Below are 72,089 nucleotides of genomic sequence, written 5' to 3'. Positions count from 1 at the left end.
CAATAACAAAGGAGCTTTTTCAGAATACCATTGTGACGTTCTTATTTCTACATATGTTTTGATATATATATTATTCAAAACCGAGTTACCACAAAGCACAAGAAATAAATATCGATTTCATATAAAAATAAACAGTATAACATTATAATTTTATTAGTTTTGACCACTTTAACATTTAAAAAAAAAAATATAATTATATATTTTATTAGCTTCATTAGTTTAGTTCGTGACATCATAATCATTTTGAAAAGGAAGTAAACTTATGAAACTTTAACGATACAAATAATAATAAAAGAAAATGACAAAATGATAAATGATACTAATTGATAAGAGACATAAACTTATTTTTATCCAAAAGATTCACATATTAAGTGCATCTATAAAAAAGAAAAAGAAAGTCGCTCACGTGAATGTTAATTTAATGTTTCGTTTGTCTAAAAATAATTGGAAGATATAATTTATATGTCAAAAAGTCGGTGGTGAAACGATAAAGAAAAGAGTTTCTTTACCATATAACCTAGGCTCAATTCATATTGCCATTATTTAGTTTTGGCCACACTAAATAATGCTGAAAGACTAGACGGGTATGTGATGTTTACTATTTGAATTGAAAGACGAGCGTTCCCAAACAATAGCCTTAGGTGAGGGTTTTATTCAAGTTAGAATTCGAGTGCATCTCGAGAAAAATATTATTACGTCAGATTTTCAAATAAACTGTTTAGATATTATAATTTTCTTTGCGTGCATCCATTTACATGCGGCTGCTAAGCTGTCGTAACTTCCCATGTTTCGTGGATACTATATAGCCACGTGTCCTAATCCCATTAAAGAGTACCATGTGTGTCTCCTAATCAACGATCATCCACCACAAGACTACAAAAGCCGTCAGATCCAGACGATCCAACGACTGTACAAACTTTGGACTTTGCCACGTGGTCCCAGCCCTATAAACTCGTGGTAGGGCAGACTCACACGTTGCAAGTAGTGGGCCCCACTGAGAACATTTAAAAATTTAAATATGGGAAAAAAAATAATGCTGGTCAAACATCCCCTCATGGTTTATAGTAGATACAAAATACTCCCCTCATCTTTTTATCGTTTTGCATTTAAAGTTTTAAAGTGACTGGTGATATAAGATGTATTTATGCTAACATAAATGATAAAACCTCAATCAAAGATATATTTATGGTTTTAGAGAAAATAAAATATGGTTTATGCTAAACACAATAGTGTTTCTTTAAAGTCTTTTAATATGTATATGAACGGAAAAATAATATAGGATAATATGAACATGACATGTTTAACCTGAATTTTTTTTATAATTTTTTTTTATTGTCTTTTTGAATATTACTACTCTTAATTGTAAATTTACATTCATAAACATATAACACATTTGCTTTTAAACAATAATCCAACGCTCATTTTTTTTTTAATTTTTAAGCTTTGGCATTAAACAATCAACTAATTCAAATTATGCTTTTAACAAACTATAAAGTTAAACAAATCAACTATGGAACCCATACTTAAATCTGGCAAATTTTGCTAAACCGAAAAATGACCTAAGTTCATTTCTGTTGAACCCAAAGCCACATATGAAAAATTCACATCCTAATTAGATTAAGGAAAGCTTAATTATACAAAACTAAAACCTACTTTTTGAAAGATAAAAAAGAAGCAGCTAATAGGTTAACATTTTACACTTGATAAAAACTAGTGAATCATAAAATGAAGTGTTAGTCATGGTGGTTTGAGGTGCTAGACCGGTGTAGTATGTATGCTCTTTCAATTATTTATAGTAAAGATTTTAAAAAACAATAAATATCAAATAACTTAATGTGTTAATAACTTATTAATATTGATGACTCGCCAACTTTACATACCAATTTTTAATACCTATTTTGTTGAAAAATTACAAATAAAGGAGGGAACAAACACGAGCCGTCTCCACTTATGATTGAATTTTGTCAGCTAATTAAACGTATAATCTGTTGTGACAATTAGAAAATAAAGAAAAAAACATGAAATATCGGGGTTTATGGGGTGCATGACATGCTTTTTATCTGACTATAATATAATAAAACACGATTCATTAGCCAAAGTAAATACACAACTGTTTCGACATGAATTTTATAACGATATACATAACTATCCTTTCAAATGTAAAAGAGGTGTGTGTTCTAAGTTTTGTCAGTCATATGAAAGTATAAGGCCCTGAAAACAAAAACTGAAACATGTTTTTCAACTGTTCAACAAGTGGGGATTAGTTGAAGGTCAGCCACACAACACACAGACCAACGAAACTCATAAACTCCACACACCCACCACTATTTTTCTCTCTGTATGCATTCACAATGAACAGTAGCAACAAAAACTCTACGCATTCATCATCAATGGCGGATAGCTCTGGGAAGAAGGTACGGAAGCCTTACACTATTACAAAGTCCAGAGAAAGCTGGACTGAAGAAGAACACGACAAGTTCCTTGAAGCACTTCAATTGTTAGTAATTTATTATTTGCTTTTATACATACTTATATATGTCAGTCAACACTTAGCTAATAACTTAATATTAATATTAAATCGTGCCTCTTTATTTCTTGCAGGTTTGATCGTGACTGGAAGAAAATCGAAGACTTTGTTGGTTCAAAGACAGTAATTCAGGTACACATATATATATTTCTTGTACTTCAACATATTCTTGTACTTCAGGTACATCAAACTGCCGAATCAGCATGCCACATCAGATTTTAAACTAACCTACAAAAAACCTTTAATTCTGCTCCAGTGGTTATTACCTAGTTTGTATTTCAAACTTTCAACTCATCACCTACTTTTCCCTTTATTTAATCTAAATCAATTTATATCTTTTATAATTAATAATTTTATATTTCATATATACTAAATCACTAAATAAAAAAACAATTACTAGAAAAAACAACACTTTAAAATTAAACTTAAAACATTGTATGGCGCATTGCATGAACATATTATCATTTGTATAAGGAGTCAAAATAGGAATTATGGGTGGAGGTGGAGAAGGTGATTGGGTTTTTTCTTCGTTACTCGAGTCGTATGTGTCTAAAAGACCACGCATAGGAGAAGAATGCATTGTTTCTTCGTCGCTTGAGCTCTTTGTTTGTATAAAGGAATGTTAAATTGGTAAAGAGAAAATGAAGCTAGATGTTGGTCCCAAAACGACCACTCGAACGTTTTTTATCTTGACACGTTTTTCGAGACGGGTGCGGTAAATCAAACTACCGAACATAAATATATAAAGATAATAATTATAACGGGTTTCATCATTTGATATCGCAAGTCACTAAGATTGGCCTTAAACTAGAGATTATTTGTTTCTGTGATATATGTGTATGAAGGTATGTATAGATATACATATGAAAAAAAGGGTTTTATTTATATGGTTTTATCCATTACTAATTTATAAGCTTTAAGTTAAAAAAAAACTAAAAAAGGTTCCATTAATTACTGCATTGAATTATTGCATGCATATAAACATGCATGATTGTTGTAGTGGTTGGGCCCATATTCAAATAGATGAATCAGTTTGTGAATTCAATACGCATACATTCTGACACACTCATACAATGATTTGTCTCACAAGTTTGTAATTCAAAACTACTCCATGTGGCATTCCAATACACCCATTGGAGATGCCCTTAGATAGGATCTGCTGTCCCATATTAATAACTCACTATAAGGTTTTTACTTTTTGGTTATGTTAGAGAATAAATTTCGTTATAGAATAAAACTAGTCTAGATAAATGTACAAAATATAATCAATGGTTCCCTTAAAATAGATTTCGCGGTTGGAAAATATTTTGTGCCGACATTCGTGTCTGCAGGTTGTAAGGTAGCGGTTCGAATTGACTAAGTCATTCACCCCCAATTTTGCACCCTTGCGCGTCGATCGGTGTTGGAGTAAAATACAAGCATTTGGCTATTAGTTATAAACTCAATCAAGGTTTGTTTATCCACCTATGCGTGACACGTTAATATCTTATTCACCTTAGCTCCGTTTTGGATACTTCAATGTATTGCTTTCTACGCGCCATAGAATCACGTATTATTTTATTGAACTTAAAGTTTTTTGGTTGGAATGCTGCTTGTTGTATATAGTTTGGTCTATGCTGGGTTCACCGTTTTAATTTTGTTTATTAGTAATAATTCAATAAAGGGCGTCGATTGACTTTAACTACTGACCTCTTCAACTACATTTGAGATTAACAAACTAACGAAATATTTTTTTTTAATTTTCTATTGAAGGGGGTAATTCTATTTGCAGATACGAAGTCACGCACAGAAATACTTTCTGAAGGTACAAAAAAATGGATCAATCGCACACGTTCCGCCACCTCGTCCTAAAAGCAAGGCTACACATCCAACCCACAAAAAGCACCCAAAAATGGTTGTATATAAAAATATACCCCAAAGTAGCTAAATTGTTATTTTGTGTTTATAATTTTTATAAAACATTTATTTTTTGCAGCTGTATTGCCACTTCAAACATCCATGTGTTACCCTTCTTCAGTGAGTGTACTCGCACCCGGATATTCTCCATGGGATGACACTTCCCAGCTTATAAGTCCGTCTGGTGGCGTTATGACATCACAAGATGAACATGATCTACATGGTATTGAAGGCATGTTTGTAATCAATCGTTTCTCGGATATATATTGTTGTGCGTATGATATAAGTTTTTTAGATATTTGATATTAAATCAAATTCCATTTCTCAGCCGATGCTGGATCAGGAGGCGTGGTAAAGATTAATAATGATGTCAGTGGCAGTGGCATAGGGAGCTCGAGTAGAGAAATCCCGAGTTCTGAACTGTCAAAACAAGTTGAACAAGGTTCTGTCCTTCATGGTAGTCTTGTAATTATTATATACATGTACACATTACTTGATTGTGTAAATTATCGTTCTTAATAATATCGTTTTTCAGGCATACCTGATTTCTCGGAAGTTTATAGCTTCATTGGAAGTGTTTTTGATCCAGAAAGTAAAGGGCATGTGCAGAAGTTACCGGAGATGGATCCTATAAACTTTGAAACAGTGAGTCAGTTCGGATTTATTAATGTCGATTTGTTTATGTTAATAAAATCCTATATTTATTTTATTTAACCGTTGCAGGTGTTGTTACTAATGAGAAATCTTACAGTCAACTTGTCCAGTCCCGACTTTGAGCCAATGGTAACATATTCGTGTTTGATAATATTTTTATATGTAGTGGAGTGAGGCGTCTCAACAAATTTTTCATCACAAGTCATAACAGCCATAAATCTGTAAATATTAGTGATTTTGTTAGCGTTGACTTCTAGATGATGTTGATGGGTGCAGAAAAAGATCTTGTCATCGTATGATACCGGTTCCAAAACTTTAGGAGTATCTGCAGGGAGTGTTTGCGAACGATCAGAGTAATGAGTATTGTGTTCAACTATAGGGGCGCCCTCGTAACTATTATGTAATATATCTTTTCCTTTGATATGATTACAGTTTATTGTTGTTCTTTATATGTTCAATCATTATATCCTGAACCATTTCCTCATGTGACACACGTTTTGTTTTATCAGAACTATAAATGAGAAGCGTGTGAACTTCTCGTGAGCTCTATACATGGTGGCAATCTTACAAAGGGAGTTTGGAACATGCGCGAGTGAAGATCAAATATCCAAAAAAAAGGTCCCGTTGGGTGTTGAAACCGAATACCAAATGTGACGATGGTCATACAGTTTGGGTTGTATATTGTAGCCGGATACCGGGTGAATTTCTTGAAGAAGATCTTGTGATTTTTCTTTGTTTTCTTTTTATTTTAATTTCGCTAGTATATTGTAACGAGAGTGGTGTCACTAAAAGTAAAATAGGGAAAGTAATAATGCCTAACAAAGTGTTGCAGAACAAATTTTGGTATATGCATCATTGCTTGGAAGTTGGAACTATAATAGTAATGTGTTTGGGCATTTGTTATTTTGCTTTTGTTCAATACTTGCTGGTTAGGATCTTCAAATGATATATAAAAGAAGAGTGCACACAAAAGTGTCTTTTTACTTTTAGAGAAAATATATGATATTATTCATATATATGATAATGCATTCATATTTTTTAATTATATGTTTAGCATAACAGAGTTGATCCATCATTCCATCAACTGGTTGAAGCCTTTGATTTCAAACAAAAGGGATCAAGTTCAGATCTTATAGAAAAGAAAAATATGTAAACTCATAGTCCGACATTGGCTCCGATGCTCTCTGAACTTGATGGGTCAAAGTCGGGTTAAGGATAAGGAGCCGAGTTCGCATAACTTGTTTTTAAGGGGTCAATTTAGTTTGTGTGTAACAAGTTAAAGATTAGTTGCAGTTTTCAGTTTAAAGTTCTTTCATTTCATCTTCTTTAAGCTGATACAGATTACAAAATAAGCCCTTTTATATTAAGTTTTTTAAATGCGTTTTTAAGCTATAAATAAATAAAAGTCAAAAGAAGAGCCCTGATATAGTTTTATCACAGATTCTTGTGGTGTTCAATTTTTATTCTTGATTAGGCTTGCAAATTTACACACATAAGATTCTTTTTTTATTAACATTTAACACAAACCAAGCTACATTGAACTAAACGCTTGACGAACTGTTCTTAAACTATTAGACGGGAAGTTCGTTTAATAAATGAAAGAACATGAACAAAGAATTTCATTTGATTAACTAAACAAACAAGAACGAATGCCATGTTTTTCAACTGCATTCGTGAACATTTGATAATGGGTTCGTTTAATGTTTGTTTGTTCGTTAAAGGTTTTAATACTTTTTAATGACTAGTCTAATCTTATCATATAAATTTTAGCAAACTTATTAACTATAAAACATATGACAGATTGAAGGAAGACTGTGATATTTGTGATCTCCAGTTCGATCCTGAGGGTGTCCGAGTTTTATCACCAATGCCCAATGGGCCTTTGGACAGGTGGGTTTTCTAGAAGCTGGAGATCACTTGGCGGCGCTTAAGGGCTAGCTGGCGGTGGCCTTTGGTCATCGGCTCACCTCATACGGAGTACCTAGGTAATTCTCTGTTTGTTGGTCGTTCAAAAAGTAAATAAAATAAAACAAAAATATATGTGAGTATTATATCATAATTGATATGTAAAATTAACATATGAATGTTAAAAAAAACACAAAATTTGTATCCCGGACAAAATCGTTGACACTGACCATTCTTAGTGAACCAAATCAAACAAAACACTGTTCATTCATTTATTATATAACCAATGAACGATGAATTTAGTTGTTCGTGAATCATTTGCTAGCTGATAAAAGCTCAACGAACAAATTAACATGAACAATGCCTTATCCAGTCTGGTTCAGTTCCTATACGACCCTATTCTTGATTACCAAGTGTTTACCAAACATGTCCGGTTATAAAACAATGGACAATGACCATCAACACAAATTAACTTGTGTGAAAAGTGCCGACACCACACATGCACTAAACAATCTTATGAAGTTATGAATGTGCCACTTCATAACATGTACTTTTATTTTTTGGCGTTAGAACATCAAACTCTTTGGGTGTCATCGGTTAGTGGTGTAGGTTTGGTAGGCTTGCCCCATACACCAGGTCAGGTTAGTATCAAATGCTTCGTAAGGGTTATAATATGTTTAATGTATTAAGCCTTGATGTGGTACCTCTCATTATGGTCGATGCTTCCAGTCGTCTACTATTTGTTACACGTAGTGATTTATATACTGTCTTTGTTTTTCATATAGAATTTTATTTTTTTTAATTAAAAGAATAATGTGTAACTGTTTGTTAAGAAAATAAAAAAGCAATTTAGTAAGAAAGTAAGACAAATAATAAATAGAACAAAATTTTAGGTAGTTTAATTATTTCATGACCGAAATATAAAGTATGTGCAACGTGTTATATTTTAAATAGTATAAGCATTCATCCAAAAAAATAATTCTATAAACAAGCCACGTGTAGATACTTGTATTATTGTCAATTTATCATCTCTCAAAATATCATATTCAAAAGTTAAATGATGCATTTTTGTAGTATACTGCGGACCCGTATGCTTTTGATAGTAAAAAAGTGTTTGGTAGTTCAAACTTATTATCTTGTTTTTAGTAGAAGTTGTCGTTTAAAGGCCCACTGCAAAAAAGTCTAGTTAGAATCGGATTTATTAGGCTATGTGGTATGGATGCCATTATGCCAATAAAAATATTGACATGGCAAGTGGTGCCGCCGGTGAACTCCACCTCCCTGAATTCGGCACCTTTGGCGGTGGAGTTTTGGATGCTAAATTGCCGATTAAATTGCCGACCAAAGTCACCAAATATGTGGAGATAGTATTTATTTAATCATCACAACCATATTGACTTATTCCAAGAAGAAGAATAAAAGGCTTTTTATTCATAATCGTTTGACAATGGTTGTGTTTTATTTTGTTTTTTCTTTTCATTTTTTTAAATAAGATATATTAAAAAAAGTTATCAAACCATATAAATAAACCCCTTCCTTCTACCTTATTTCATATCAAAAACTTACATTGACGTCACTGACGAAAAGCGTAAACATGCATTGGACGCGTTGCAAGCTCAAATCGCCAACAAATATGTTTAGTTGTGTTTTGTTTTCCTTATTGTACATTTTGAATTAAGTAATTTCTATTTCTTGTTATTTTTCTTAATGAATGTAACTTTATTTTATTTAAGTTTTAATTTTTGTTATATTAAATTAATTTTAGTTATATATTAAGTTATTGTAATATACATATTATTATTTTATTTGAAAAATGAGGGAAGTGGTAAATTGGTGACCATTTCCATAGTATTGTGAAAGAAAGTGGAGTGAAGTGTGGTATGATATGGTGCTGACATGGCACTATAAAGTGGAAAGCAAAATGGCGTCAACATCTAAGACCATGTGTAGTCATAAAGCTCCACTACCAGGGGTTACGCGCCACGTGGCGTCCAGTCAGAGTTATGGTTTTGTACAAAAGCAGGTTGTAGTCATAACTCTCCACTACCAGGAGTTATGCGCCACGTGGCGCCCAGTCATTATTAATTTTATTTGTTTTTTTAAATACTAAATCATTTAAATAAATTAACATAAAATTAAAAATTACATTAAACTTCCAAATAAAAAATACATTAAACTAAATTAAAAAAAATACATCAAATTAAAATAAAAAAACATAAATAATACTAATAAAACTAAAACTCATTTATATTTTTCTAAAATTTTCGCTCGTCGATTGGCTTTTAGAGATTGGACTATCGGGTCGTCTTCGGATAGCTCGTTTGATAAAATCTCGATGTCTTTGTCAATCTCATTCCTTCGAAGTAGGTCGACGGCGTCCAAATTTACTTGAAGTCGTTGGGTTCCAAGTTGGTGTAAATCTTGGAGTCGAGAGTTCATTAATTGGAATTGGCTTTCCAATTCGGGATTCGAACCCGTTGCCGACGACGAACCGGCCCCTTTCCCTTTTCCTTTGCCTTTGGTTCTTCTACCCCCGGCCGAGGCATGTCGGTACTATTCACGGGGTCATTATCGCTTAAGTTGAAGTTTCGGGCGTCGGAACGGGGCGTGTCTGGATCAACCGAATATGATGTTTTAGACTTTCTTTTACGCGGACCACCTTCGGCTTCGGATTCGGCTTCGGCATCCAACACCATGCCCCATTTTGGGTGATGCCTCAATAGGTCTTTCCAAATGCCAAAGTAGTTGAAGGTCCCGCCGACCTTATGTTGAAACTCAACCAACGCGTTATCCATGACTTCCGCGTCCGAGACACCGCTACTCCTAGTTCGATTCATCCGAGAGAAAACCGTATGGAAAGCCATGCATTTGGTGTTTATGTCGCCCCATTTCGACAGTAACGAATCTTTTTCTCGACGCGAGTCCCCGCCAAGGTTGTGGAACCTCTCTATAATTTTGTGCCAAAATACCCCCGTTTTTTGATAGTTCGCTAAAAAAATAAAAACATTACAAGTTTAATGTTTGTTATAAGAAATTTTAAAAAATATATATGCATTTTAAAAACCTACCGCATTTGGCACCAAGCACGAGCACATAGTACGCACTCGTCGATACTCCACGCTATCACCGTCTTTTTAACCCGAGGTTCACCGGCGGGCTTCTTTGCGTGTTTTTTCGAACATCCGTGTTGGCTCGAACCGCCCTCGGGTTGTGTCTCCGGCACGAACTCGACCTCGGGTTGGGTCTCCGGGGCGGGTTGGGAACCCGAACCCGCAAAAATGTTTGTCATTGGGTTTTGGAAACCGGGCACCGCATTTGGCATAGAGCTTTGTAGAAGTGCAATGTACGCGGCCATTTGCGGGTCATACATTTGCGGGACGGGTACGGTTGGCGTCGGGGCGGTAGATTGGTTCGATTGTGGATTTTGGTTGCCTTGACGGGCATATTGGCCAAAACCGAGAATATTTTGGTTGTTGTTTGGAAACATTTTGGTATAAATATTTGTGTAAAAGATATAAATTGGTATAGAAGTAGAAGGAGTATGTTAAAAAAAATGAGTTTGGTTTGTTTGTATAGTATAAATATAATTATATATATATATATATATATATATATATATATATATATATTTTAAATCTCAACGGCTCCAACGGCTAGTTTTTTTGATTTCTGTGCCACCATGCGCGTTTTGTATACAACGCACAAAAAAAAATTATCATAACGCAGGGGGGCGGTGTACCCCCCGCGTTTTCACCCAAAATGCTAGCCACAACGCTAGCAGTACGCATGGTCTAATAGTCTTATTAAGAGCTATGGCCTCTCTCATGTATTCACTTCCCATTTAATATTATTGGTTGAGCTAAAACTCATTAGCATTTAACTCTTTAAATATATTGAACTTGCAATTACGGATTAGTTAGAACCATTTTCCCTAAAAAAGCACATGGAGATCACATATGTAAACCAGTTTAGTTTGAGTGTAGGGGTACTTGCTTATTTTTATCAAGGGCATATATAGCATAGCTTGAGGGGTATCATGCATTACCCCTAAACTTTTCTTTTAGATCCATCAAAATTTGATATCATATCTAAAAGTACTTTATAGAATTTGTGATAACTAAGTAATCAGTTTCATAAACGTGGATATAATAGTATTTTATCGTGGTTTGATAGGTTTTTATTTTTTTTTTATTAATTCAAAGATTGAGTAATGTAATATCGTTTTCATTCATTTTGCATTTATAGCAATGCCAACTCAGATAACGATTGGTAAAGTTTTGTTTTCAATTCAGAACATGTTTCTTTTTTATCTATACTTCTGATTAATGTAGATAATGTAATCATTTAACCAATGCGAGTTTGGTAGATGTTTTTGACCGAAAATAGAAGGACGATAAAGGTGTTTAGGAATTATATGTCAATTATAGTTTTCCACTACCGGATTAGTTGTGTTTCCAACATCAATATAATGTTAACTATAATAATACTTCAACTCCATTTTAATCAAAGAAACCTTTTACAAACCTAAGATTCGTTAATAATATAGTTTTTATCTTTAAGGACATCATTGCAAACTGTTTTTATTTTAATTGATAAAAAGAATCACACGTAAGTTGTTATTAAATTAGATGCATTTTTAATACTCAGCCATGTATACGACTATAATTTGATTTGAACTTTGATGTTTGTCTCGATTCCTTTCACAGTTTAAGTACACGTGAATACGCGTCTTAACTTCATTGGTTATTTCTAAACCTACTACGATCAATAAAATGCCATACATTGCGGACAATGTATCCACCATCCACCATCTCTGTTCTCTTTGTCTGTGAATTCCTTTTATTGGTTTTCTTTTAAGTGTTTAATCTTTTAGACGTTTGTGATGTTGTGAACGTAATCCATATGATATAAATATTTGAGTATTTGTGCTTATCATTCACATCATATTTTTATATGTCCATTGTATAAAACACGTCTTTTACAACACACAATTCTTTATTCTAACAATATTTGTTTTTCTATGACAAACTCCCATGTTCTTAACATACTCCTAAATTACAAAACTTTGTTTACTATAGAAGAACTTAAACCCTCATCGCCTTATCTAAAAGTATGTGTAGTGAGTCGACAAGGTTGGTGTTTTTGGCGAAGTTGGGCCACAACCCCCCCCCCTCTCCAGCCGCCCCTGACGATAGAGGAGGAAAGGGGGGGGGGGGTCTATGTCGCATGTTGGATTGTTGGATGATGGAAAAGATGATGAAAAATAATTAAAATAAAAAGGGGGGCTACATAGGGCGAAAACACCATTACATCCATAAAATGCAAATCGTTACTCTGTTAACATGGTGTCACGTGTCGAAAATCACCCATATTTTATGGTCCTCCAGTAAACATAGCCTAATAGGTACTACAACCACTTTGATATCAATACTCATTTTGTTTATATGAACTAGAAAGTTATTCCCAAACTTGATTTCAATTTTTAAAATTAACCGTGGTATCCTTCTTTTTACTATTAAGTCCACGGAGGTATTCATTATTCGGCTTTACATTAACAAAATATAAACCGAGTGTCAAGTTATTCTACAAAAGGTAATAAAAATGAGAAGTGTGAGAAGCTATAAATAATTGATATGTGTCAAGTGAGGACCAAAAGAAAAAAGGGTATATAGGTAATTGTACACATTTTCTCTCTCCACATGCAAGACACATGTTAATAATCATATCATTTTAGAACGTTTATAACCTTTTGGTATGATATTTAAAAAAAATAAATTTATCATAATAACAAGCGTTCTTTTATCTTTAATATGAGTATGATTTTTGTTATATAAAATTTAAAACAAAAATCACGTCATTGTGTCTTTTCGCACACAATTGTGTCTTTTTTCATCATTGTGTCTTTTCGCTTATCATTGTGTCTTTTTTAGTCATTGTGTCTTTTCGCACACCATTGTGTCTTTTCGCTTATCATTGTGTCTTTTTTCGTTATTGTGTCTTTTTGCACACCATTGTGTCTTTTCGCTTATCATTGTGTATTTTTTCGTCATTGTGTCTTTCAACTGATCATTATGTTTTTTTAAATACTATTAACACCGTTGTATAATAATAATATGTAAAAATAATGATAAAATAACAACAAATTATCTAATACATAAAACTAGGGGTGTCAATCGTGTTGGGTTATCGAGTTAATAGGTTCCGGGTTGGCGTGTTGAGATTCTTCAACCCTAACCCAACCCATATATTTATTCGTGTCGTGTCGTTTTGACCCATTTAAATTCGTGTCGTGTTCGGGTTGTGTTTCGGGTCAACCCGTTTACGTTCATTTACGAATATGATTAATATCTAGTGGCTTATTAATAACATATACAATCAATTACTTTTATTCATATAAAACATTTTAATAACTTTGTGATAGATCTAATTATTTTTGTGTATTTATCTCTCATTTTCATTTAACAAACTTAGGTTCATATATTTTGCTTAACATAAGAATAAACTAATGGAAATAATAATAGAATAGACGGTTATGACTAATAGAATAGTAATACTGGAAAGTGAAGAGTGGATAAAAATATTTAATAAGTAATTAGTTTAATTTTTATAAGTTAATAATGTATGAAAAATTATGCATCATATTATTTAACCTTAAAATTTAACACTTCTTCTCTAATATCTATTAATTTTTATAAAAGTTTTAAACGGGTAAACAGGTCAACCCACTTTTTGACGGGTCGGGTTCGGGTTGACCCATATTTTTTAGGGGTCGGGTTGACCTATTTAAGAAAACGGGTCGTGTCAGCCGACCCAAAACCTATATTTTTTCGTGTCGGGTTTCGGGTCGTGTCAGGAATTGACAGCCCTACATAAAATACAATGATTAATACATGTTACACAATAACTTGAAACGTAAAACACAATGGTGAATATATATAACACAATGACCTAAAACTGAAGACACAATGGTGAATACGAATAACACAATGACCTAAAACGTAAGACACAGTGGTGAATATATATAACACAATGACTTGAAACGTAAAACACAATAGAAACAACATATTACACAATGACTTGAACGTAATATACAATGAACGCAATACTATTTTTCTCAAATTAAATGAATTTGTCATATGCCAATCCGAATAAAAGACAATGAACGTATTACATAATGACTAAAAGTTAATGACGAACAAAACGACACAATAACGTAATCTTTGTTTTAATTTTTGTCTTTAATATGAGTACCAATTGAAAAATATAATAATCAAAATCTATAATACAATTCATATGAAAACTCAACTAAAAGACACAATAAATAAAAAAAAACACAATTTAAAAAACCCATTAATTTTTTTTATTTTTATATAACAATATGATACTCATATTAAAGATAAAAAAACGCTTATTATTATGGTGAATTTTTTAAAAAAATAATATCGTATGAAAAAATTATGGACATTTTAAAATGATGGGGGAATTGACACGTGTCATGCATGTGGAGAGAGAAAGTCAACCAAGGTGGGTTATTACATTCATGCAATTTCTATTAACTTTTATTTATTAAATTAATCTCAATCATTCAACTCTAAAATCAATAGACTGGATTTCTTCTCATTATTTTTATTTTTATTGTCTTTTATATTTTAATTTTGCCCTATAAACCAAACCAAGCCGAGCCCGAGAGCCTGTAGATATTTGTTTTGTTATTTAAACATTTTTTACTAATTATTATTCAACAAAAAAAACTATCGATATTTTATTATTATATTGCCCTGTAGAAGTAGAACACACTGCCCACCGTTAATAACGTCCCATCTTCTTCTCACACTAACCACAACTAGTCTTCATGAGTCTATTTCTCTTCTGTTGCTGTTTCTGTTTCTATTTCTATTTCTATTTCACTTCTCACCACACACTCTCTCTCTCTACAAATAATACTTTCTCTCTCTAATAAAAATGGAATCTCACAACCGCCGGCCTTGATTCCGTCACCAACAACCTCCATCCTTCATAATATTCTCTCTTATTCCGTTTTATTCAACTACACGTAATCATCGAGTCGTATTTTAATACTTATTATTGTTATCCGACTTGTTCATATTTTGATGCTTATCGTATGAATTGAAGCTTAATTTTGAAAACCGAAAGTGATGCTGGACCTTAATCTGAGTATTGATCACTGCGATTTAACGTCGAAACATACCGACGATAATATCACTAACAGCAAGCAGTTTTTAGAGCACTCCGGCGGCACGTCAACTTCCTCCGTCGTCAATGTTGAGGTGTCGAGTACCACCGGCGATGAGGAGCAGTCGTACACGTGTCCGGATTTCCTTTACACCTTCGATATATTGAAACCGAGTAATCGAGTAGATAGATGATAATGATCAGGAATTTAGGTCACACGATGTGGTAACGAAGCAGCTGTTTCCGGATATTGATCGAACCGGCGGTTTGAGCCGGTTCGATGCTGGTGCCGGAAGTACTATTAACGAAAGAGAGTTTGTAATAAGGCAACAACAGCAGAGTATACAGAAGGTGAGGAAGAGTAGGAGAGGACCTCGGCCGCAGAGGTCGCAGTATCGCGGTGTTACGTTTTACCGGAGAACCGGAAGATGGGAGTCGCACATATGGTACGCTAAAATCCTGTTTTAATATTGATTTGTATTATAGAATTTGTTGAGAAATCGGTTTGTTGCTTGTTTATTGTTAAAGTATAACCATAGGAGTGTTTGAACGGTCATTTGGATCAATGACGGCCCATTGTGGGACCTAGTTGTCGTAATTACAAAATTAGGGGTTTTTTGAGTTAGTTTTTCTTTTTATTTGCAATAAAGTAACTATAACAATAATAATCAATAATACAATCGAGGTTTAGACTTGAAATCTGATTGTCCTTTAGATCATGCAAACAAGTGTTCTTGTTTTGAATTTATGTTTCGAATTAACTTACTGACAAGCATATATTTGTGCAGGGATTGTGGGAAACAAGTTTATTTAGGTACACCGAATTGCATTGGATTCTTCTATAGGTTTTGTTAAATCAACTTGAATCTGATTCTATTCATTAGCTAGTAGCTGACATGTTTGTTCTTGTTTGGTTATTTGTGAGTGATTTTGTAGGTGGATTTGACACTGCACATGCTGCTGCAAGGTATAATTTAATCTTTTTTGTTTTGTTTTGTTTTTCCTGTTTGGCCTTACATGTTATGAATTTGATGTTATTATTATAGGTCGTACGATCGTGCTGCAATTAAGTTTCGAGGGCTCGATGCGGATATTAATTTCAGCATAAGTGATTACCAGGAAGATATCAAACAGGTTTGGCTAAAGTTATACTGGCATATGTTTTAAATTATTAAGAATTTAATGAGTTGCACATGCCAATTAACTATTTGATCCAATTATCATAACCCATACATAACTTGTGTAGATAAAGAACTTGACAAAGGAAGAATTTGTTCATATTCTTCGGCGTCAGAGCACTGGATTCTCTAGAGGAAGCTCAAAATACAGAGGCGTTACCCTGCATAAATGCGGTCGATGGGAGGCTCGTATGGGCCAATTTCTTGGGAAAAAGTGAGAATTTAAGAAATAATTCTAAAGTTTATAGAATATGAAGGAATTGTTATTAAATTGGTGATGGTTTGTTGTAATTGTGTTGCTATAGGTACATTTACCTTGGATTGTTTGACACCGAAATAGAAGCTGCAAGGTTAGCACACTAGTTTTTAATCTTTTTAACAAACTTTATCTGATCCATTTTACACTAACATGCCATTTTATTTAATTAATTAGGGCTTATGACAAGGCTGCTATAAAATGCAATGGAAGAGAAGCAGTCACCAACTTTGAACTCAGCTCATACGAGGGGCAATTAGGTCCCGAGACTGAAAATGGAGGTACTTACTAACTTTTATTTGGTTGCAGTCATTGTATTTAATGTTTATCTAGTATTAGTCCTGATTATTATCTTTAATTACAGCCTTCAACCAATCCCTAGATTTATATCTTGGTATCGGCATTAAGGCAAATGACACGTTAGGGAGCCTGCACCAAATCAATAAAAACCAGAGCAGTTTTTTCCCTGTCTACCAGGTATCTAAAATGTTTATTCTAATGTTGCATCAAGTATTAACTCAAAATCATATGTGAATTAAGTAGAAATTGATTTCATGTTGTCATGAATAGGGAACAGCATTGGAGACGAGTATGGGACCCGTATCGAATTGGGCATGGCCGGTTGAAGGTCAACATGCACATGCACATCCTCTTTTCTCTGCTGCTGCAGCATCATCAGGATTCGGTAATTCAACGAACACTGCTTCATCATCACCATCCATACCTCAGTACTACTTTATGAGCTGAAGGCACAAGCAGAAGGTCAATGGTTCATTTGTTAGTCATTAGATTGACATATTCTTGTATACGAATCTATTGATCGTTTTATAATCTCGTTAGACTGTACCAGTGAAAACCTTTATAATTTTTGCACTTAGATAATAGAAGCATACGTGGTAGTAACATCTACTTGTAGACTTGTAGCGAATCAAATATTCAGTGAACCGTTCATGAAACATGCAACAGGAAGTTCGTTTATATTCATCTATTTAATAAATGATCGAACATGAACAATTTTTTTTTGTGAACTTTCGTTTATGTCCGTAAGTTTGTGTTTAAGTTCGTTTGTATACATTAGTTAATATGTATTTAAATGTTTTGGGTGCATTACAATTTAGTCTAGTTTAGTAACTTTTTAAGCCCTAACACATTATTGTTCACATTTACTTTTAATATCGTTCATATATGTTTGTTCGTTTAGTTTCGTGAACTGCTCATTTAAGTGATTTATACCGTAAACAAATGAGTATAAACGCGTTTATTTTCTTAACAAACAAACAAACATGAACCTCAATCGTTTAATTGTTCGTATTTGATTTAAACTTTAATGAACATAAACATGCTCCATCCGTGTTCATATTCATGTTCGTATACTATCCTATCTGCTTGAATTGTTTGTTTGCTTAGACCGGTCGCTATGAGGCGCCTTTGAGGGTGCTTTTTGGGCGACGTGGGCGCCGAACACCGCGTTGGGGCGTGGACGAACCAAGGGCGACAAAGGCGAGTTCGTTCCAACAGCCGGCGTGGTTGAAGCCCCCCTCTCACACACATACATACATATATATAGGGGATGATTCAAGAGAGAAATGATATTATTGCAAGAAATGCAAAAAATGAATATGGACCACTAGTTTTGTTTTAAGTTTTAAATGCTTAAAGCTAAATAAAGAAAGTATTAATCATTCTCTTTGTTCAATTAATATAACTAATAAACCATAATACTTATCTACTTAATTAATATAACTAATTAAATTATTATAATTGGAAAATATTAAGAAATCATTTATTTTTATAACTTATTTTTTGTGTCTTAAATTTTTATCCTACACAAGTATAATTTATTCATACATTAAAGTTTCTTTCTATCCAAAACTAATTTCTTTCAACTCAATATGTTAATATCCATCAAAACATACTTACATTATAATGAATAATACCAAAAAACTATTTTGCATGTGCTTGCATTAAAAATCAACAAAAAATATACAACCTACACAAAAACGTATAATCTACACTTGTTCTAAGAATAAGACAACATATAACCTACACACGAAAGACATATAACCTACACACAAAATTTATCATCAATGGAATACACACACACACACAAAAACATATAACCTACACACGAAAATTTTATCTTACACAAATACACTTTATTCATACATTAATTTCTTTTTATTCAAAACCAATTTATTCAAACTCAACATATCAAATACCCATTAACACGTAGTTACATTGTGATGAATAATATAAAAAACTATATTACACATGTTTGCATTAAGTGTCAATAAAAAATATACAACCTACACAAAAACATATAACTTACACGTGTTCTAAGAATAAAAAAATATATAACCTACATACGAAAAACATATAACCTACCATGTGTAGGATATGTGTATCTTTATGTAGTTTATATAATTGTTGATGTCGAATTACATATGTAAGTTGTATGCTTTTTGTATGTTGTACGTTTTTATCGCTCAAAACAAGTGTAGGTTATATAACTTTGTGTAGGTTGTATATTTATTGTTTACATTTAATTGACATATTTGTATGATATTTTTTTATTATTATTTATGACAATAATTTTTATAGGCATACCAATTGACAAAAAATATATATTATATTTTGATATTTAGTGTTAAAAAACATGCTAATATATTGAGTGGAAATTATTTTATTAATATAAAGAGTAGTATTATATGAATAAATTGTATTTATGTTGAATAAAATGAAGAATGTGTAAATAAAAAATAAAACTAAAGTAGTGTTTTTATATTTTTAATTATTATAGCTTAACCACTTGGGCTAGCTCAAGTGGCCAGCCAAATAATGGGTAAGAGTTTGATGCCGGTTGGTCTCTCAAGTTCGAATCTTGATGGCGACACGAGTTTTCTATGAGTGTCCCTTCTCAGAGAACTTGCTCTTGTGGGCGGACAACTCCTGTCAAGTGGCAGGGGGCTCAAAATTTTCTCGTGGAACGCCTAGCCAAAATCGGATGCCAGGTGTGGGCCCGGTTAAGAAAACATAGTCTTGGCCCGAGTGGGGCGGTTGGGACTCTCTCCGAGAGCTGTGGCTGATTATTCAACCACTATGAAAGTCAACGTTCAAAAAAAAAAAGAAAAAAAAATTATTATAGCTAAATTAGTTAGATATATTAATTAGAGAGATTTATTATGGTTATATTAGTTGTATTAATTGGAGAGAGAGAGTGCATTTATTGTTGCATTTACATCTTTTTTATTTATTTTTAAATATTTAAAACCTAAAATAAAACTAGTGGTTCATATTCATTTATCTCATTTCTTGCAATAATTTGATTTTTTTCTTGAACTTAAACACACACACATATATATATAGATAACTTTGGGGCATTAAACATAACAGGACACTATTGGTTGGGGCTCAATGCTACCGTGACGCTGACGTGTCACGGTGGTGGGCTTGGTCTTAGTGTATATCATCAACTATGAATTAGGCACATAGTCCTGAAGAGGTAGGTCCCAGCAGAGCCCAGTTGGACCCGCAAGACTCACCTTAAACAGGGACGTCTGCGCAGAAACCAACTGGATCCGCAGGACCAACCATGCTCAGAGACGTGACGTCCTTACGCGCAGTACGCAAGCTGTTCCCGCAGGAAATGCCTCCCAATGGTGAAGGACTCTGCCTGTTCCCGCAGCTCCGGATACAAGCCATCAGGGAAGGCCACCCGCGCAGCAAGGCTACACGCACAAGGCACTTAGCTCTCAATCACTCAGTGTCACCTGAAGGAATGAGCGAAGCCGGGAACAATCCCGCACAAGGGCGGGAGGGGGAATACTCCCGCCCAAATAAGCCAGTCCGTATGATACGGGAAGATCTTCTGTACTGTACCTGACGAGGTATGGGAAAAAGATCTGACTAAAGATACGACAGCTTATGGACAACAGTATGGCGAGCAGCATGCTCCTACACTGTATGTCACTATTAGCCGCTGCCTACTCACCAACTCTTGTCATACCACGTGCGTAGCCGGCAGTTGGTGGAAAAGGAATAGTATACAGCAGGTCTGGTCGCTATCAGCCGCTACCTACCCACCAACTACCAGCAGGGCACGTGCGTAGGCTACTGTTGGTGGAACAGGAACACTGTTGCAGCCGGCCATACCTCCTTGGAAACCTACCTTTGGCTATAAATACCACAAATGGTATGACCATCTCATCTTATCATATCTTATCACATTATCATCATATTATACCTGATATCTGCTCTAGCAATCTCTTAATATACTTTTATATTTAAAGAGAACCCCCCCTTTTATATACTTTTATATACTTTTATAGTCTGATTCTCACGCCGGAGGGTGGTCACAAGGAGGAACCCCCCCTTCTCAGTGACGAGCTCACGGTGTCTGTTTTGCAGGTTATCAGAAGAACCATCTTCCAAGGGTCTAACCCCTCGTGGGAAACATCTAACCCCCAGGTTACTGGTAATCTGCCCGGGGTCCGGTTAGTGTTTCTTCATTGGCGCCATCCGTGCATAAAGCTAGAACTACATTTTTCTCCAGTTTTTTCAAACTTCTACAAAGATGGTTAGAGAAATTCCGGTAACCACAACCCCAGCTACTGGGGGGAATACCGGTAACACAGTTTTTACAAACACTACCCCAGTTACTCATGCCGGGGCAAGTGAAGTAAATTTTACGAACACTACCCCAGTTACTCAAGCTGGAGCAAGTGCAGTAAATGATCGCCTACTGGGATCCACGGATACCCAGTTTGAGAAACGAAGACTCCCCCGCCAAACTCTCGATGAAGTTAAGGCATGGGCGGAGGCACGACAAAAGGAATTCCAGGCTGAGTTGGACGAACGCTTGCGTTCCGTACAACAGGCCGACGAATTCGAATACTGGGAGGATGACTCGGAGGAATCCGACTCCGACGCGAACCCTAAACATAGGGCAAAAGGGAAGCGTAAGGAAACGGAATCCCAACCGAAAAGGCATTTTGGACAAGCCTTCAAACCAAAAAGCACAGGAGGAAGTCCACGAGACTTCTCCAAAACGTTCAGACCAAACGTTGCAAATGCGGGAACGTCCAAATTTGCAAGGGACATTGCGGAAGCAATCGCCCCAAAGAGTGCCAAACAAATGCCTAACATAGGCACATATGACGGTATATCTGATCCAGACGATCATTTGAACAGGTTCATAGCGGGGGCAACCGTCAGCAATTGGACGGAACCCACGTGGTGTTACATGTTCCAAATGACGCTTGTTGGGGCTGCTAGAGCCTGGTTTGATCGTCTACCGGTCAACCACATCTACGACTGGGCAGACTTCCAGCAGAAGTTTAGCCAACACTTCAGCCAGCAACGGAAGTATACCGAGGAGCAATGGACAATCCTCAAATGCATACGAGAAGAAGATGAATCTCTGCCAAACTTCATCACTCGCTTCAACTCAAAGAAGCTAAGTTTGGGCAATATCAGCGAAGATCTTGTTCGCGCTGCCTTCATCCAGGGCGCGCATGACCCAGAGCTCATCCGCACCCTAACGGGTAAAGATGGCATGCCATCCACATGGGATGCCATCATGACAGCAGCAAAACGCTATGCGGAAACGGAGAAGCAACTCGGTAGAGATCTCCCACAGAGCACAAACCTCTACACCCAGAAGACGAGAGAAGACAACGTCCTCACCGCCCGACTAAATAAAAAGCGGAAGCTAGGCATTTGGCAGTCAAGGGTAAACTTTGACACCTCATCCGGCTTGCAACATCGATTAGGCGGAAGGGATAATGTACAGCCGCACCGGAACTCCAGATGGACGCCACTCACCAAAAGCGTCACTGAGATATTCGCCACTGAAGAGCTCCCGTGGCCAAAGCCTCCAATAATCCGACATCGTCACGATGCTGATCGGAGCAAATACTGTGACTTTCACAAGACAAAAGGCCACAACACTGAAGAATGCATAGACGTAAAAGACATGGTCGAAGCATTTGTCAGAGATGGGACGCTCGCGCACCTCGTGGCGCAATAAAGGCTGAGCAGGCGGGTGCGTGTAGAACCCCAGCTGGGGAAAACACGAATAAAAATTCCAGCTTCAATGTCGAGACTACATGCTGCGTAAAGAACGAGATCCCGAACCAGGTGCGTATCGGATCGATGGCACTCCCATCCCAACAATATGGAAGGGAGCTCATTTACACCTTTGAACGTTCATTTACACCTGCGACTTCCTGGTATCCCTCCCGCTCGTGAAGTCGAGTTCCGTATTGATCTTGTCCCTGGTGCTTCCCCCGTAGCTAAATCTCCTTACCGTCTTGCGCCCGCTGAGATGCAAGAATTGGCAAGCCAACTTCAAGAGTTGACTGCTAAAGGATTCATTCGCCCTAGCTCTTCGCCCTGGGGTGCTCCGGTGTTGTTCGTTAAAAAGAAAGATGGATCGTTTCGCATGTGTATTGATTACCGCGAGTTGAACAAACTCACCATTAAAAACCGGTATCCCTTACCGCGTATTGACGACCTCTTTGATCAACTCCAAGGTGCCTCTTGTTTCTCCAAGATTGATCTCCGCTCTGGCTATCACCAGTTGCGCATCCGCGATGAAGATGTTCCGAAGACTGCTTTTCGAACTCGTTATGGCCATTTTGAATTCTTGGTCGTGTCCTTCGGTTTAACCAACGCACCCGCTGTTTTCATGGATCTAATGAATCGGGTGTGTAGGCCTTTCTTGGATAAATTCGTGATCGTGTTTATCGATGATGTTCTGGTGTATTCTAAGACCAAGGCCGAGCATGAGCAACATCTCCGGTTGGTGTTGCAGAAGCTTCGAACCGAGCAGCTCTATGCTAAGCTTTCCAAGTGTGAATTCTGGTCTGATGAAGTACAGTTTCTTGGCCATGTTGTGAACAAGATGGGTATTCATGTCGACCCATCCAAAATTGAAGCAATCAAGAACTGGATTACGCCATCCTCTCCTTCTGAGATCCGTTCCTTTCTGGGCTTAGCTGGTTATTACCGGCGCTTCATTTCGAACTTCTCGAAGATCGCTTTGCCTTTAACAACTCTAACGCACAAAGGTAAACCATATATTTGGGGCTCGAAGCAAGAAGAAGCCTTTCTATCGCTCAAGCGATTGTTGTGTGAAGCTCCTGTTCTTGCGCTACCTGAGGGTAATGATGATTTTGTCGTGTATTGCGATGCATCCAACCAAGGTCTCGGTTGTGTTCTTATGCAACGAGGCAAGGTTATCGCTTACGCATCAAGGCAACTTAAGCTTCACGAAAAGAATTATACAACTCACGATCTCGAACTTGGTGCAGTTGTTTTTGCCTTGAAGATCTGGAGACACTACCTTTATGGTACTAAGTGCATCCTCTACACTGACCATAAAAGCCTTCAGCATATCTTTGATCAAAAGGAACTCAACATGAGGCAACGCCGATGGAACGAACTCATCAGCGATTACGATTGTGAGATCCGGTATCATCCTGGTAAGGCTAATGTGGTAGCCGATGCGCTCAGCCGAAAACCCTGCCAACTTAACTGTATCTTGCCGCGCACCCAGCTTCACTTCGCGCCGATTCAAAGCAACCTTGAATCGCGTATTCGTGACGCGCAGCGCGCATCCATCAGTAATGGTAACCTTCGCGCCGAGTTAGCGTGTGGCGCGGAAGCGCACTTTGTCCCTAATCTGGGTGGAATTCTCTGCTATCTTAATCGCATCTGGATTCCCTGTGATGAGAATCTTCGCGCTGATATCCTGAGTGAAGCGCACAAATCTCGATATTCCGTTCATCCTGGCGCTGATAAGATGTACAAGGATTTGCGCATTACTTATTGGTGGCCCGGTATGAAAAAGGATATTACTGTGTTCGTAGCTAAATGTCTGACTTGTTCTAAAGTGAAAGCTGAACACCAACGCCCATCTGGTTTGCTCGAACAACCAGAAATTCCTAGTTGGAAATGGGAATGTGTAGCGATGGACTTTATTACCAAGTTACCTTTGACAGCAAGCAAACATGATAGCATTTGGGTAATAGTGGATCGTTTGACTAAGTCTGCTCACTTTCTGCCCATTCGTGAAAACTACCGTGTTGAGCAACTCGCGCAGCTTTATGTCAAGGAAATTGTCTGCCGCCATGGTACTCCTTTGAGCATCATATCCGATCGCGATGGCCGTTTTATATCTCGCTTTTGGAAATCTCTCCAACCTGCGCTAGGAACTCGCTTGGACATGAGTACGGCATATCATCCTCAGACTGACGGTCAGTCTGAGCGAACTATTCAAACTCTTGAGGATATGCTCCGATCTTGTGTTCTTGATTTTGGAGGTAATTGGGATTCGCACCTGCCTTTGATCGAGTTCTCTTATAATAACATCTATCATTCCAGTATCGGTGTGGCCCCATTTGAAGCACTTTACGGTCGTAAGTGCCGCTCCCCGATTTGTTGGAGCGAAGTGGGAGAAGCTCAAATCACAGGACCCGAACTTGTTCAAGAGACAACCGATAAAATCGCCAAGATCCGTGATCATCTGCTGACTGCCAGAAGCCGACAGAAGAGTTACGCAGATCGTAGGCGGAAGCCTCTCGAATTTCAAGTTGGTGATCTTGTTCTCCTCAAAGTGTCGCCCTGGAAGGGTGTTGTCCGCTTTGGGAAGAAAGGTAAGCTTGCTCCTCGATATGTTGGACCATTCAAGATTCTCGTGCGTGTAGGAAAAGTTGCTTACAGACTTGACCTGCAGCCCGCGCTCAGTAATGTGCATCCAACGTTCCATGTATCCAATCTCAAGAAGTGTTTAGCTGACGAGAACCTTCACATTCCACTTGATGAAGTTCAAGTTGATGAATCTATGCATTTCGTTGAGAAGCCTGTTGAGATTATGGATCGCGAGGTTAAGCAAACCAAGCGCAGTCGCATCCCTATCGTGAAAGTTCGCTGGGAGTCCAAGCGCGGAGCCGAGTTTACATGGGAAAGGGAAGATCAAATGAAGATCAAGTACCCGCACCTGTTCTCTGCGCCACCTACTTCGAGATAAATTTCGGGACGAAATTTCTTAAAGTAGGGGAGACTGTAACATCTGCCCCGATCCGACCCGACCCAGGTACCCGTTTCTCTGACCCGATCTCTTTCTTTTATGATTTAATATTTATACTTATATTTTACTTTTAATAATAATATATATTTTCCTTCCCGCCTCTTTCTCTCTCTTTCTTTCCGCCGTCCCGTCCCTCTCCTCTCTTTCCGCCTTCTTTTCCCTCTTGTCGCCGTCCCGCCCTTACGCCTTGTTTCCCTCTTTTTCTTCTAACTCTTTGCTTGTCCTTTGTTCCTTCCCGCCTAAGGTTGTCTGCGCAGCTCCACGACCCAGACCCCTTACAAGGAATCCTGCGTGAAGACCACCTGTTTCAGCGATACGCGAGACGAACTCTTCTCGCAGCGCGCTAAGAATTGTAATTCTTCTCGCAGCGCGCTAAGAACGGTAGTTCTTCCCGCGACGCGCTAAGGATTGTAGTTCTTCTCGCAGCGCGCTAAGAATCGTAGTTCATCCCTCGACGCGCGAAGAATTATAGTTCTTCCCGCGGCGCGCTAGGAATTTTAGTTCCTCCCGCGGCGCGCTAAGAAATGTGATTCTTCCCGCGGCGCGCTTAGAAATGTAGTTCTTCCCGCGACGCGTTAAGGTTGGTTCTGTCTGCCTTCGCGCTCGCGCTCTCTTGACCTTCTGTGTCTGCCTTCGCGCTCGAGCCTTCTCGCGCTAAACCCTTTGAGTTTTCTTCTGTTTAATCTAGCCGTTTGCTTTTGTGTTGTCTTATCTTTTGTGCTGTTGACCTAATCTGCTTTATGTCTGAAAAGTTACTTTCGGCGCAGCATGCGCACCAACCCCATTGGTTGGCAGAAAAAGTGACTGACATTATCTTTTGAGATCTGCTTTTGCCATGCTTGACCAGTACCTTTAACTGACCTGCCCATGCCTTTTTTCTGTTCCCTGTCAGCTTTTTCTCTTTTTCCCTGCTGCCATATCTTTTGATATCTTTTGCTTTTGGAATCTTTTGCTTTTTGAGATCTTTTTCCCCTTTTCTAGGGATTGTGTTCCCTAGGGTTTCTCTATAAATAATAGTATTATTTTTCCTAACACTACACACACAAAACACTTAATCTCTCTTATTCTCTCTTGCTCCTTGCTCTCTCTGCCGCCTCCCTCTCTGCCTCCGTCTTCCTCCCTGTTCTGTCCTGCTCTTCCGGTAATATATATATATTATATATAATAATTTACTTATTAATTATGCTAACTTATAATCAAGACTTAAAACAAATCATTAAAACAATAATCTTATTTATAGGTTAACTTGTGCTTGTTTAAAGTTGGTTCTTGCTTTATCTTACACCGCATCGTTTATCAAGTGAGTAATCTCGTACCTAATCCCTTTTTGCTTTTAATGTTTTGGGATGTTCATGTGTTCATACAAACTTAGAGTCTTAAACTTGTTTATGAGCTTTAGTCGCGCAGTATCCCATGTGTTGAGGACGTTTACTTGGCTGTTTATTTGTATGTGTGTATCATTAACCGCTTTGTTCGGCCTATTCCGCAGTTTTCATGGATCCATTAGATGAACACGGGAGACCTATCGTTTACGGTTTTCTTTGTTTACACTTGCACAGATGTTTTCTCGTTTTTGTGCTCAATTGGGAGCACGGATTGAACTATGAACTATGAGCTATGATCTATTTAGGCTTGATCACAATCTGATTGCACCCTTGTTAAACACCAGACATACACGTGTTGCGCGCAGATTTATTGTTATCTATGTATTGTATTAAACTTGATTTCTCACCAACGCGCAAGTGTTTGACGTTTATTTTAACACATGTTCAGGTTTGCAGTAGCTGTTTTGGAGCTTGTGGACACGTAGGAAGTTTTCTTTATTTTGGACCTAGATTAAAATGTATCAAGACAAGTTTTTGCTGTTCGAATATTATGATTTATAATATATTGATTTATGATGATTTATGTTATCTTATGTTTACCTTGCGCACGCGCGAATGAATGTATTTATTAAATATTGACACCCAATAGTGTCACGAGTAATGAAACAATATGTGGCGCCCCGATGTATAATCCGCCTTTGGTCGGGGTGTTACAGATTGGTATCAGAGCTCGTTGACTTTAGGATAGGTGGTTAGACGTAACGGCCTAGAATACCTAAGAGTCCCTTATCGCGCATGAGAGAAATCTCATGTTTGCGCGCTTATTGTTAATTACTCGTTATGAATATGCTCGCGCTTGCGCAGTATATGATTTTATGATTTATTTCGCGATATTTCGACTTTTGCTGAATTTCGATTTTTATTGATTTTTCTTGCATATTCGTTTGTTGGGATTTGAAAATCCGAAAAGTCATGGTGATGCATGAATAGTTGATTTTCAATTTCCATTTACGATCATGTTCTGATGTTGGAGACTTGAAAAGTCATGGTGATACATGAATTGTCAATCTCCAATACTCATTTTCTTGTATATTTTATATTGAAGATTTAAAAGTCATGGTGATACATGAATCGTCAATCTCCAATACTCGTTTGCTCGTATATTTTAAATTGGGAATTCGGAAAGTCATGGTGATACATGAATTGTCGATTCTTGATTCGAATTTGCTACCTTTATTAAGTCTGCATTTAGGGTCATTTATTTTACTTTAACTTTTGATAGTATCTGACTCCGTGAAACCAAGCTTTTCGAGGTTATACTTTGTGCTAAAACCAAGATATTAACTAAAATTAAAACTTTTATAGAATGCCTCCGCTATCTCGTCGCCATCTCAAGAAGAAAGAAGCCGCGCGCAGACGCTCGCAGCAACGTTCCCAGGAAATGGCCGCCGCAATAGCCCAAGCTTTGAGCCAAAACAATACCAACACCTCCAGTTATAACATTAAGTCCTTTAACGCGGGTACCCCTCCAAAGTTCACAGGTCTTGAAGGAGCCACCGTGATGCTCCAGTGGCTTGAGAAAATAGAAAACACTTTCCTCCACACCCAATGCCCCTCAGACAGACGAACCCTATATGCTTCCAGTGTCCTGGAATCTAGAGCGCTTACATGGTGGAATGGAGTAGCTCATGCGCGTGGCGCAGAAACTGCTTCTAGCATGCTCTGGGAGGAATTCAAGGAAATTCTGACGCGAGAATTCTGCCCTCCCAACGAAGTTAAGCGCCTGGAGGAGGAATTTTGGAATCTTAAGCAATACAGCGGTGAAGCGCGCGAGTACGCGACGCGTTTCCATGAACTAAGCCTGCTTGTCCCTCACCTTGTTACCCCTTCCCGCCGAGCCATAGAGAAATTCCTTGGGGGTCTCCCCATGGAAATTCAAGATTCTGTATGGGCCAGAAACCCAGTAACCCTCTCTGACGCCATCGAGTTGGCCGCTGTGCTCAGCGACAACCATGTCAGAGCAGGAACCCTGTTCCTGCGGGGAACAGAAAAGACCAAACTCACCAAGACTGCCCTTGAACCAACAGAAACCAAACCTGAACCCTCAAACCGTAACAACCTCAAGCGCAGGCGCAAAGCCTATGCGCTTACCAACCCGCCCATTGTCCAGCAACCCATTTATCAACCTCCAGTTTACGCGCCTAACCCACTGTCAACCTACCCAACACCTCCTGTAGTCCACAACTATGCCTTAACCAATCCCGCACTCCCTGCCCCGCCACCTAAGAAACCTTACACAGGAAATCAACCCTTTTGCCCAACCTGTAGACTTCACCACCCAACCCAAACCCCGTGTCGACAATGTAACCGATGTGGCCGCGTTGGTCACTCTGCCGAATACTGTAGAGTCCCTCTCGCCAACCCAATTGCGCCAACACCACCAGTCTACCCGCAGAATCCACAACCAACCTACCAAAACCCACGACCCAGATCGTGCTTTAACTGCGGTGATCCCAGTCATTTCCGGAACGCGTGCCCAAGGCTACAAGTTCAGATTACGCAAGCGAATCCGGTGAACCAGATTTCAAACCAAGTGACGCGTGGACGAGCTTTTAACATAACCGCGCACCAAGCGCAAGCAAATAATGACGTAGTTAATGGTACATTTTTGCTTAACGGATTTTATGCTTCTATACTTTTTGATACTGGCGCCGATCGAAGTTTTATCTCTCGCGCCTTCGAGCAGAAGCTTGCGCGACCGCGCAGCGATTTAAAAGAAGATTTTTCAGTTGAATTGGCTAATGGCGAAACTGTTTTAATTAACTCGGTGATTAAAGATTGCACGCTTAACCTTAACGAAAACGATTTTCTAATCGATCTCATCCCCATGCCTCTTGGAAGTTTTGATGTTATCATTGGTATGGATTGGCTTTCGCATAATCGCGCCGAAGTTATTTGCGCCAAGAAGTTGATTCGCATTCCTCGAGAAAATGGTGATCTTCACATCTACGGCGAAAAACCCTCCAGTGGTCTTAAGCTTATGTCTTGCGCCGAAGCCCAAAGACTCATGCGGAAGAAGCGTATTGCATTTTTAGCCCATGTGGTCAAACCTGCTGAAGAAAAGAAGCTTCGCGATATCCCCGTTGTGCGTGATTTCCCTGAAGTTTTTCCTGATGATCTTCCTGGTATCCCTCCCGCTCGTGAAGTCGAGTTCCGTATTGATCTTGTCCCTGGTGCTTCCCCCGTAGCTAAATCTCCTTACCGTCTTGCGCCCGCTGAGATGCAAGAATTGGCAAGCCAACTTCAAGAGTTGACTGCTAAAGGATTCATTCGCCCTAGCTCTTCGCCCTGGGGTGCTCCGGTGTTGTTCGTTAAAAAGAAAGATGGATCGTTTCGCATGTGTATTGATTACCGCGAGTTGAACAAACTCACCATTAAAAACCGGTATCCCTTACCGCGTATTGACGACCTCTTTGATCAACTCCAAGGTGCCTCTTGTTTCTCCAAGATTGATCTCCGCTCTGGCTATCACCAGTTGCGCATCCGCGATGAAGATGTTCCGAAGACTGCTTTTCGAACTCGTTATGGCCATTTTGAATTCTTGGTCGTGTCCTTCGGTTTAACCAACGCACCCGCTGTTTTCATGGATCTAATGAATCGGGTGTGTAGGCCTTTCTTGGATAAATTCGTGATCGTGTTTATCGATGATGTTCTGGTGTATTCTAAGACCAAGGCCGAGCATGAGCAACATCTCCGGTTGGTGTTGCAGAAGCTTCGAACCGAGCAGCTCTATGCTAAGCTTTCCAAGTGTGAATTCTGGTCTGATGAAGTACAGTTTCTTGGCCATGTTGTGAACAAGATGGGTATTCATGTCGACCCATCCAAAATTGAAGCAATCAAGAACTGGATTACGCCATCCTCTCCTTCTGAGATCCGTTCCTTTCTGGGCTTAGCTGGTTATTACCGGCGCTTCATTTCGAACTTCTCGAAGATCGCTTTGCCTTTAACAACTCTAACGCACAAAGGTAAACCATATATTTGGGGCTCGAAGCAAGAAGAAGCCTTTCTATCGCTCAAGCGATTGTTGTGTGAAGCTCCTGTTCTTGCGCTACCTGAGGGTAATGATGATTTTGTCGTGTATTGCGATGCATCCAACCAAGGTCTCGGTTGTGTTCTTATGCAACGAGGCAAGGTTATCGCTTACGCATCAAGGCAACTTAAGCTTCACGAAAAGAATTATACAACTCACGATCTCGAACTTGGTGCAGTTGTTTTTGCCTTGAAGATCTGGAGACACTACCTTTATGGTACTAAGTGCATCCTCTACACTGACCATAAAAGCCTTCAGCATATCTTTGATCAAAAGGAACTCAACATGAGGCAACGCCGATGGAACGAACTCATCAGCGATTACGATTGTGAGATCCGGTATCATCCTGGTAAGGCTAATGTGGTAGCCGATGCGCTCAGCCGAAAACCCTGCCAACTTAACTGTATCTTGCCGCGCACCCAGCTTCACTTCGCGCCGATTCAAAGCAACCTTGAATCGCGTATTCGTGACGCGCAGCGCGCATCCATCAGTAATGGTAACCTTCGCGCCGAGTTAGCGTGTGGCGCGGAAGCGCACTTTGTCCCTAATCTGGGTGGAATTCTCTGCTATCTTAATCGCATCTGGATTCCCTGTGATGAGAATCTTCGCGCTGATATCCTGAGTGAAGCGCACAAATCTCGATATTCCGTTCATCCTGGCGCTGATAAGATGTACAAGGATTTGCGCATTACTTATTGGTGGCCCGGTATGAAAAAGGATATTACTGTGTTCGTAGCTAAATGTCTGACTTGTTCTAAAGTGAAAGCTGAACACCAACGCCCATCTGGTTTGCTCGAACAACCAGAAATTCCTAGTTGGAAATGGGAATGTGTAGCGATGGACTTTATTACCAAGTTACCTTTGACAGCAAGCAAACATGATAGCATTTGGGTAATAGTGGATCGTTTGACTAAGTCTGCTCACTTTCTGCCCATTCGTGAAAACTACCGTGTTGAGCAACTCGCGCAGCTTTATGTCAAGGAAATTGTCTGCCGCCATGGTACTCCTTTGAGCATCATATCCGATCGCGATGGCCGTTTTATATCTCGCTTTTGGAAATCTCTCCAATCTGCGCTAGGAACTCGCTTGGACATGAGTACGGCATATCATCCTCAGACTGACGGTCAGTCTGAGCGAACTATTCAAACTCTTGAGGATATGCTCCGATCTTGTGTTCTTGATTTTGGAGGTAATTGGGATTCGCACCTGCCTTTGATCGAGTTCTCTTATAATAACAGCTATCATTCCAGTATCGGTGTGGCCCCATTTGAAGCACTTTACGGTCGTAAGTGCCGCTCCCCGATTTGTTGGAGCGAAGTGGGAGAAGCTCAAATCACAGGACCCGAACTTGTTCAAGAGACAACCGATAAAATCGCCAAGATCCGTGATCATCTGCTGACTGCCAGAAGCCGACAGAAGAGTTACGCAGATCGTAGGCGGAAGCCTCTCGAATTTCAAGTTGGTGATCTTGTTCTCCTCAAAGTGTCGCCCTGGAAGGGTGTTGTCCGCTTTGGGAAGAAAGGTAAGCTTGCTCCTCGATATGTTGGACCATTCAAGATTCTCGTGCGTGTAGGAAAAGTTGCTTACAGACTTGACCTGCAGCCCGCGCTCAGTAATGTGCATCCAACGTTCCATGTATCCAATCTCAAGAAGTGTTTAGCTGACGAGAACCTTCACATTCCACTTGATGAAGTTCAAGTTGATGAATCTATGCATTTCGTTGAGAAGCCTGTTGAGATTATGGATCGCGAGGTTAAGCAAACCAAGCGCAGTCGCATCCCTATCGTGAAAGTTCGCTGGGAGTCCAAGCGCGGAGCCGAGTTTACATGGGAAAGGGAAGATCAAATGAAGATCAAGTACCCGCACCTGTTCTCTGCGCCACCTACTTCGAGATAAATTTCGGGACGAAATTTCTTAAAGTAGGGGAGACTGTAACATCTGCCCCGATCCGACCCGACCCAGGTACCCGTTTCTCTGACCCGATCTCTTTCTTTTATGATTTAATATTTATACTTATATTTTACTTTTAATAATAATATATATTTTCCTTCCCGCCTCTTTCTCTCTCTTTCTTTCCGCCGTCCCGTCCCTCTCCTCTCTTTCCGCCTTCTTTTCCCTCTTGTCGCCGTCCCGCCCTTACGCCTTGTTTCCCTCTTTTTCTTCTAACTCTTTGCTTGTCCTTTGTTCCTTCCCGCCTAAGGTTGTCTGCGCAGCTCCACGACCCAGACCCCTTACAAGGAATCCTGCGTGAAGACCACCTGTTTCAGCGATACGCGAGACGAACTCTTCTCGCAGCGCGCTAAGAATTGTAATTCTTCTCGCAGCGCGCTAAGAACGGTAGTTCTTCCCGCGACGCGCTAAGGATTGTAGTTCTTCTCGCAGCGCGCTAAGAATCGTAGTTCATCCCTCGACGCGCGAAGAATTATAGTTCTTCCCGCGGCGCGCTAGGAATTTTAGTTCCTCCCGCGGCGCGCTAAGAAATGTGATTCTTCCCGCGGCGCGCTTAGAAATGTAGTTCTTCCCGCGACGCGTTAAGGTTGGTTCTGTCTGCCTTCGCGCTCGCGCTCTCTTGACCTTCTGTGTCTGCCTTCGCGCTCGAGCCTTCTCGCGCTAAACCCTTTGAGTTTTCTTCTGTTTAATCTAGCCGTTTGCTTTTGTGTTGTCTTATCTTTTGTGCTGTTGACCTAATCTGCTTTATGTCTGAAAAGTTACTTTCGGCGCAGCATGCGCACCAACCCCATTGGTTGGCAGAAAAAGTGACTGACATTATCTTTTGAGATCTGCTTTTGCCATGCTTGACCAGTACCTTTAACTGACCTGCCCATGCCTTTTTTCTGTTCCCTGTCAGCTTTTTCTCTTTTTCCCTGCTGCCATATCTTTTGATATCTTTTGCTTTTGGAATCTTTTGCTTTTTGAGATCTTTTTCCCCATTTCTAGGGATTGTGTTCCCTAGGGTTTCTCTATAAATAATAGTATTATTTTTCCTAACACTACACACACAAAACACTTAATCTCTCTTATTCTCTCTTGCTCCTTGCTCTCTCTGCCGCCTCCCTCTCTGCCTCCGTCTTCCTCCCTGTTCTGTCCTGCTCTTCCGGTAATATATATATATATTATATATAATAATTTACTTATTAATTATGCTAACTTATAATCAAGACTTAAAACAAATCATTAAAACAATAATCTTATTTATAGGTTAACTTGTGCTTGTTTAAAGTTGGTTCTTGCTTTATCTTACACCGCATCGTTTATCAAGTGAGTAATCTCGTACCTAATCCCTTTTTGCTTTTAATGTTTTGGGATGTTCATGTGTTCATACAAACTTAGAGTCTTAAACTTGTTTATGAGCTTTAGTCGCGCAGTATCCCATGTGTTGAGGACGTTTACTTGGCTGTTTATTTGTATGTGTGTATCATTAACCGCTTTGTTCGGCCTATTCCGCAGTTTTCATGGATCCATTAGATGAACACGGGAGACCTATCGTTTACGGTTTTCTTTGTTTACACTTGCACAGATGTTTTCTCGTTTTTGTGCTCAATTGGGAGCACGGATTGAACTATGAACTATGAGCTATGATCTATTTAGGCTTGATCACAATCTGATTGCACCCTTGTTAAACACCAGACATACACGTGTTGCGCGCAGATTTATTGTTATCTATGTATTGTATTAAACTTGATTTCTCACCAACGCGCAAGTGTTTGACGTTTATTTTAACACATGTTCAGGTTTGCAGTAGCTGTTTTGGAGCTTGTGGACACGTAGGAAGTTTTCTTTATTTTGGACCTAGATTAAAATGTATCAAGACAAGTTTTTGCTGTTCGAATATTATGATTTATAATATATTGATTTATGATGATTTATGTTATCTTATGTTTACCTTGCGCACGCGCGAATGAATGTATTTATTAAATATTGACACCCAATAGTGTCACGAGTAATGAAACAATATGTGGCGCCCCGATGTATAATCCGCCTTTGGTCGGGGTGTTACAGTTCTACCCGCACAATCACGAAAGAGGAAGCAAAACTTCGCACCTATTATCAACCACGTTCAAAGGTTAACTTGTCCTCAAAAGATGAGGAAAACCTACACGCAGGTCAGATGAAAGTTAAAGTTTAGCCATCCTACTAAGTGCAAGTGACGGTTCTACCCGCACAATCACGAAAGAGGAAGTAAAACTTTAACCCATTAACCACGTTCAACAGGTTAACTTATTCTAAACACTTGGAAAATTGCTAATTTAAACTAAGTATGCAAGTCATAAGTTTATAAAGCAAGAAACCCAAAGAAGGAAATAACAATCTTATACGCAAAAAGATTTATATTTCACAAACGAATTATTACAAGAATGGCCGGGTAACTACCCACCTACGAAAAGAAAATAAATACATCTGTACAAGACTATCCTAGCAATGGGAAGGGATCTTCAGGATCAAGCTTCAGGGCCGCTTCCACTTGGACCCGCTCCATCAGAAGAACGGGGCGGTTCGAGGAAAGCTTTAAGGATAGCTAACCCATCATCAGCAGCAGCTACTTGGTTCACCTTCTCCACCACTGGATGCTGGAAGGCGGCATATTGATTTACTGCTTGGTCATATATGGCTTCAGTATCAACATTGTACAAAGGGAAGTTGGAAGGCGGGAAGCCTTTCTCAATGAACCCTAGACCAAGCAGGAAGCCGGCCCGTTCCCCATCCTCGTGAGAAGCGTTGAGGGTTGCGCTCATAGCATCATCATAGGATGTCTCTGAGAAGACCCGATGCACAACCTACAAAAGAAAATAGTGTCAAAACCTTTTCTATGTACAAAGGAAAGCGTGAAGACGTAAAGCTAAACATACCTGAGGCAACGCTTCTCGAAGAAGCCATTCCTTGGCAACCAGAGCTTCTTGGAGGGCGGCTTGAGCTTGGGTGCGGGCGCGTTCGGCTTCGCTTTTGTTGAGGTTGGCAAGTAGCACTTCCTTTGCAGCAGCCTCTTCAACGCCCTTAAGCTTCCGCTCGGTGTGGTCAAGCACGCCCCTCTGGTCCAGGATCTCTTGGAGCTTCTTGGCATCTTCCATCGCCAAGGCATCATGAGCACGTTGGAGAGCCTCTAATTTGGCCTTGAGCTCCTCGTTCTCCACGCGTAAAGGCTCAGCAACGGCTTCAGCCTTGGTGGCCCTCTCGGTTGCGTTCCTCGCAGTCTCCTTAGCCAGCCGAAGCTGTTCGTTAACAGCTTGGGCAGCCTTGGAGCGGGCCTCGAGTCGCGCTTGAACCTCAACCTCGAGGGCCTTGAAGGCCTTCTCCTTCTCCGCAGCAGCTGCGGCCAACTTTTGGTTCTCCTCCCGAAGAGCCCGCGCTTGAGATACTTCCTTGGCGCGAGCTGCTTTTAACTTGTCGTTTTCACGACAAAGCAGCTCGACGCGCGGCTGCATCCGGGCCTGGAGAACCCGAAGCTCATTGGTTAGCCTACCCTCCTGGTAGCTAGCCATGGCTTCCCCCAACGCACCATGGGGAGCAGCGTGGCGAGCCCATTCCACGCACTCCACAGGGGTACGAAGGGTTGTTCCTCGGCGTATGTTCCATCGCGGAACATACACTTCATTGGAATCCGACACTGCAAAAAACAAAAAAGCAGTTAGGAAAAAGATGATAAAAAATAAAAGTGAAAAAGGGCCAAAGGAACCCTACGCACCTGTAGGGTCTATAACAGGCCGATAGCCGCCGAACCCATCACCTGAACCCAAAGGAAACCCATCCAAAAGGTCAGGCAGATGGGAAGGTGGCAAAGATTGGCGAGTACTCCCATGCGTACCTGATGGGCCGGCCGTCGGTGCCGGTGGCGGGGGCATGGTGGCAGCCGCCGCAGTCGCTGCCCGCAGAATCCGCAGCAATCGTAACCGCCGACTCGGTGAAAGATGCTGTAAAAATCGCACTTACCACCGGCGGTGACGTCATCTCGGCTGGAACAGTCGGCTCAAGGGACTGAGCAACTGATCCAGCGGAAGCAGGCGCAGGCGCCTGGGTCGTCGCCTCAGGTAGGCTGACCGAGCCTACCGTCATCGGCGGAGAGGTACTCCTCTGCGCTCCACCCTGGAATGCGTCAACATCCACGCCTGCACAAGAAGATAAGTGTTAACAATAAATTTATGAACGATAAATCTACAAAAACAAGGATGTTTGTACTTACGGGTTTTCTTGAGCCTGAACGTACGGACGGGCGGGGACGAGCCCGATGGAGCCGGTCTCTTGATGCCGGTCACCGTCGTCGTCGTTGGTTCTTCGGAGGTAACAGTCGTAGCCTCCGGAGCAGTGGTCTTCTCACCACCGGGGTTCCCCGCCACCTCTTCACTATCTGACTCAGTGTCAGATAGGAGCACCGGATCAGCTGTGGAGGCCACCTTCTCCTTCCCTTTCCCGCCGGCAGCCTTCTTCTTCCGCACCAACGGAGGACCATCTGCGGATTCCTCAGAAGAAGACAGGATGTCAGGAATTCCAGCAGCGGGTATAGCATTGAGGGGTTGAGGATAAAGTATCGCCTTACCTGGCCGCCGTTGGCTCAGGATCTCGTGGCCCAGCGGATAGACCTCCACAAACCGATCCGCCGTTTGCTCTAGGATAGGCAACTCGTTCTCGTCTAGAGCACGAGTGCCCACCCGCACGGGACCGTCAGCTTCCCGCGGGTACAGGAGCGACTCCAAATCGTTCCCCTCTGAAAGAAAAGAAACGGTTAGAAGACAAACTCATATCAGCAAGAAAGACAAGACATACCATAAGGAATAGAGTTCAAACCGTATTCGAGAATGATGGGAAACCGAGACGCATCCTTCCATACCCGGCTCATCCCCAGCATCACCATCCCGGACTCCGCAAACCGGTAAACCGGAGATTGGACCCGGGATATCTTCGCGAACCATTCCGCCTCCTGGTAGCTGGAAGCGTGAAGGCTCGGAAGCGCTTGTCCCTTCTTAAACTTCATGGCAATGGGGATGGCGCGGGCAGAAATGTAGAAGAACTCCCGCTTCCACGATCGGAGACTGCGCTCGGTCACGCAGATCTTCAAACCCTTAATACGGGTTGTCAGGGTGTACCACCCCTGGATGCACCTCCAAGTATAGAAGGTCATCAGGCGGTCCACATAGGGCTCAATACCCAGAATCCGGCACACCCACTCGAAGTGCCGGATCTTGGCAATCGCCATCGGATGCACCTCGGTCAGGTGCACACCGTGCCTCTCCAAGACACGGTATATAAACTTTGTCAATGGGAACCTAAGGTTCCCATAAACAAAGAATGCAGCATATACCCCGATCTTGCCACTGGGGCATCGTACACAGTCTGGTGGGGTTCAGGAAACTCAGGCTCAAGAGACTCAAGCATGAATTTCCTGACGACATACTGGTACTGATCGACAGGTAGAGCACACTGGCACTCGCCAGCAGTACTCCTATCGTCGGCTACAGCTTCAGCATCATGGGAAGACATATTGCAGAAGAAGAAGAAACGATTTCGGAGGAATGCTCAACTAAATAAGGGAGTATTCACCAGAAATCGCCTTAGAGATGAAGAGAAGAAGTGAAGATGTGGATTACAAAGAACCCTCTCCCCCCTTATATAGTAATCGCAATTAATGCGGTGAATTTAATGCGGAGGAGAGAGAAATCGAAGGTGCAATGAAACTATGACACGTGGCAAAAAGCAAGCTGGAAACAGCTGTTGAAAGGACGTTTGCCAGTAAATTCGCGGCCACGCGCCCGAAAAATCACGCCCACGCGCCTGAAAAAGCGTCTGGAATGACCATATAATGTCACGTCACCATAACTTCCTGCACGTCCTGACACAGTCAGAAGAAACCGTCGCACGACGTTTCAGAGGTTTGGACTGTTCCTATCTTTCCACCAACCTTTCGAATTTCAAAATTCAAAATTTAAAAATATTAAAAAGTAAGCGGGAAAATACCCCTTACCTTGGCAAACAAGTAACCGTAAGACGGATGCGGGTACAGTGTAAAGGCAAAACCCTTCACGCACCTAGCACCCGCAGGGAATTGAAGCCAAGTAAAACCTTGGCAAACAAGTAACCGTAAGACGGATGCGGGTACAGTGTTAAGGCAAAACCCTTCACATACCTAGCACCCGCAGGGAATTGAAGCCAAATATTCCTCGGCAACCAAGTAACTATAAGACGGATGCGGGTACAGTGTAAAGGCAAAACCCTTCACATACCTAGCACCCGCAGGGAATTGACGCCAGGAATACCTTGGAAGTAAAGTAACCGTAAGACGAGCGCTGGTACAGTGTTAAGGCAAAACCCTTCACATACCTAGCGCTCCGCTGGGAATTGAAACCAAGAAGGATCTTCTGGGCAATGCTTGCGGAAACGGAAATAACATCCCCGCATAGCGGGAACGTCGAGAACTACGTTGTTTGAAGCTCCAGGATGGAATTGGTGGTTTTAACATAATTGATCACTATGTTCAAAACTACCAAAACCTCATGGAGAGTCCACACAAGTGGGACTCAACGCTCCTGACTTGCGAGGAGGTTACAGACCTACCCGCATCATACCCAAAGACCAAGCAGGAAACTCGGGAATTTCTGCAAGTGACAAGGACTTCCGCGGGAGGAATCCCCATGGAAAACCTTAAAAAACCCTTTTCAAAACCCTTTGCTTAAGTCCAAAAGTTCACCTCACTTTATTAAACACGCATGAGAAGAACATTGGACTGGGGGGACTTGAAGAGGTAGGTCCCAGCAGAGCCCAGTTGGACCCGCAAGACTCACCTTAAACAGGGACGTCTGCGCAGAAACCAACTGGATCCGCAGGACCAACCATGCTCAGAGACGTGACGTCCTTACGCGCAGTACGCAAGCTGTTCCCGCAGGAAATGCCTCCCAATGGTGAAGGACTCTGCCTGTTCCCGCAGCTGCGGATACAAGCCATCAGGGAAGGCCACCCGCGCAGCAAGGCTACACGCACAAGGCACTTAGCTCTCAATCACTCAGTGTCACCTGAAGGAATGAGCGAAGCCGGGAACAATCCCGCACAAGGGCGGGAGGGGGAATACTCCCGCCCAAATAAGCCAGTCCGTATGATACGGGAAGATCTTCTGTACTGTACCTGACGAGGTATGGGAAAAAGATCTGACTAAAGATACGACAGCTTATGGACAACAGTATGGCGAGCAGCATGCTCCTACACTGTATGTCACTATTAGCCGCTGCCTACTCACCAACTCTTGTCATACCACGTGCGTAGCCGGCAGTTGGTGGAAAAGGAATAGTATACAGCAGGTCTGGTCGCTATCAGCCGCTACCTACCCACCAACTACCAGCAGGGCACGTGCGTAGGCTACTGTTGGTGGAACAGGAACACTGTTGCAACCGGCCATACCTCCTTGGAAACCTACCTTCGGCTATAAATACCACAAATGGTATGACCATCTCATCTTATCATATCTTATCACATTATCATCATATTATACCTGATATCTGCTCTAGCAATCTCTTAATATACTTTTATATTTAAAGAGAACCCCCCCTTTTATATACTTTTATATACTTTTATAGTCTGATTCTCACGCCGGAGGGTGGTCACAAGGAGGAACCCCCCCTTCTCAGTGACGAGCTCACGGTGTCTGTTTTGCAGGTTATCAGAAGAACCATCTTCCAAGGGTCTAACCCCTCGTGGGAAACATCTATCTAACCCCCAGGTTACTGGTAATCTGCCCGGGGTCCGGTTAGTGTTTCTTCAATCACGTACAATGTTCTTGGTTGACAACTGACATGTTGCCAGAAATATGACAAGACTATTTGTACTCATGGACTTTGGAAACTACATTAAAAACTCAAATCAAATCATATCAAACACAATGAACATGTACTTGTTTGTGACATGGTTGCCAGTAAAAGTTGTTTCTCCTAGTACTTTGTATTTATATGTTTGCAGTCAGAACAGAACCAGTGACTGTGATGTTGGATATATTGCGGTTAGTTTAGTGGATAATATTTTGAAATTACATGAATAACCTTCATCTTTTACATGGTTCTAGTAAAAAGGTACCATGCATATTTGGAGGAACAATGTGTGTCGGACTCGGGACTGTAAAAGAAAAGCTTTACCTTGGGTCTAGACTTCATGAACTTTATCTCCAAACTTCCAGAATGTTTTTTGTTTGGCTCTATACTAATTGCTGAAACTACATTGGTAATTGAACACCCGACCATGGTCTTTGGTTCATGATTTTTTTAGTTGGAAACCTACGACATACCAACTCAAACTACATTAAAAGCATAGTTATCAAATGTGCTAAGAACATTAAAGGAGCATAGTTCTCGCCTGGGGCCTAGGCGCAAAACTAGAAGCAAAGGTATCTCGGGATACTTAACTTTTTTTTTTGGCAAAACGTGAAACTACTGCAACTTTTTTTGTTCTCTAATTTATTTGTTTGGATCCCTAAGTAAATGTTATAATACCCCAGGCCCAGGATCTTTTTTTTTTGGAAACTCCTAAATATTTCTCTAGTCCTTCACTGCCCAAAGTGCATAAAAACGAGGGACTGAAAAAAACGATTAAAAATATATTATGTATGGGAAAAATTCATACTATTATTCAAATAAATAAACAAAAGCTATTATATAACACACTTTTGCAATTATCTTCTATAATCGCACGGCCTTGATGCCACTCCTAACTTCAGGCTACGGTGTTTGTTGGAGTCGGTTTAATTCTTCAAGGACAATTCTTAATTTTTCAACTTTAGGATTAGTATAATCGCGATTGAAGATCAATCATTTTTTTTCCTTCTCTCCTAGACAAATTAAATAGCCGAAGCAATGCCTATATTTTAGAGTAGCATCAGAGACTCCATAGAGTGTGTGAGTTTGTCAATTAAAAAAAAGGCAACAAGAACCCCACTTTATCTACGTTTTTAAAAATATATTAACCGTCTTGAACAACTACTAGTATCTATAGTTGAACAGAAAATGTCTTTTATATATATACACTAGAGGTGTACACATAATACAGTTAACCGATTCGAGGAATTGAACTGGTTTGGAAATGGTTAAGCAGGAACCAGCTTGGAAACAATAAAAACCATATATTCAGGGCCGATTTATAATTCTCACCATTGAAACTGATTAGACTAAACTGTATCGGCATTATGTTTTCCACTTGAACAAAATTGGTTAAAGGGCCTTTTTTGTTCCATCTTCCGTTTTTCAAATGTAGCTCGTCTCCTAATATTAAAATGGGCCTTTTACTTTATTTATTTACAACTTTGTTGGTAAATGGGTATACTAGTGTTGATTCTTGCCTAACTAAGTTTTTAACTTTTTATGGTTCCTCACATCCATTTAAAGAGTGGGCAAATCTATGTGCTAATAAAATTAGGTAAAAATCACATAAATACACACTTATGTCGAAAAAGAGTAAATTACATGGACTTGATAAGCAACAAATTAACATTTCCTCATAATTAATGAGAAATTGTTTGTTTGGCTTAACCGTCCCCCCCCCCCCCCCCTTCCCTGCCTGAACACAAGCACTAATTATTAATACCAAAACATTAACTAATCAACTTAACATAGAGTTGAACTATATCATATGTTATATATTGAATGATATTAGTTCTCATTTATCATCTACCTAATGTTAGATGTTTTATGCATATGAGGACAGAGGTCGTAACGGGAACACAATTTTCAGATATATGATTGGTGATTTTTAAACTCATCTTATGGCACCATAAATACATTATATTATATCATTATTCTCATAAAAAAAAATACCCAAATAGTAATTAAAAACAGTAAATTAAGCTAAATTAAGACAAAGAATTAGTATGACTGGTGATCAAACCTCATGCAACTTTAGTGTGATATCAAATCTTTTGATATTGAATTAGGAAACAAAATTGATGAAAATACAAATAATGATAATGGGCTTCAAATTATTTATATATGAGTGGGCTGAACATGTGTATTTAACTTAATTGGGCTGATACAAATGAATTATAATTGCACTTGAAAGTTGAAAGTGAATTAACTATCAAGATCACAACAAAAAGAGAAAAAAAAATGCAAGTTCAATTTATTTAATAGTAAAAAAATAATCTTGTAGTGAGAGTATTAGATTACTTAATTTTATTTTTATCTAAGTAAAATTTTGTGATCACAACCTATTGAAGGTTTTCTGTTGTAAACTTGTGCTACACATGAGTTAAGCAATGTTTTAAAGCCGGTTCGTACTGGCTGGTTGAACCGGAATACCAAATTTTACACAACAGATAGGTATTTTAAGATCGGTATTTTTGGACGGTTTACTAGAACATCGACCGGTAGTTTTCTTTTTCCTTCTAAAAGCCTAAGAAATTTTTGCTATTTTGTGGCCCATATTTTTTTAAAAATTAGTTTAACCTAGTGATTAAAACTTAACACTCTGATGGCATAAACATATTGCAACGTTAATTTAAAAAAAAAACTTTGTACGAAGATCGAGTGCTTTTGTATTATTATTTTTAATTGCAGATTAACTTTTGGATTACTTCTTATTATAAAGACATGTACTTTTAGGTTATTTTCGAGTTGAAGTTGTATTTCTATGAAATTACAAGGTAAATAATTCTACCCGTTACAACCGGTTGTACCATTTTAAGTGAATTCATGTTTAGTTTATTTATTTATTATTATTTTTTAATGTATTAATTAGTGTGTTGAAAGACATGTTATTTATGATCTCATTTTAGCATTTGGTATTTATTGGTCAAATGTCGTTAAACATCATGATGTTAATTATGTTTTTTAGCATTGTGTTTATAATTGTTTTGATAACATAGTCGCATATGTCATGCAGCGATCTTCTATCGTTAAATGACAATATGCCAAATTTCTTAGGCAGATAATTGTCTTATCATTCCATACATTGAACAAAGTTACACGTAGTTTGTTAGCAAAGTGAATAAGTTGGTATTTTGGTTTTATTCTTTCATCAAGCTTAATTTAATAAAGTTGAAAGTATTCCATCTAATTACTTTTGTATATACTTTTCTTGAAGAAAAAAGATTTAAATCTTTTCTAAAGTTGGTTGGTTGCTGAAAAAGAGGATTTTAATTATCTTAAGTGTTTTATAATGTAAAAAGACTAAAAGCAAAATATCAATTTGAAGGTTTACCTACCATATTTGGCCTTTGTAGTGATCTCTTTGGTTTTACTTTTACCGACTATACGAGTTTTAGTTGTAGGCCCATGTAGTTATCATTAAGTCGTTGACTCGTTGGTTTAAAGAATGTTAGTAATAATAATTTGATATATCAAATAATAAATGTTAAATGGTTATATTTGATATTAATAATTTAATATAAAAATATATAATTGAAATTAAAAAATATTATACATGTAAAAAGTGTTTAATAAAACAAAAATTGTTAGAAGCCGGACGCGGGATGCCAAATGAATTTTAAGTCTCTCATCATACCTTATATCTTAATAAACACAAAAATAATTAGTCTATGTTCTTCCTCACATAAACTATATACTACTAGTCTTTTCTCTGTTTCACGTCAGCATTTCCTCTTTCCATGTTGGCGTCCGTGGATCTATACTCTTTACAAATGCTCTAATAGCAATAGATAAAATCTTATCTAGATGAGCCGAGCAACTAAGTAAGTAGGGTTTGTGTAAATGAGCCGAAACGATCCACAAGTTTGTCGGTGACACCGCCTCGTAACTCACGTTAAAGACGTAACTTCAATTAGTATGTTACGTAACATAAACATGTGGTTTATTCAAAAAGTTAAATGGAATTTGTGTTCCACACATATAAATCTCACTTCCAAAAACAATAATAATGTAAAGGCCGAAAGTGACAGAGAATGATGATAATAATAATAAATAATTAAAGTGAAGTGAGTCCAAACACCCACCAAGTGTTGGTAGGCCCCACATGTTTCTTGTTTTGATGGGCTTTTTCCTCAGCCTGCACATACTCCATGTTTATACTCATTTCATCCACCTTATTTAAATTATTATTATTATTATTGTTATTATTATTATTATTATCCCTGAAACATGAGTTTTAGCTAAATATATTCCTAATGTTTTTAGGGTTTATGAGATTCATTCCTTTACATATTAGCTTCTAATGCAAAGATTGAACATAACCCAAATGGGGTTTCATCATTTATTCTTCTATGTTATTATTATTATTCTTTACAGTTTCATGGAGTTTACCAAAGCCCAGATTCCAGGTTCACTCTTAACTCTCTATTGATTATGCTTATTCATGTTATCATCTATATGAGACATTTATGTTATTTTTTAATAAGTTTGTTTACCAGATGAATGTTCAATGGGTTCCTATGTGTTTCTTGGTTTGTTATTAAAAAGATATAATTTTTCATGTTTTTAAGGGTTTTAATTTTTAAAGTTTATATTCCTTTTTATGATGAATACTTTTCAGAACCTTTTCTTTATGGTAGATTTATTTGTTGCTGTCAACATTTCACCTATGAATATTCATTCACTATCTGATGCAAACTACTAAAGTTTTGTCTTGATCATACCATATGAATCTTGAATATCTTTATTTACATACCCTAAATTAATTCATTGAGATCATACCAAAATGTAAAATAAAAATATAAACTGTAAAAATATAAAAATGTAAAAAAAAAAGCTGTTGTACATGGATGATGAGCTTCAACAAACTAAAAGTCAAAATAGTAGTGTATAGCATATATTCAACCTCACTAAAGGTTAGGTGAAGTTCCTTTGAATCATTTAACATTTTCATTTAGTGGGTCATTTCCATTTTCTTGATCAAGCCCAAGACTTTATCTTGAATGGTTAATAGCATAGGTTCCATTCACCACTTGTTTGCGCGAATCCGATTTTTTTAGTTGTGTTTAAAGAGTTAAAGTAAGATGGGGCCCACAATGCACATATTTTTGTTAATCTTAGTAGTTAGTAAACTGGACTGTTTTATGCAGGTTTTATAAGTTTAGATTGTGGTGGCGAAAAGAATCACACAGACAGACTCGGGCTTGAATGGACTCCAGATGATCAAATGATATATGGGACAACAAGTAAAATATCCATTGAAAACGAGACGCGAGAACAATATCAAACACTTAGATATTTCCCTGCAGATGACCGCAAATATTGTTACTCACTTAATGTGAAAGCTAGGACCCGATACCTCATACGGGCCACATTCTTATATGGCAATTTTGATAACAACAATGTATACCCGAAATTCGATATTTCCATGGGCCCCACTCATTGGGCAACTATTGTCATTTCAGATGCTAACACTATTGAGTCTCAAGAACTCATTTTTTTAGCTTCTGATCCAACGGTCAGCGTGTGTTTATCAAATTCAACAACCGGGCTCCCGTTCATTTCCACACTCGAGCTTAGACAATTTAACGGTTCGGTTTATCTTACACCGTTTGAGGACCAGTTCTTTCTTAGTGTTTCGGCCCGTATCAATTTTGGGGCTGATAATGAAGATCCAGTCAGGTATATTAAGAATCAAGTTTTGTAATTTTTTGACTCAGTTTGACCTTTGAAAGTCAACCAAATAATATTTTGACTTTATACTTGATATGGGCTTATAAAGATTGTTTCTTTTTTCATTTCAGATACCCAGATGATCCGTTTGATAGATTATGGCAATCTGATTTGGTGAAAAAAGCAAATTATCTTGTTGATGTGGCAGCCGGGACTGAAAAAGTTTCAACTAGTTCACCGATTGATATTGGGAAAGACGAATTGCCACCTCAGAAAGTTATGCAGACAGCTGTTGTCGGCCGAAACGGAACGTTAACTTATCGTTTGAATTTGGATGGGTTCCCGGGCTTCGGTTGGGCCTACACTTATTTTGCAGAAATTGAAAATTTAAGCCCGACACAAGACCGAAAATTTCGGCTTTTACTTCCTGGAGCACCGGATATTAGTAAAGCTATTGTAAACATACAAGAAAATGCGCAGGGAAGTTACCGCGTGTATGAGCCTGGATTTTATAACATATCATTTCCTTTTGTTTTATCTTTTAGATTCGCACAAACAGATGATTCTACTGAGGGTCCTCTTGTTAATGCAATTGAGATCAGTAAATATGTTAAAATAAGTGACGGGTCTTTTGATGGTAAGTGTGAACTGGTTTACCCTTACGTGTTTTGGGTGTAATTATGAAAAAGTAATGATCTTGGGGGTGTTTTTGTCTTTTTGGTTTAGGGGCTGTGGCTGCTAGCTTAGTATCCGGTTACAAGTCGTTAGACTGGGCTCAAGAAGGTGGCGATCCGTGCTTGCCAGCTCCTTGGTCCTGGTTGCAGTGTAATTCAGACCCGCAGCCCAAAATTATCTCAGTGTAAAATGTCTAAAATACCCTTTTCCCGTTTAATTGTTTTAGCAAAAGCATTTTAATGAAACCTAACATTTTATGCAGCAAATTGTCAAATAAGAACATAAGTGGAAACATTCCTTCTGAGTTGGCCAAGTTGAGCAGCTTAGAAGAGCTGTAAGTTTAACTATGCATTTTATTATTATTGTATGATTGTTCATTTTTATATTTTGCGTCATAACAAAATAGGATGATATATCACTTGAATTCTTGTAGGTGGATCGATGGGAATGCGTTTACTGGTTCAATCCCGGATTTTAGTGGATGCCCAAACTTAAAGATCATGTAAAGCAGATAACTTTACCTTTGCTTTCCTAAAATCTGTGATTTATATCGGCTAATTATAATCTTTTCTTATGCAGACATCTTGAAAACAATCAGTTGACCGGTGGTCTACCCTCCTCGTTAGCAGACTTACCTAATTTACACAAGTTGTAAGTACTCAATACCTTTATATAGAAAACTAAAGTCAGCATTTGACTTTATAAAGTCAAACATAACCCAAGTTTTCTTATGTCTAAAAAATCGAGTCAACAATTGACTTTAGAAAGTCAAACTCAATACACAGGTCTCTTGACAAACCTAATTTATGCAGGTATGTGCAGAATAACTTGTTATCCGGATCCGTGCCATCAGGTCTTCTGAACAAGAACATGGTCTTAAAGTCGGTATTATTTTTCATTTCTTGAAATATTTAGTGAATTAACTAATATTACTCATTTGTTATTAAACACAAATGCACAAGCTCAAATTCTTGTTAATTTTGGTTTTACCAGCTACACGGGAAACAATAATCTTCATAAGAAAACTGGTGGCGGGAGGCTCAAAAAATACATTATCTTTGGATTAGCAGTTGGAGTTGTTGCTTTATTAATAGGATCTATAACCTCGTGCCTGATCATACGCCAAAGAAAAAAATATCCCAAGAAAGGTATATTTTTAATTTTTTATTAATCATTTTGCTATTTGATATACATTTTTTAATATTCTTGATTTTATTTTGATAGAGCCTGAACGCAACTTCCATATTTCTTCTATGAGTAATGCAACTTCAGAAGGTGCCCAATGTTTTACACTATCTGAACTTAGAACCGCAACCGATAATTTCCAGAAAAAAGTTGGTTCTGGAGGCTTTGGTACTGTATATTATGGTAAATTAACTGACGGAAAGGAAATCGCCGTCAAAATATTAGGAAATACCAACATCCAACAGGGAAAAAAGGAATTTGCAAATGAGGTAAATTAAATTTTCTTCTTAACAAATTTTGTTCATATTTTCAGAATACGAATGCTTATATAAATGGTTTAATGCAGGTGAGTCTTCTGTCAAGAATACATCATCGAAACTTGGTAAAATTTTATGGATTTTGTCAAGAAGAAGGAAAGGATATTCTTGTTTACGAGTTCATGCACAATGGAACTCTCAAAGAACATCTTTATGGTAACCTTTTGATATTATTATTTTTATAAATTTGAATTATTATTTATATCTTTTAATTAACAAAGGTTGTATTCAAAATAGGACCTTTAGCAAAAGAACATAGACTCAAATGGATCAAACGGCTCGAGATCGCTGAAGAGTCCGCCAAAGGTTTGTGTAACCATTTTCTTGCAAAAATAGACTTTAAAATATTAAATATTGTTACGGGATTGTGATTTGTTTTAGGAATCGAGTACCTTCATACCGGTTGTGTCCCTTCTATTATTCACCGAGACTTGAAAACAAGCAACATTCTTCTTGATAACAACATGAAAGCCAAAGTTTCGGATTTTGGTCTCTCAAAACTTGCGGTTGATGGGACTTCACACGTATCGAGCATTGTTCGAGGCACTGTCGGCTATCTTGATCCCGAGTAAGTCATTATTGCCATCTTTTTCTCATATTAACAATTAATGTCAAGCTAATTCTATCATGCTTCGTGATTTGCAGATACTATATATCAAATCATTTGACAGAAAAAAGTGATATCTATAGTTTTGGAGTCATTCTTCTTGAACTGATATCTGGTAAAGAAGCAATTTCAAATGAGAGCTTTGGTATAAATTGTCGCAACATTGTTCAATGGGTAAGTCTGGTTAAGCCGGGAAGGGTCGGGCCACATGCGTTTTTGTCAAGCCGTCGAAGTTTAAGTGTTTTTTCTTTTGCAGGCGAAATTGCATATAGAGAGTGGGGACATTCAAGGTATCATTGATCCGGCTTTAGGGGACGAGTATGATATTCAGTCAATGTGGAAGGTAGCAGAGAAAGCTTTAATGTGTGTGCAGCCTCACTCAAACACGAGGCCGTCGATGTCTGAAGTTATAAAAGAAATACAAGATGCAATCTTGATTGAAAGGGGTGGAGGTTGTTCTGAAGAAATATCACGAAACTCATTTAATTCTTCGTTAAACATGGGTGTGGGAGTTGGTGTCGATCCTTATGTGTCGTTTCATGAGTCTATCGCGCTCCCCTCGGCTCGCTAGTATATAGATGATTGTTTTGTATGTATTAAGGTTCTTGTTAGAATATGGTTTTTCTTTTTTCCGGTTATAAACTGGTCGGTCCGGTTTACTTATATTCAATTTCGGTTTTGGACGGGATTGGACCAAAAAACAAAAACAATCCCATGTAATTTTACTTATGTTATTTGAGTTGGGACATTTCTTATATTCAGAGTAGCATTAATTTGAACATAAAAACGAGTTCTACAAATCAGATATTCATCTACTTTGTGTCATTTTAGTGAATGTACCTCCCTCCTGATAACATGTCATGTTTAAAACATATTTAAAACGTTTTCTCTACTATATTTTTCTTTAATTTTACTATGTGGCTCTATATTCATAATTATTGAATGTGGATAAGTTAAATTGGTAGTATCCAAATAGTTATTATAGATGTGTTGGTTGATGAATATGTACAACTTATCCGTTGGATTTTATGTGTACAAAAGTAAACTATACCTATATCATTTTTTTTGGCGCTATTATTAACCGTTTGGATTTATTTAAGTGACCAGGATAGTTCCATTTGGATATTTAGGCATCAATATTTTTGGTATGCCACCAAACTACACTATCATCATTTCAGCCAAAAAAAAACTTTCTAACTATACATAATAAGTAACTTTAGCAGCCCATTTGTGAACAAATTTAACTGTGTTTGTAACTTTGTAATCTTTAACTGTTTGGATTTATTTAATCACTTAAACTTATTAAAAAAAATGTTAGCAGTGCATGCTTATACTTATTTGACGGAGACACCCAAAAATGTCATTAAAATGGGAGGTTTTGAATTCAAATCTCATGTGATAAAATCGAAGTTTTAGATTGGGACAAGACATTTATCACATATGGTGGATTTCCTCGTGAGGATGGTCTTCGGTTCAGGGGTAACTGATGTATGAGTTTTTCTTTCGAGACGTGTTAGCCTAGTACCCAAAATTCCGTACTCGATGAATGAAGACAATCAGGCGAGGAATTTACCCGTTACCGATCTAAATTGTGAATTAAAAAACTTATATTGATTTGATTTAGATGCCAAAATACTGTATTTAGCTTATATCATCCACAAATAATACATGAAAAACAAGAGGACAATAAGTAACCAACGTGGCACATCCTGCACAATATGTTGTACTTTCCTTTCTCCACTCAAATACTCCCCCATCTTCTCCGTACCTTATCCCCTCACCCAAATTATTAAATTAATCTCCCGCCGTAATGACCGTTATACCCCCACCATCACCACCACCACCACCGTCCACCACCACAACCTTCTCCCAACCTCACCACCACCGCCACCCCCACTGGGCCCACCCCCACCCCACCATAAACCCATCTCGTATCAAATCCACCACCAACTCCACCCCCATCACCACCACTTCCACCAGCACAAACCACCGTCAAAATCCCGATAATACCCTTCTTAACCTCCTCCGGCAAAGAAAAACCGAAGACGCCTGGCTTGCTTACACCCAATCACCTCACTTACCAAACCCCACTTGCTTAAGCAGATTAATCTGCCAATTATCCTACCAAAACACACCCACTGCTTTAACACGAGCCCAATCCATCATCCACCGCCTCCGCCATGAACGCCAGCTCCACCGCCTTGACTCCAACTCCCTTGGCCTCCTCGCCGTCGCCGCCGCCAAGTCCGGTGACACCCTTTACGCCAACTCCATCCTCAAGTCCATGTTAAGGTCCGGTTATTTACCCCATGTCAAGGCGTGGAGTGCCGTCGTTAGCCGCCTCGCTAATTCGGGCGATGACGGCCCGAAAGAGGCGGTTAAGTTGTTTAGCCAGGTCACCCGGACAATCAAACGGTTTTCAGACCCGACCCTCGTGGCAAATTCGCGGCCGGATACGGCCGCTTATAATGCGGTTTTGAACGCCTGCGCGAATTTGGGGTGGACCGGCAAGTTTGGGAAATTGTTTGATGAGATGTTTGAGAGCGGGTGTGAGCCGGATGTGTTGAGTTATAATGTTATAATTAAGCTTTGTGCGAGGATTGAGAGGAAGGACTTGCTTGTGTTTGTGGTGGAGCGGATTCTTGAACGGGAGATACCGTTGTGTATGACGACGTTGCAGTCGTTGGTGGCGAGTTATATCGGGTTTGGTGATTTGGAAACTGCGGAGACGATTGTGCAGGCGATGAGGGAAGGAAGGCGGGATCTTTGTAAGATTTTAAGGGAAGTGAATTCGCGGGAATCGTTGAGTGAAAACGAAAGTGAAGTGTTTGCGAAATTACTTCCGAATATTAATTACCCGAGTGATTACGAACCGCCATTGTTGCAGAAAGTGTTCCAACCGAATACTAGAATGTACACGACGTTAATGAAGGGGTACATGAAAGCGGGTCGGATTAAAGACACCGTGAGGATGCTTGAAGCAATGAGAAACCAAGAAGATAGCTCTAGTCATCCGGACCATGTTTCGTACACGACGGTCGTTTCTGCACTGGTCAATGTCGGGTCAATGGAAAAGGCCCGACAAGTTTTAAACGAAATGACAGTATCCGGAATTCAAGCAAATCGGATAACTTACAATATCTTGTTAAAAGGTTATTGTCAACAACTTAAGTTGGATAACGCGAGGGAGACGATTAAGGAAATGATCAATGCGGGAATTGAACCTGATGCGGTATCGTACAACACGTTAATCGACGGGTGCATATTAATCGATGATTGCGCGGGAGCGCTTCAGTTTTTCAATGAAATGAGAGCTAGAGGCATTGCTCCCACAAAGATAAGCTACACTACCCTCATGAAAGCCTTTTCAGTGTTGGGCCAACCGAAGCTAGCCCATGATGTTTTTAACGAAATGGAAAAAGACCCGCGAGTGAAAGTGGATTTAGTCGCTTGGAACATGTTAATCGAAGCTTATAGCCGAGCGGGTATGCTTGATCCCGTAAAGGATCTAATTGAAAAAATGAAAAAGAAAGGGATGTATCCGGATGTAGCTACATATGGTAGTCTTGCTAGTTGTATAGCATTAGCAAGAAAGCCGGGTGAAGCGTTATTGCTTTGGAACGAGATTAAAGAACGGTGTGGTTTAATAATAGGCGACGAGATTAAGATTTCTAAACCCGATTCAAAGGTTCCCGTCTTGAAGCCGGATGAAGGGTTGTTGGATACTTTAGCGGATATATGTGTGAGGGCTGCATTCTTTAAGAAAGCTTTGGAAATAGTGGCTTTTATGGAGGAATTAGGGATAGCACCAAATAAGACCAAGTATACTAGAATCTATGTAGAGATGCATTCAAGAATGTTTACAAGTAAACATGCTTCAAGAGCAAGGCAAGATAGAAGAGTTGAGAGGAAAAGAGCTGCGGAAGCCTTTAAGTTTTGGCTCGGTTTGCCGAATTCTTATTATGGAAGCGAGTGGAGGCTTGAAGGTGAAGGAGTTGAAGATGATGAATACGCGATTTAATATATGAATCGGTATTTGTATATCGACTTTGGGGTATTTGTTGTATGATTATATACAAAATCGGTTTATAGTATATATAGAGAAGTGTATTAATTAGTCATAGAATTGTTACAATTGTATGATGAAACATTGAAACGTATAAAGGTTGTGTTGAATAAAAAACAAGTACTATGGATGAACCAAAGTTTTCCATACTTCAAATTTAATTGTTTAGCATGCTCAACACTTTCCAAGCTTTACCATGCAGATCTATGATCAATATGTGCATCAACCATGAATCTTGTATAGTTGCACATATCCTTCTTACTCTTCATCCATGGGAAGTTTTCTATTATCTTGCTTTGTTCATTTGTTCAAGTGTAACACAATCGATCGACTACCAAGTATCCCTTGACCGTTCTATTTATACAGCTAGTTGCATTTCTTCATCAACTGATCTTTCCTTACCAGTCAATAGGGCTGTAAACGAGCCGTGTCGAGTCGAGCCAGAGTGTGCCCGAGCTCGAGCTAGAACTTAATCAAGCTGGCTCGAGCTCGACTCGTTTTCTTTATCGAGCTGAAAAATCGAGCTCAAGCTCGTCGAGCCGGGCTCCTTCAATTTTTTATTTATTATTTATTTAATTTTATATTTTACAATTACAATTTTAACATACATATTATAAAAAATTTATAAACTAGAGAATTTATAACTTTATATGTTTTAAATTATTTATTCTTTTATAAGGTTTTAGGTAGTAGCATAATATATATATATATATATAAGTTTTATTTATTTATTTCGTGGTATGATATTATTATATATGGATATTAAAATTTAGGGTTTAATCTAAACGAGCCGAGCTAAGGCCGAGCCCCGAGCCGATCTCTCGAGCTCGGCTCGTTTAGAAATCGAGTTGAGCTCATTTAGAATCGTGCTTTTTCTAGCCGAGCTTTTTTCGAGCTATTTTCGAGTGAGTTTCAAGCGAGCCGCGGGCTTTTTGAACAGCCCTATCGGTCAACGACTAGACCATACACCAACCACTATCAACTTTCTTCATGCTATCCATTATTGTAAGAAAAATGATTTATTGGTTTAATCACGAACCCGACCAAGCACCAGTTCGGTCACATGACATCAGACTGCTAGCGGTTAACCCAGTCAGTCAGTTTTGTGAAACGCTGATTAAACCGAGATATAGATAACTCGAAAATTTTGGTTTTAAATTGTGGAAATAGCTTAAGAAATGTCATACTGCAACATATATATATATAAAGTTTATTTCGTTTAAACAGAATTGAGGTACTAAATTCATTACACACAGAAATACACATATATCATAAAACTAACTACTAGCAATAATAATCTTTGTCACACAACTTAAAAAACCACAAGCAATTCCAACATGATCCAATCTAGTCTATAAGCAGTATCAGCACCACAGACAGATGAGCAAGCAACAAAACCTGCAACAAAATACACATTCTTTATAACCCGACAGGCCTCGGGCGATAACCGTTTCCTTGTGGTGCTACTGCTTGATAAATAATCATCAATAACAAGCGGCAACGTTAACCCAGCAACAACAAAGGCAATAACAGATGTACGGATCAAAAACCCCTGGGTTTCAAAAGGGGTTTCTGTTCTTCCTTGATACTTTAGTCGAAGAATCTGGACCAAGGGATTGTACAACACAAGAATTGATACAAGATAAATTATGTACCATGCTTTTGACCGTCTAACAGCCCTGACATAACACAAATCAAAGAAAGACATAGTTACAGAGAAACTAAATCAAAGTGAAATCCAAGTGTAAAGAGATGATGAACTCACATGGAAGTGGGTTTTTGATTCTTTGCAACCAGCGATTCTCCGTCCATTAGTCATTCGCTTTTGGTTATGGGGATATATATAAAAGCCGGATTTATACGAATCTTTAACATTGGTAACATTGCTTTTTAAATTATTATAATTTTAATCAAATAAAAGCTTCAACTTAACATTTGGGGAAAATTCCAAAAATAAAAATAGTCTAAAAATTTTCAAATACAAAATAGTTCTTGCAAAATAATCTCCGGCGACACATTTGGATTCGTGACGTGAGATTTCGTTAACCAGCCAGATGTTGACACGTGTAAAGGTGACGTGAGATTTACATTGAAATCTGTCTTCCCCGATACTTTTCAATCCAAAATCATATCCACATAAACCATGGTTTTCCTATGAAATTTATCTGGCCCGTGAGTTTTCAAAACTCATGGTTTTCCACGTTTTTGAAATTCATCTCCTCGGACGCATTTCAGATTAAATTCATCTTTATTTGCATAGAAAGAAGAGTTGTCAGAATAGATGAATTTTGTTACAAATCTATGCAATTCGATGGTTTTTTAGATGAAAGTCATCTTTTTATTGCGTAGAATGAATAGATGTCAGATGAGATGAATTTTGTTACAAATATAAGGTATTCGATGGTTTTTAAATGAAACTCATCGTTTTCGGAAGTATTGGTTTGTTCTAACATTTTTCAAACTCCACCACTAACCACCACACCACCACCATAATCTTTCTATGCATTTTACTCTAAAGATTGAATCTTTACATCAAACCCATAATCTTTCCATGCATTTTATGTCCAAATATTGAATCTTTCTTCATACCCATATCAACTACCACCACCATAGTCCACCACCGTCCACCACCACCATTTTCCGCCCAAACCTATTAAAGTCCCATTATCGTTACATAAATTTTTCTTCAAACTCATATCAACCACCCACCACCACCATCCACCACCTTCTTGACACTTGATACTCAACCAAAGATTAAATCTTTCTGCATACCCATACCAACCACCACCACCCACCACCACCATCCACCACATTCTTAACACTTGCCATTTAACCCTCGCAACCACTTTCTTGATGAGCAAAGTTTCAATCTTTCTTCATACCCAATTTATCGGATTTTTAAAACTTTTATGAAAATCATCTGAGGAGATTAAATTCATTTGGAAATTATCACTTTTTTAAAACTTTTTTGAAAATCATCCGAGTAGACTAAATTCACTGGAAAATTATCGTTTTTTTCAAACTTTTATGAAATTCATCGGAGAAGATTAAATTCACTTGAAATGCATCCAAGGAGATGAATTTCAATATAACCCGAATATCATCTTTTTTTGAAAACTCACGGGCCAGACAGATTTCATTGAAAAACCATTGTTTTTGAGAGGATGGTTTTGGATTGAAAATTAACGAGGAAGACAGATTTCAACTAAAAAATGTCGTCACCTTTACACGTGTCAATACTTCACTGGTTATCGAAATCTATCTGCACGAATACAAATGTCATGACGAAGATGATTTTGATGGACTATTTTGGGAATTTAAAAAACTTTTGAACTATTTTGGGAATCTCTCTCTTCACTTGAAATATTTTGAGAAATTTCCCTAACAGTTGGACGGTCCTAACTAAAAGTGTATTTATTTACAACAATCCACGACTAACAGAAATCTAATGTAGTTAGTTGCATGTCGCCACAAAAACATTTTTTGCAGGAAAACTCACATTTTTCGTTGGAAAACTCAACTTGAACATCACCACCTACGACTATCTCACCACCAATTGACTCCGACGACGGTTTTATGGTTCCGGCGACGTCTATAACAAGGGCTTTTACTATAATAATGTTTATAAATGTCCGATATAAGGTTACAAAGAGGTTTCCGTCCAAAATATTGAGTTTTCCGACCAAAAGTGTGAGTTCTCTAGCAAAAGAACGTTAATCTGGCATACAAAAACTAAGTTAGGGTTTTGCTAGTCGCGGATCGTTGTAAACAAAAACATATACAAAAATAATATAAGTATATTAAAACAACATTAAAATCTAGTGGGTGTTTGCCCTTGCTTATTTTCACTAACTTATAACTTATTAACATTTTAAAAAAGAAATAAGGTTTTTAAGATTGCTTTTAATGTGAAAATGAAAAGTTAATAAGTTACACTCTTGAAGAAACGTTATATTCGTTCTCAGTATTAGATTCCAAACACCATATTTGATTCCAATAACTAAAGTAAACTTTCATGACGAAAAATTTGTTCTCAGTATGTTAAAAATGTTGTTGTATGATAATAGTTGATGGTGGGCCTTCTAAAAAGAAATCATTTGTTGTATTTAAATAGGAGGATGGGACCTATAGTCAAGGGATGAACTTACCGTTGTCATATGATCTTAGATACGACATGATAAATACGATATGATAAAACACGATAACATGTTATGCTAATCACGAACATGACACGATAACTAATCGTGTCATTTTTTCAACCACGAACATGAACCTGTTTAGTAACATGTTAACCTGTTAATGGACATGTTTAAACATACAATGAATAATACGTGTGTAATGAAAACAAAATTTTCAAAACAAGCATAAAAGTCTAGTTAATACAAAATCCATAGCATATTTGAAACAAAAAACCACAATCCTTAGCATATATGAAACAAAAAATCACAAATTCATAACATACCTGAAATAAAAAACTATAGAAGCAAATCATAACATCCAGTAAAAATATAATAGCGGGTTCTAACGAGCATAAGTCGTATATAAGTATGACTTTAGGTTTAGAACTTTAGGAGTGTATATTTATATATTATTTTTAAATTAAAAATCTACACAAGTTACTAACAAGTTAACAAGTCTTTAATCTTTTAGGACAAGAAAGTGGCGAAGCTTGGACGAAGATGTCAAAGGCGGCGGACAAAAATACACATTGAAAAAACCGTAAACGGAGGAAGCCGGGATCAATTTTTCAGTTGAAAACAGGTAAATTTACACTACATGATAAGAGATGTTTAAAGGCATTTAATTTGGGATATTTTCCATAAGAGCCCTTTCAATTTCCATTATTCCATAAATGTCATGAGGAATTTTGACATGGGTACCACTTTGGATCTTTACATCAAACCCATAATCTTTCCATGCATTTTATGTCCAAATATTGAATCTTTCTTCATACCCATATCAACTACCACCACCATAGTCCACCACCGTCCACCACCATCATTTTCCGCCCAAACCTATTAAAGTCCCATAATCTTTACATACATTTTTCTTCAAACCCATATCAACCACCCACCACTACCATCCACCACCTTCTTGCACAAGGCCTAGCTTAAACTCTTCATTGTCATAATCCACCAAAAGTAACAAAGATTGACCTTGGGTATCCACTAAAGATCCTAAGCTTCTTACCACTAGACCACAAGTGGTGGATTTATTTATTTATTTTTGAAAAAGGCCCAATATTATAAAATAAGAAAAATGGACAACTTAAAAACCGCAAAAAGCCCGAGCGCACAAACAAAGAAAATGAACATACATCAAGCAAGCCTTTACAAATTGCTTAAATAGAAAAATTAACGAAATTAAACTCGCACCACTTCTCCCACTCCAAGCCCACATGTTTTCTCCTATGCTCAGGGGCGGATTCAGTGTTTTGTCAGAGGGAGCATAAGCACCCACTCAAATTAGTATTTTCTTCTATAAGTTTCTAATATATTAAGTTCAAATACTTCTATAAGTTTCTTGTTGTTTCTAGTGCCCCAAATACAACTTTTTGAGCCCAACAAATGCAAGTTTAATTTTGTTTTCACAAAATATCAATTAAACCCGTATTATTAAATTGTTTGACCACTTCATCAATTAGTTATTAATACAGTGATAAATTCTTGTGTTTAATTAGACCGTTATGAAAATTAGACCAAAATATGAGAGTATTCAAAATATCATTTCTTTTTTTATAATTCTAAGCTATTTAACTTTGAAATTTCTTTTACTGGTAAAGTAACAGCTTTGAGCTATGCCAACTATACAAAGGTTTTCGTCAATTGTACAATATATTTTGTTTATTATGTTTTGATGAAGTTTGTTGCTTGCATTAAGATACGTGGCTAAATTAATGTAATTTCCTTTGACCTAATGAATTTATGTTTGCCCGTTTTGACTTGACCAATTTAACGTCGGCCATTTTTGGCATCCACTGGTTAAAATTCATGAATCCGTCACTGCCTATGCTTGAACCAAAGAAAAAAAGTCGTCTTGATGTGATAAACCAAGTGACGGATTTATTGTGTGTTAGATATTATCTAACACTCGTTTTTATGTCTAATATACGTATTTTTCATGTTGTTCATCACAACTAGTTAAATTGGGTAAATAATTAATAGTTTTCTTATTTTGGGTTTTTTTAATTAAATAAATTATATTATTATTCGAAGAATATCAAAATTGTTTGGGTAAGTTAATTAAAAAAAGAGTGAGTGTGTAAAAACTGAGAAGTGGATGATGTGGATAAGTTAATTAAAATTGTTTGGGTAAGTTAATTAAAAAAAAGTGAGTGTGTAAAAACTGAAAAGTAGATGATGTGGATAAGTTGGTTGTGGCTCAATGGTAGAGTACTCACTTTACAAGTGAGAGGTAGGGGGATTAAACCTCACTATCACCAACTTATATGGGAGATATGAGGGATGACCCTGGCGTGCCGTTTGGTGGGCGTGGGGGTCGGGTTTTATCCGGTGAATCCCTCAACAGGTGGACCGCTAGGGGCTTCGTCCGTCCGAACTAGTGGCCGGCTCGGGCTACCTTTTGCCAATTGGGCCACGTACAGAATACCCGGCGTTACTTAGTTGGCCATTAAAAAAAAAGTAGATGATGTGGACTAGGCCAAAGGCCCATACCATGTAGTTGAAGGTTTTCAAACATGTTTTCATCCTTTACCCTGATCTGAACACGTGGATATGTACTACAGTTATTCCTGAGGCTGTCTTCGTGTAAATAATAATAAAACAATTTAACAAAAACCAGTCACCTCGTTCGCTACGTTATCAGACGTAAAAGTGTAACACTACACTCACCGCCGCTTCTCCCGACCAACACATACATACGGTACACACATATACACCTCCGATCTATCTCTTTATCATAATTCTGATATATATACATTCATCGCACACACTCTTTATTCTTTAAATAATTACTAGTTTCCCATGCGTGTATTTTGCTTCTTGTTGTTTTGTAGATTGCATGATGAATTAATGTTAGGAATTGTGTGTTGATTGTGTAATTAAACAACATTCTGTTGATCAATCGTCACAAAACCCTAATGATCATCGTGTGGATGGTGTTGTTTTAGTTTAGTTTATAAATAAGGGGTTTGTAATGGGGTCTGATCATAAAGTTGCTAATGATTTCAGAAGTCGTATGCGGTTAAATAATGAAGTTGCATTTGGGGCAAATAAGGCCTTGTTGTGGATTTAAGCCAGCATTGTTTTAATAAGGCAAATGATGTTGAATTTGTTAAAAAAGAATCTAGTGGTTTGGATTTCGATCCGGAGAAAACCGTTGAGGTTTTGCTAGATTTGGCTAGAGACCCGTTGGGGGTTAAGCGATTAGATGTTTTGACGGTTGAAGGTCATTTATCGGCTTTTAATAAGTGGAAAGGGTATCATCAGCTTCGAGGAAGTCAGGTTTTAGGTGATGATGAAGGGAAACTGAAGGCTCGTCGTGGCAGGCCACGTAAGAAAGTGAGACGCGTGTCGGATTTGATGTCGGATGGTAACAGAAGCGTGTCGGATGTGGAGTATAAGCCGAAAAAAGGAGGCAGGAAAAGGAAAGCGATTGAATCTAAGTCGGGCGATGGAAGTCAAACTCAAACTGCGGGTGAATTTATATCACAGATATACCAGGCCGCCATAAACCCGACCGAAGGTTATTCTAATCTTGACTCACTGGTTAAATTCACATCAGATTTTAATAATTATCGATTAGGAAAAGATAAGAATGATAAGGAAGTTGGTTTAATTTCTAACCAACCAGAAACTATTGAAACCGATATGATGACTGTAACCGAATCTGAATCTAGCACGAAACCAAATAAAGAGAACTCTGTAACTTCATTGACTTTTAGGTTTAAAAGTTTGGCTTCTGTGCCATCCGTGAAGAAGCTGCATGAGATATATGGGTGTTTTGGAGCTCTACGAGAATCAGAGTCTCGAGTGTTCAGGAAGATAAAGTGTGTGAAGTTGGTGTTTGAGAGAAAATGTGATGCAGAGGCTGCATTTAGTAGCTGTGGGAAATTTAGCATTTTTGGGCCGGCTCTTGTTTGTTACCAGCTTAACTTCTGTCCAACGCTCAGGAAAAAAAACGCAGCTGGCAAAAAGAAGAAGGTGATTTCGGCGAAGAAGAAACTGCTGTTTTAATAGGTAGTGAAGTTGGTAAACATATATGACTTTTGACTATTGATAGTTTGATGCCGATTAACTTATGTTTTACCGGCTTATAAAGATTTTTTATGCGCATTAGTAAGTACTGTTGAATCTGGCATCGCTTGATGTTAAACTTTTGATCGTTATCGTTTAAGAAAATAGACATGTTTTTGGAAGTTATGGTTTTTATTTCTATCTTTGGATAGAGATGTTGGATGTTAACGTTATGTGTATTGTGTATGGCTGTGTGATGTTGCATGTGGATATTTATGGCTTTTAATGTGGATCCTTCACTGTTAAGATACTTAGACACGCTATCCGTGTTTTTGTAGGTGGACTCTTGACAGGTAAGCAAGAGATCTTGCAGTGTTATGTGTTTATTAGTCATGTATATAACAAATGAGTCGGGTCAAGTTTAAGGAAGGTTTGATTCCTGTACTTGAAGAGCGAAAAGTTTATATGCAATGTTGCATAAGCAGAGGTTGAAAAAACCTCTTATAATGTGGATTCCTCTTATAACTTATTTTATAAGAGGTGTGTTTGATAGACATAAGACTCGAGAACACGGACTCTGACTAACTAATCGGGTCGCTGATAAAGAAAAGCACATAAAATTTTCTCAATTAGCTTACAAATAACCATAAGAGGAAACATGATTATGGCTATTGAAAAAGAACTAGAAAAGGAAGTCGTGTCATGATGCATCTAAATTTTGATCGTTTATACTTGTATTCCGAAAAATTTTAAGCCATAAGAGAAGTCTACAACTTTTGGCATAGTTGTATCCTTAAAGAATGGCTTGAAAGATTTATGAAAGATCATAGAATGGTATCGAAGATTCGAGGAACACTTGGAATAACCGAGAACATTATATATGGTTTTTGCATAGAAATAGGTAAGATAACCTTGTGGCATAAGGAAAGCTTAGGGACCGTTTGGTTCGCAGAATGTTTCCACATATGTTATCTAGTTAATGATTAGACATATTGTCATCATATCTTGTTCAAATAAGGTTCTTAAAGATCAGTTTCGCCAACCATTCATTCCTAACCGATTATTGTGTTTATAAACCAATTCAAGACATTAATTTAAGTAATTTGATTTATGATGCCGCATACTTAGATCATTGATTATTGTGTCAAAACCCGAATCTAAACAAACGTTGACACTACATACGAACAATGTTGAAGAAAAACTGACAGTTTGACACGTTTCAACTTTTCATTGTTTGTCAAGATTATTACATGAAATCATGAACAACTCCAAATGGAGTCATCAAGTTACTTCCACTCTTACAGCACCCGACTTTTTGTTGAATCTGTCTTTCTTGTGTATGTCAATCTCCACCTTCAAGGCTCTTATCTTACCTTGTAGGTCCAGAAGTTCAGGAGATATTATAAAGATATTTTCCAGAGCAGACGCTTTTGGTTTCGGACTTGATTGTTTCTTAGGATTTGTAGCTTTCGGAGAATTTGGTTTTAATCCTGTATTAGTTGTTGCAGCGGTTTTTGCGGGCTGTTTAGCAGGTTGGTTTTTCAAAGCCGGTTTAGATATTTGAGGAACATTAATAGAACTTTTAACGCCTCTCGATGATGATTCCGACAGCCGTGGAGTTGTTGAACTTGAAGGTGAGGGTGAATGAGAATTAACATTCGTCGGTTTAATCTTTAAGCTCATGGTTGACAGTGTTCTGGGCAGTAAACTGACTCCACGTTTGCTAGCTTTCTGGTCGTCGTTTCTTCTTGCATTGATTGTTGATGGTTTCTCATTAATCACCGAGTATCTACGAGGAGCACTACTGCTCACTCTTGACCGTTGACCGACACCAAATGCTGAAGATGATGAACCTGGTGGTGACCTTGGACTAACCGGACTAGCAGGCAATGTCCTTGATACACGAGTACTAGTATTATTAACCGACCCCACTTTAGCCTTAGTTCTGATCGCTGGTAGTGTTTTCGAGAGGGATTCGGCTTTGTTTGTTTCAGTTTTGGAAGTCATTTTCGGCGGTGTCTTGATCGGTGCAACCTTGTGGGGACCAGTCGCACCGGTTACCTTTTTCGCTTGAGAATTCTTTTTGGGTGATATATTGATGCTAGAACTTGTTACATTAGATTTTTTAGTTGAAGATTTAATTTCTTGGAACAATTTAGCTTCCATGCTTTCAATCTCTTCGATTTTTTGTAACTCGCCTCCTTCGATCATGTTTGACAACTCCTCAGCAGCAAGAAAACCTGCATAAAAAACAAAGTGATGTTATAAAAATGAAATGAAATATATAATTTGTATATTATTGCATACCATCACTGGCTAAAAAGGCTCCATCCCATGAAAAGCTTCTGCGCGTCTCGTGCTCGGTGTTGTTATTGTTGTCTGTTTTCTCCATTGTTTTATCAGAGTATCAACTGCTTCTGCTGGCTCACCAAACCTGTATCAACATAAAATCACTTTAATGATTATCAGTTTATGTCAAGTTATACAATTGATTAAGCATGTATTATAATATATGAAATTCATTTTGAAATAGAGAAAACCAATAAACCAGCCCAAACTAGTTTCTGTTTTGTTTTCTTTGGAAACCAAAATTTACGGTTCAGTTTCAGTTATGTCTGGCTCCATAACTAAACCAAACTACAAAACCGGACCGCGCCTAACTTTTGTCAATGTTTTCCTATTGGATTTATGGATCAAACTCATTATCTTGTGCCAAAAGCATTATGTCCAACCGGGTTTGGATCAAATACAAATGACTTTGTCGTGAGAGGTATACAAATAATTAGAGTAATTATGTTAGTACTAGAGTAATTATTATTACACTATATAATTTTTTTATAATATAATTACCCTGTTCAAAACTGTAATTACTCTAGTTATCTGTATGTTCAGTATGTTACTTTTATTTGTACCGGACCCTACCCCGTGTCCAACTTCATTAATATACAATAATAGCAAATGCACAAAATATAGACAAAAAGTTTTTACATCTAGATATATCATTTTGTGCCAATTTCTTTCAAATCTAAACATTTCAAGCCCAAATTTACAATAATAGCAATACCCATACCCAAATCGACCCTGTACGGAAAACCGAAAAAACCAAAACGAAACAGTTTTCCGAAAACCAAAAATCAAAACTTGATTTCTATTCAGTTTGAGCCGAAAACCGATTCAAACCGACCCATTTTCTTAATATACTATTCTTATTCAAGTAACGAAATTTATCCTAGCAAATGAAATAATAATGTACGTAATAACGTTGCATTGTAGGTAATAATAGGCATCAACAATCACCTGATCGGAAGTGATTATAAGGTTATTGATGATTGTGCAGAAGACGTTGAAAGACGATTAACAGATGGTTTACACCTCCCTCCGACGTCTTTCTTTATGTTTTATTTAATTCCAAATGCCGGAGGATTGGGACCTTACTCTTCATCTACATTATGAACATAAACATCTTACTATTTTGGTCGGATAATGGAAGATTCACATTCATGTTCGGTCACCTAAAGAATAGGCCTTTATTTTGTGGTACCTTTGTGCTTTTGCCCTTTCATATTAATACACCTTATGCCTTATTAGTATCTTCAATTCAAATTAAATATAAAAAATATTATAATCATCTCCCTTACACTTGCATCATGTTACAATCATGTAAAAAATGATCATTTTTGTTAAATTTAAGTAAATTTGACAAAAATAAAACAGGCCAAATTAGATGAAAATTACTGATTTTGAAGTAAAAAGAAATGAAATTGCAATGACCTGATGTCTGATAATTTAGTTTTATGGATATTAGAAAAAACAAAATTTTGGCTCAAAGTAACAAATCAAGCAAATAAATACTACCCAAATCAACCAATTACTTATCTTGAAGACTTGAGTGATACATAAGTAAAAATAGATAATAAAAAACTGAGTAACAATTGAAACAAAATTAAACAAAAAACAGTAACATTTGATGTCTTGAATAGATAAATAACTAGCAAGATAAACTTAAGATCTTGGCTTCTCTTTCTTTTCCTTAAAAAGAGCCAAAAGAGAGACGCCAGAAACCTTCACAACCTTAAACCTCACTCCGGGAATATCTCCCACAGCATGCCCTTTCCTTCCGAATCCTGCAATCAACACTTCATCCTGCAACAAAAATAAAACTACGAATCAGCTAATGAACCATTAAGTCTTATCTGTTTAAATAAATAGAAAGAGAACACTGACGTTTTCTTCGATGTAGTTTAAGCAACCATCGTTGGGAACAAAAGCTGCAATCTTCTTTCCGTTCTTGATCAACTGGACTCTAGCGCACTTTCGGATAGCAGAGTTGGGCTGTTTGGCTTCAATACCACTGCAAGACGTAATGAATAAATTGTAAATTTTTTGAAGATGGAAATTGGAAACAGAAATAGGGAGTGTTTGGTTACATCTTTTCAAGGACGATGCCTTTGGCGTGAGAAGAGCCGGCAAATGGCTTCTTCCACTCGTTACCAAGGTGAGATTTCTAACATTGATATAAGTTAAAAAAAAAATACGAAATTAAATACAGAATAACAACTACAGATTCCAATTTTACAGGTTTATGAACTAATAAGCAGCAGCACATAAAACACCAATTGTCAGGATAATAAGAACACTTTTGACTTTTTCCTACTTCATTCCCATTGCTACTGTGTTGTTAAAAACCTCTGCCTAAATATCTAAAACGACATCGCTATTATGAGCTTCAAATCCCCTTTATGCAGACTTATAAACTAATGTTAAGCCATCGCAGAAATATAACGAAGACCTCTAAAGTCTAAACCGATGAAGACTAAATAAACCAACACTTAACACATTTAATTTCATCAGTTTCATAAACTACAGGGCATCTGGAATGAAAATTACAAAATCAAAAAAGTCATATTAAGGCTAAAATCTAAGTGCCGTATGCAACAAATGACACAATTCAACTGAACTCAACAATGTTTAATCTACAAAACATAAAAACTACTTGACCCTTAGCATAAAATAATTTTTTCATTAAAGAAGAATCTTGACAAAAAAATAATGGCATTCATCACCCATGAATCATCAAGATCTAAATATTAAAAAAAAAAACTAGAATAACAAATATCCAAGTGATTTATTTTACCTGCTACTTCATACTGTATATCATCCAGAACACATTATATCAACTAATGATCACGTATGCATAAATATTAAACACAAGAATTAAGCACCAGTTAAACAAGAATATGATTAGATCCATACGTACCCCATGTTTGCCTGTAGTAGAAGCTGCAAGTAACAAACCCTAACTCTGTCTTTAACGCCGCCGCCACCGATTTTGTGGTTTTGTAGTTTCTACATGTGACATGGTTGAATGAATGAGCCTGGTTTGGGTTTCTTTTCGGTCTACCTGTTAGAGGTGCACAAATCGGGTTTTTTAAATACTCGGGTTCGGGTATAGAACCGGGTTCGGTATGATCGGGTATTGGTAATAGTCGGGTCGGGTTCGGGTCGGGTATTGTCTCTAAAAACCATACCCTATGCATCGGGTTTGGGTCGGGTATAGAAACGGGTATTCTAAAACCGGGTATTTGAATACCCTATTATCGGATATTGGAAAAACCCTATTTACGGGGTTTTTCGGGTTTTTTTCCGGTATTTTTTTGGTATAGATTGGATTTTTTTAAAGTTTACACTTTTTAGAGGTATTTTTTGGGTATTTTTAAGGTATTTTTCGGGTATACATTGGGTATTTGAAATACCCGGTTTCGGGTATTGAAAAACCCCGGTTCCGGGTTCGGGTATTACCGGGTACAAATCGGGTTTTCGGGTATTATCGGGTACAAATCGGGTCCGGTTCGAGTTCGGGTTCGGGTTTTAGTGCCAAAATACATACCCTATCCGTACCCTACGGGTAGGGTCGGGTACGGGTTCGGGTATTAAAAACCCGGGTATTAAAAAAACCGGTTCCGGGTATTTATTTTGGGTCCGGTTTCGGGTTCGGGTTTTTTGTGCACCTCTACTCCCAGTAGAAGCTCACAGTTTTGGGCCGTTTGGTGATTTTAGTTCATATATTTTAGAGAAATCTGCATTTTATCTCCCTGGTTTATATCCACATTTGATGGGTTTACCCCTGAAAAAGATTTTGCGAAGTTTGGGCCCCTGTGTTTCTCCGGCTGGTTACTCTGACTCCTACCGTCAGTTGACCCGTCGTTGACCGTTAATGTCGAAGGGTAATTTAGTCTTTTACCTATTTATACACCCCTGATTCAATAAAACCCCTGATTTAGGGCTTTTTTTCCCAAACGGCCAAATACAAACCAACCGTTCGAACATTGAACCCCTAATTTTTCCGATCATCGTTACAATCAAACGTCACCTGCACACATCGCAATGTCGACCTCGTATTCTATTAGGTCGGACAATGAGTATTGTGACTCGTACGACCTATATGGTAAGGTGTTACCGTGTGTTCAAAATTTTTGTTTTATTTACTTGTGTGTTGTTAACGGGTTGAATGTTGTTATAGGTGAAAATTATTCACATGCGTTCACCATAAAACTTTTCCATGGAGGGTATTTCGCTACCGAGGGGCAGCGAAGATACGAAATGGGGAAGATCACTTACGTTGATAAAGTTCAAGTTTCTGAATTTTGTAAAAGTTTGTTGCTTTGAATACTTTGTAAGTTACAATATGGTTGTGGTACAGCTTGTTGTTTTCATTACAAACATCCGCATATTAGTTTGGACTTGGGTTTAAATCCGTTGGTTGAAGATTATCATTTTCAAGATGTTTGTGATATGATTAGAGGTAGTGATGGTATAGGTACTCACATTGTTGAGATTTTTGTATAACATGGCAGGACTAGTGGTACTGAAATTGTGGTCTATGATTCTGGATTTGTACCTGGTTTTGGTTTTGAAAGTGTTCATGAAGTGAGTGGTCAAAGTGTCCATGAAGTGGGTGGTGAAAGTGTTGATGAAGTGGGTGGTGAAAGTGTTGATGAAGAGAGTGCTGAAAATAGTTCTAGTGAGGAAGATGATGACAGTTATGATAGTGATCGATCAGATGAAAGTGATCCTGAGTATACGGCTGCCTTTCAAACACCCTTGGAGGATGTAGAAGTTGACATGAGGTTGTATAAAGCTATTGTAGATTTTGATGTGGTAGAAGCAGCAGCTGATCATATTAGTGATGATGATGGTTTAAATTCTTGCATGGATACCTATGAGAACTCTGATGATGAGCGCTTGAGTGTCTTGAATAGTATGCTAAGAAAGTTCAAGGGTAAGGAAAGGAATAATGATGATGAGTGTCCATTTTATGTTGGTCAGTTAATACCATTAAAGGAAACATTGAATGAAATGGTTAAGAGTTATGCTATTCATGCTAGAAGAGATTTGTATATCAAGAAGAATGATCCTTTAAGGTTTAGGGTGATTTGTTTGGAGACCAATCCTAATTTGGTTGCTGGTGAGGGGTCAAATGTGTCAAGTCAGGAAAAGTTGAAGGTAAAAAAAAGGGAAATGAAACCCACTTGCCCTTGTACGCTGCACATCTCAAGACAAACTGTTGAGGATAATTGGTGTGTGAAGGCCATTCCCAGAAAACACGACTGTCTAAGAAGTAGAACAATTGGTTTGTACACAATGTCTACTATTGCCAAAGAGATTGAGGTTGAGCTACAAACCACCCCCAACTTATCTGCCAACGGATTGAAGGCCAAATTCCAGCAGATGCATCAAGTACAACTTTCTGAATCCAAGATGAGAAAAGCAAAGACAATAGCCTTGCAAAGGAAGGATGGTGACCACACCAAACAATACACCCACCTCAGATCCTATATTGATGAGCTTCTTAAAGCAAACCCAAGTAGTACCATTAAATTAGATGTTGAACCATGTGCTAACCCTAACCTTAAAACAACGCAATTTAGAAGGATATATGTGTGTTATGCTGCTTTGGTTAAAGGATTTAAATTGCTTGGTAGAGAACTTCTTGGGTTGAATGGTTGTTTTATGAAAGGGAAATACCCCGGACAGATTTTGACTGCTGTCGGGACGGACGGTAACAATTGCTTGTATCATGTTGCCTTTTCAATAGTGGAAGCTGAATGCACAGACTCATGGAAATGGTTCTTAGATCTCCTTGGAGATGATCTTGACTTGCCTCATGATGCCAATTTTACTTTCAAAAGTGACAGACAAAAGGTATGTACACGTATGATATATTTGTAATAGGCTAACTCATGTACACTAATTATGGTGATTTGACTGTTGTAGGGACTTATTCAAGCATTTGAGAGTGTTTTCCCTAGGGCAGAGCATCGGTTTTGTTGTATACACATCCATGAGAACTTGAGGCAAACCTGGAGGGGAGATTTGTATAAAGGCTTGTTTTATAGGGCAGCATCGGCCGCTTCTGTCCCCTACTTCAACATGGCAATTGAGGAGATTAAGAAAACAAATCTTGATATATTTCTCTGGCTTAGTGAGATCCCGGCAGCAAGATGGTCAAGATCACATTTTTCAGGAAGGGCAAAAAGTGATATGTTGCTGAACAACCTTTGTGAATCTTTCTGTGACATTCGTCAAATTTGAGTTTCGATTTATATTTCGTTTGTAAACTTTCATATTGTAAAAACCGACACAACACCCTTTGTTCTTTATTTATTTATTATATAATATTATAATATACCTCGACCGTAAATAAACCAATGTTTGTCGTAATGTAGTGTCGTTAAGAAAAACTTATGATGGTCCAAACTTATTTTCGTAAAGTGTTATAAGCATTAGAAGCCTTCAAACTCGTTTCAAACAACCATTAGAACTTGAGGGGCCTGTTGTGTAAATACGTATTATATAAACCTAACTAAAAACAAACCCTAACATTAACTTAAACATTCCCAGCCATCTTCTTCTTCAAGCCGCTTTCCGGCCGCCGCCTTCCGGCGAGCCCAACACCAGCCACCACCATCTTGCACCACCATCACCACTAAACCACCACCATCGCAGCCCACACCACCACTTCCATCACCTCCACCTCCTTCTCTATAAAACGCAGCCGCCGCCGCCACAGCCGACGCCACCCCTGCCGGCCAACACCACCAACGAACACCTTCACCCAGCCGCCACCCACCCCCCTGCCGTTTTCCGGCGAACCTCCATTTCCGGCGAGTCCCGTAACTCCGACGCACGCCCAGCCACCACTTTCCACCTCCCTTTGGTCCATAACTCCGCCAACACCCTCTCCTTCCCTCCCTCACGTTTCCGGCAGCCCTTTACCCCTTTCTCCTCGGTTTTCATTTTTCTGGCGACCGGAATTCCTGCCGCCGTGGCTGCTGTCACTCCCTCTCTATCTCTCACTCAGTCTCTCTCTAGCTCTCTTCTCTCCCTCTGTTTGGTTTCCATCTTCGGCAGTTTTTCGACTCGGGAATATGTGATAGGTAAATAAATTTCGGTTTTGGTATTATTAGTTTCATATATTGATTTCCGGGTTTAAGTAGTTAATAATTGGTTTTTGTATCGGTTATAGTTTTGAAGCGAGATTGATGGGTATGGAGTTGGTTTGTTTTGGGTAAAAGATAAACGAGCGGGAAATGAATACATTATGTTCTTATGGGTTTAATTATTTTGGTTCGGTTGGTTTATACATAAGTTGTTGAACGAGAGGTCTCGGGTTCGTGTCTCAACCTAGACCGGTTTCGATATAATATTTTTAGACTTAACAAATTGTTACCATTAGTATTAATATCAATATATAAAATTTATTATTAGTATTATTACGTATAACTTACTAATATATTTATTTATCATTATTATTATCATTATTATTATCAAATAGATAATTATTAGTATTATCATTATTATTATTAACAAGATTATTAATATTTTTTTTATTACTATTATCTTTTAACAAAATGATTATTATTATCACTATTATTATAAATATTAAAGTTGTTATTAATATTATTAAAGATCATATTATTATCTATTGAAATCATATTTTTATCATTTATTTATTAACAATAATATTATTATATTTATTTTGTGAACTCGTTTAGAAATCGAACCGACATCGAGTATAGTATCATTATTTACTATCAATATCATTACTTATTATTATTACTATGTTTATCAACAACACCTTAAAATTAATACCAAGATTTTATTCTTTAACTATCATTATTAGTATTATTATAAACTTTATTATCAATTCCTTCTTTTTATAAAAAGCGAACCCTTGATTTAAAACCCGTCTTGTTTATATTTAATATTGGTTTGGTTGTTTAAAAGCCCAAATAAAATAATATCATTTTCATATTAATTATCATTTAAGTATGAGTCCCTAATTATTAACAAATTAACCGACAATCCGATTTACTATCGAACCGTCCTATTTATATATTTTACTTTACGGTGTCAAGTTCATTAATATATA

At 38.2% G+C, this 72,089-nt stretch overlaps 3 protein-coding genes and 3 pseudogenes across 5 annotated transcripts; 4 read left to right on the top strand and 2 right to left on the bottom strand.

Moving 5' to 3' along the window:
- The first annotated feature begins 2,299 nt into the window (after positions 1-2,299).
- On the top strand, positions 2,300-5,964 carry LOC143582778 (protein REVEILLE 8-like; annotated as a pseudogene). The gene is made up of 9 exons (XR_013144042.1): positions 2,300-2,497; positions 2,602-2,659; positions 4,299-4,421; positions 4,503-4,694; positions 4,752-4,880; positions 4,959-5,068; positions 5,147-5,206; positions 5,354-5,477; positions 5,587-5,964. The product of XR_013144042.1 is annotated as a protein REVEILLE 8-like (transcript).
- A 9,152-nt stretch (positions 5,965-15,116) lies between these two features.
- On the top strand, positions 15,117-17,550 carry LOC143582777 (floral homeotic protein APETALA 2-like; annotated as a pseudogene). The gene is made up of 9 exons (XR_013144041.1): positions 15,117-15,621; positions 15,964-15,989; positions 16,112-16,142; positions 16,222-16,309; positions 16,422-16,567; positions 16,659-16,703; positions 16,787-16,890; positions 16,974-17,086; positions 17,180-17,550. The product of XR_013144041.1 is annotated as a floral homeotic protein APETALA 2-like (transcript).
- A 27,419-nt stretch (positions 17,551-44,969) lies between these two features.
- LOC143582766 (putative LRR receptor-like serine/threonine-protein kinase At1g67720) lies at positions 44,970-50,255 on the top strand. The gene is made up of 15 exons (XM_077065253.1): positions 44,970-45,348; positions 46,090-46,621; positions 46,744-47,249; positions 47,339-47,471; positions 47,550-47,621; positions 47,721-47,789; positions 47,867-47,938; positions 48,100-48,168; positions 48,281-48,435; positions 48,512-48,741; positions 48,819-48,945; positions 49,027-49,095; positions 49,171-49,357; positions 49,435-49,570; positions 49,653-50,255. The coding sequence occupies exons 1-15, from the start codon at positions 45,243-45,245 to the stop codon at positions 49,965-49,967; spliced, it is 2,778 nt and encodes a 925-aa protein (XP_076921368.1). The 5' UTR covers positions 44,970-45,242; the 3' UTR covers positions 49,968-50,255.
- An 828-nt stretch (positions 50,256-51,083) lies between these two features.
- Positions 51,084-53,504, top strand: LOC143582765 (pentatricopeptide repeat-containing protein At3g09650, chloroplastic pseudogene; annotated as a pseudogene).
- Positions 53,505-62,478: 8,974 nt separating this feature from the next.
- LOC143582776 (uncharacterized) lies at positions 62,479-65,194 on the bottom strand. The gene is made up of 3 exons (XM_077065268.1): positions 64,955-65,194; positions 63,965-64,091; positions 62,479-63,897 (listed from the first exon to the last, which is right to left on the bottom strand). Exons 2-3 carry the CDS (start codon positions 64,047-64,049, stop codon positions 62,939-62,941), a joined length of 1,044 nt encoding a protein of 347 aa, XP_076921383.1. The 5' UTR covers positions 64,050-64,091; positions 64,955-65,194; the 3' UTR covers positions 62,479-62,938.
- Positions 65,195-65,551: 357 nt separating this feature from the next.
- On the bottom strand, positions 65,552-68,008 carry LOC143582774 (small ribosomal subunit protein uS12y-like). The gene is made up of 4 exons (XM_077065266.1): positions 67,970-68,008; positions 66,085-66,161; positions 65,882-66,008; positions 65,552-65,800 (listed from the first exon to the last, which is right to left on the bottom strand). The coding sequence occupies exons 1-4, from the start codon at positions 68,006-68,008 to the stop codon at positions 65,660-65,662; spliced, it is 384 nt and encodes a 127-aa protein (XP_076921381.1). The 3' UTR covers positions 65,552-65,659.
- Between the last annotated feature and the right edge of the window lie 4,081 nt (positions 68,009-72,089).

The sequence above is a fragment of the Bidens hawaiensis genome, unplaced genomic scaffold, assembly GCF_021521415.1.
Source record: "Bidens hawaiensis isolate Kalapana, Puna unplaced genomic scaffold, B.hawaiensis_p1.1 tig00031945_1, whole genome shotgun sequence".
In the NCBI taxonomy this organism is placed as follows: domain Eukaryota; kingdom Viridiplantae; phylum Streptophyta; class Magnoliopsida; order Asterales; family Asteraceae; genus Bidens; species Bidens hawaiensis.
The sequence above is the reverse complement of the archived record's forward strand: the minus strand, read 5'-3'. Positions and strand labels throughout refer to the sequence as shown.

Bases quoted from the DNA above. Each gene is read 5' to 3' on its own strand.
- LOC143582766 (XM_077065253.1), top strand. From the start codon at position 45,243: ATGCAAAGATTGAACATAACCCAAATGGGGTTTCATCATTTATTCTTC. The intron at 47,250-47,338 runs GTAAGTGTGAAC...TTTTTGGTTTAG, and splicing joins AAGTGACGGGTCTTTTGATG to GGGCTGTGGCTGCTAGCTTA. The intron at 47,939-48,099 runs GTAAGTACTCAA...TAATTTATGCAG, and splicing joins TTACCTAATTTACACAAGTT to GTATGTGCAGAATAACTTGT.
- LOC143582776 (XM_077065268.1), bottom strand. From the start codon at position 64,049: ATGGAGAAAACAGACAACAATAACAACACCGAGCACGAGACGCGCAGA. The intron at 63,898-63,964 runs GTATGCAATAAT...TTTTTTATGCAG, and splicing joins AGCCTTTTTAGCCAGTGATG to GTTTTCTTGCTGCTGAGGAG.
- LOC143582774 (XM_077065266.1), bottom strand. From the start codon at position 68,008: ATGATCGGAAAAATTAGGGGTTCAATGTTCGAACGGTTG. The intron at 66,009-66,084 runs GTAACCAAACAC...TACGTCTTGCAG, and splicing joins GGCATCGTCCTTGAAAAGAT to TGGTATTGAAGCCAAACAGC. The intron at 65,801-65,881 runs GTCAGTGTTCTC...TTTTTGTTGCAG, and splicing joins TAAACTACATCGAAGAAAAC to GATGAAGTGTTGATTGCAGG.